This window comes from Salvelinus alpinus, chromosome 35 (assembly GCF_045679555.1).
Source record: "Salvelinus alpinus chromosome 35, SLU_Salpinus.1, whole genome shotgun sequence".
Classification (NCBI taxonomy): domain Eukaryota; kingdom Metazoa; phylum Chordata; class Actinopteri; order Salmoniformes; family Salmonidae; genus Salvelinus; species Salvelinus alpinus.
In genome coordinates this window covers 15,336,335-15,407,943 of record NC_092120.1, presented here as the reverse complement: position 1 = coordinate 15,407,943, position 71,609 = coordinate 15,336,335, and the positions used below count along the sequence as shown (strand labels likewise).

Sequence of the window (71,609 nt, the reverse complement as noted above, 5' to 3'; positions counted from 1 at the left end):
AAGAGAGTGTAGCATATTTCAACCCTGCAGGCGCAACACAAAACGCAGAAATAAAATATAAATCATGCCTTACCTTTGACGAGCTTCTTTTGTTGGCACTCCAATATGTCCCATAAACATCACACATGGTCCTTTTGTTCGATTAATTCCGTCCATATATGTCCAAAATGTCCATTTATTTGGCGCGTTTGATCCAGAAAAAAACAGCTTCCAATTTGCGCAACGTCACTACAAAATATCTCAAAAATTACCTCTAAACTTTGCCAAAACATTTCAAACTACTTTTGTAATACAACTTAAGGTATTTTTAAACGTTAATAATCGATCAAATTGAAGACGGGTCTATCTGTTTTCAATACAGGAGGACAACAAACTAACGATACTTTTCTAGTCTTGCGCAACTCTCAAACTGTACACATAACGTTACACTGATTCCAGATGGCCGTTCTTCTTCATTGCACAAAGGAATAACCCCAACCTATTTCCAAAGACTGGTGACATCCAGTGGAAGCGGTAGGAACTGCAAACAGGTTGATTAGAAATCTAGTATCCCAATGAAAACTCATTGAACAGACGTTGACCTCAAAAAAAGAAAATCTGAATGGTTAGTCCTCCGGGGTTTTGCCTGCTACATAAGTTCTGTGATACTCACAGACATGATTCAAAAAGTTATAGACACTTCAGAGTTTTCTATCCAAATCTACTAATAATATGCATATCTTATATTCTGGGGATGAGTAGAAGGAAGTTGAAATTGGGCACGCTATTTATCCAAAAATGAAAATGCTGCCCCCTATCCTAGAGAAGTTAATATCCCCAGCTACAATAAATGTGGCCTCAGGATATGTGGTTTCCAGTTTGCACAAAGTCCAGTGTAGTTCCTTGAGGGCAGTCGTGGTATCGGCTTGAGGGGGAATATACACGACTGTGACTTTAACCGAAGAGAATTCTCTTGGGAGGTAATACGGTCTACATTTGATTGTGAGGTATTCTAGGTCGGGTTAAAAAAAGGACTTGAGTCACTGTATGTTATCACAATCACACCATGAGTAGTTAATCATGAAACATACACCACTGCCGTTCTTCTTTCCGGAGAATTCTTTATTCCTGTCTGCGCAATGTACTGAGAACCCAGCTGGCTGTATGGACCGGGACAGTATATCTGGAGAGAGCTATGATTCCTGAAACAGAGTATGTTACAAGTACTTTATGTCTCTCTGGAAGGAGATCCTCACCCTGAGCTCATCTACTTTCTTGTCCAGGGACTGAACATTAGCAAGTAATATATTCTGAAGCGGTGGATGGTGTCCATGTCTCCTGAGTCGGACTAGAAGCCCACTCCAAATACCTCTTCTCCTCTTTTTGTGCCTGTGTAGAGTTTGACATTTGACTGTGCTGACTTAAATAGTGTACTGTGCTATCTGGGAATGCTTCAGTTAGAGATGGTTGGTTGGTTTTGAATGGATTAGAATATCAGGCTACATTTTCTACAGAATTTCCACCTTACCATGTGCGAAACTGTCTGTAGAATTCCTCTGTTCTAGTTTCAACACTGTTTGCTTTAGTTTGTAGTCAACAGACACACCCTTCTCACCCACTTCCATGTCATATTTTCTTTGGAATTCCCTCTTTGTCTTTGTGACTTTGAGAGAATTGACTCTGTAGGGTGTACTTACCACTACTTACCCTAACAAATGTTATGCAACAATAGTATGCACATGCGCCTCGCACACTTTCTGTGTATGACAGACCGACCACAATCTCTGTCATATCCAGAGAAAGGGGTGTGACTACTTTAGAGGTGGGACAGGCAAGAGATAAAGACGCACAGCTGTGTTATTTTATGTTTACACCTGACACAGCAGGACAGCAGCCATACCTGAAGTAAACTGACAGAGGTAAGGATAATTTAATAGGATTTTTTAAAACGTTGGACCTGGACCTTAAAGTCCAGGTAGCAGATAATGGACCTTATCTGACATTTATGTAGTTTATGTAATGTAACTAATATAAACGGGTTTTAACTTGACAAATTCTTTGCTAGTTTACAATTTTACAATTTATGCAACTAAATAAAAACCAGTAAGACTGCTGGAATGCCCTGAGCACAAGATTGTAATTTTTATGACTCACATAGTAGAGGAACATATTGCCTGTAGCCTACTTTACATGGTAAGCTGTTGCGCACCAAGTGGCACTTAACTTCACATCACTTCACTTAGTTATGGAAAACGGCTGTGAGGATTTTTGTACACTATTCACAACATATTGAAACAATTACAATCTTCATACAATCAAAATCTTATTTCAGCAATAACATGTGGAAAAACCAGTGGTGGAAAAAATACTCGATTATCATACCTGAGTAAAAGTAAAGATACCTTAATAGAAAAGGACTCAAGTAAAAGTGAAAGTCACCCAGTAAAATACTACTTGAATAAAAGTATAAACGTATTTGGTTTTAAATATACTTAAGTATCAAAAGTAAAAGTATACATCTTTTCACATTCCTTATATTAAGCAAACCAGACGGCACAGTTTTCTTGTTTTAAAATACAAAATGTATTCCACTTTTTATAAGTGTTTTATTCACCGTGTGACGATGACCACAGGGCGTTGTAGGATTGTTTCCCGAAGTTAGAGCTGATTTGGAGAAAACCTCAAACACAACTTTTAGAACAGTATTACAATATTAGAAGAATTGATTTAAGAGTTTGCAATTTGGGAATGTTTTTTTGGGGGTGCTCTAAATTACTCTTTATATATGCGTTTCTGGCATTTAGAAATAGGTGCTACACTACCTTTAAGATTATATTAACTGCATTTGATTAACTTCCCATGTATAACAATCATGAAGTCTGCTTTTGTAAAATAGAACAAAGGAGATTTCGTGTGTTATATCAGTATCCAATGAAATCACAAGAGGTTGGTGGCACCTTAATTGGGGAGGACGGGCTTGTGGTGATGGCTGGAGCGGAATGGGTGAATGGTATCAAGTACGTCAAACACATGATTTGATGCCATTCCAATCACTTTGTTCAAGCCATTATTATGAGCCGTCTTCCCCTCAGCAGCCTCCACTGAATGAAATGTATGTAATGGAAAGAGGATTGCAAATGTTATTGCTCCATTCTAGAGGTGTCAACGTAATTTGCCAAATGTGGCCATTTCTGTAAAGCCAATGTCAAGAAAGCTGCATATTGATGGAAAGAAATGTCATTTTCACATTTTGCATACTTACATGCTCAAAGTTGAACAATTCCATCTTTGTTTGAATAGCATAAGCTCTGAATTCATTACTGTAATGTGTTGTCATTCCCAACATCAAATATTTTAAAATCATTGTAGTGTTGGGAACAGAAGTAAGGGCCACATTATATATGATGGAAGGCCACAAATGGTCACTGAAAGGTACACAACATGATCTAAAGCATTTCTAAAAACATTTTGTCATTATGGGGTATTGTGTGTAGGCCCTGAAGGCACTGTGTATATATACACTACATGACCAAAAGTATGTTTGTCGAACATCTCATTCCAAAATGATGGGCATTATCATGGAGTTGGTCACCCCTTTGCTGCTTTAACAGCCTACTCTCTTCTGGAAAGGCTTTCCACTAGATGTTGAAACATTTCTGAGGGGACTTCCATTCAGCCACAAGAGCATTAGTGAGGTCAGGCCCTGATGATGGGCAATTAGGCCTGGCTAGCGGTCGGCGTTCCAATTCATCCAAAGGTGTTTGATGGGGTTGAGGTCAAGGCTCTGTGCAGGCCAGTTCACACCCTTCTTGACAAATAATTTATGTATGGACCTCGCTTTGTGCACTGGGACATTGTCATGCTGAAACAAGAAAGGGCCTTGCCCAAACTGTTGAAACAAAGATGGAAGCATAGAATTGTCTAGAATGTCATTGTATGTGGAAGTGTTAAAATTTCCCTTCACTGGAACTAAGGGGCCTAGTACGAACCATGAAAAACAGCCCCAGAGCTTATTATCCAATGGTGGTGAGGCTTCTGTGTGGCTGCTTGGCCATGGAAACCCATTTCATGAAGCTCCCGACAAACAGTTCTTGTGCTGACGTTGCTTCCAAAGGAAGTTTGGAACTCGGTAGTGAGTGTTGCAACCAAGGACAGACAATTTTTACGTGCTACGCACTTCAGCACTCGGCAGTCCCGTTCTGTGAGCTTGTGTGGCCTACCACTTCGTGGTTGAGCCGTTGTTGCTCCTAGACGTTTCACTTCACAATATCAGCATTTACAGTTGATCGAGGCAGCTCTAGCAAGGCAGGAAAGATTGTGCAAAGTTGTCATCAAGGCAACATATTTTTAACACTTTTTTGGTTTCTACATGATTCCATATGTGTTATTTCATAGTTTTGATGTCTTCACTATTATTCTACAATGAAGAAAATAGTAAAAATAAAGAAAAACCCTTTAATAAGTAGGTGTGTTCAAACTTTTGACTGCTACTGTATAAGACAAACGGATGACATATAACACAGCATGTGACTTTTATGTTTCTGTGTAGAGTTTGATGACCTTTGATTATGCTGGCATAAATAGGCTACATTGCTATCAGGTATTTGGGAATGCCTCAGTTAGAGATGGTTGGTTTGGATTAGAATACCAGTTTAGATTTTCAACAGAATTTCCGCCTTACTATGTGAGAAACTGTCAGTAGAATTCCTCTGTTCTACAGTTGCAGCACTGTTTTCTTTAGTTTGTAGTCAACAGACACACCCTTCTCACCCACTTCATTATCGTCTTCTGTTTGGAATTCTCTCTTTGTCTTTGTAACTTTGAGAGAAGTAACTGTAGGGTGTACATACTGGTACTTACCATAACAATAGTACTATAACAAATGTTACGCAGAGGTGAATGCTTTAGTACACTGGTTCTCAATCCTGGTCCTGGGGACCCAAAGGGGTGCACAGTTTTGTTTTTGCCCTAGCACTACACACCTGAATCAAATTATTAACTCATCAAAAGGCTTTGATGATTTGAGTCAGGTGTGTAGTGCTAGGGCAAAAACAAAAATGTGCACTCCTTTGGGTCCCCAGGACCAGGGTTGAGAACCACTGCTTTAGTCATTTCTATTGGACCTTGACCCCACTGCCCACTCCCCACCAAACCCCCTAGATGGCGTATTCCACCAGCACTCTTGCTGCTGGCTGCTTTGGGAAGATATACAGGGAGAAGTACAATGACACCTGGGCTGCAATCAAGAAGGTGCCACAACACTTAATCAGTAGGAGAGACCTGGAGAGAGAGTGTCAAGTATACAAGTGAGTATGACCGACAATGTGCTATCATGGTATGTTGCGAAATGGTGATGATATCAGAGATGGTGTTGATGAGGGTGCTGATGAAGGTAACTACAGAAGTGATTAGTTGTGCTGTCTGTAGACTCCAATGCCCTCATAACCCTTTCTCACCATTTTCTTTCACACTTTCTCTGTGAACTGGGACTCCAGTAAGGCAATTCATCCTAACATAGTGAAGCTTCTGGGTAATCCAACACTCAAGGACTCTAAGTGGATCATCCCCATGGAGTTCATCTTTGGAGAGGAACTGGAGACAACCATCTTCAAATCACAAAAATCTCAAATACAGGTAGGCCTATGGATCCCACCGCTCCCACCAAACATCCATATGATGGTGTTGATGAAAGTTCACATAGCAAAACTTTTATATCTGAAATATCTGATTAACAAGTATCTAGGCCTACAGGATTTTCAGGGGGGCCTTCCCAACATTATTAAAAATTTCTATGACAGCCCAAGTTTGATTGACTTTGGTCTCCACTACTCAACTATATTTCAAATTGGACAGAGTGAATGGGGTGATTAGGGAAATGAGCAGATACATGTTGTGTAAGGTGCTGTAAAAACTAAAAACTAATTATTTGCTTGTCATCTCAGCTAAGGCTGGAAATAGCTCATAAGAACCTTGATAGTGCTGCTGCACATTTTATATATATTTTTATTTTTAATTTTTTAATAATTATTCTTTATTTATTTGTTTGTTTATATATATATTATAATTTTTTTGGTTTTTTTTCATTCTTATTTTTATTGTTATTATTTTTATGTATTTATTATTAGTTTATGTATTTATTATTATTATATATTTTTATAGTCTGCCACATCTGTGAGTGTGGAATGTGTTTTCTTGGTTGATTGAAAAACAAGAAAACTTAATAAAACTTTAAATTGGAAAAAAATGTTTTTTTAAATTCTATGTGCAAGTTAGCTCATCAGTTGATAATCAAAGCCTTTCTTCCCCCACAGTTGACTCCATCTATAAAGGCCACCATCATCACAGGCATGTGTGAAGGACTACTTTATCTACACAGCAAAGATATTGTCCATCAGGACCTCAAGCCTGACAACATCATGGTGAGAAAGGCAATAAAGTTGTTTTTGTTATTCTGATGTTCTTCATTAATGATGCAAGACTTTAGAAGCAGTTGTTCATCTGTTGTTTATCACTATCACATTATCACTGTAAATGAATAGACTAGAAATAAAACAATATTTCTCAACCCCTCTCAAATGATCTCTTCCAGGTAGAGCATGACACTCACCGAGCTGTGATCATTGATATGGGACTGGCCAAATTCTTCTGCAATGGCCTAAATTCTGCTATGGATTTGGGCAACGAGGCCTACTCTTCCCCTGAGGTCCTGCAGAGGCGGGGCCAACGAGACCAGCGTTCGGACGTGTGGGCTATGGGTAAAATCATTGCTGAACTCTGTGCCAGAGTCAGGCTGCACACCCCCAGCGTCTGTCCAAATAAGATCCAGGAGACCCTCAGTCTCCAAGGCCAGCAGTACTGTAACGCTGTCTGTAGGATGGTGCAGAGAGACCCCACAATGCGAGCCACCATGGCCGGAATCATGCCGGAGATACAAAGGGCAGGGGTAGATGGCGGTGGCGGCAACACCGGGGGGCAAAAAAGAGGACATCTTCTGACACCCTTTCCTCACACTCAGGTAAAAACCACATTGCTACGTCCTCAAGCTCCTGTACAGCGTTCACCATCTCCATCGAGATTTGAGCGCAATGCTTTACCAATGCCTGAGGTCAAGACGCTAGTGCGAGCTCCTGTGCAAGCGGCTTCTCCATCGAGATGGGAGCGTGCAGCCTTGCCAAAGACTGAGTTGAAGTTTGAGGTCAAGACAACACTGAGACCACAACCCGCACAGCGGTCACTTTCCCCATCAAGATGGGAGCGGGCAGCCTTACCAACACCTGAGGTCAAGAACTCACCATCTCCCCTTTCAAAGGTAGACCAGGTTACTGCTCTGGTTCCATCAGGCATAACTCAACCCAGTCAAGATGCCATGAAACAGCTTCTCTACAAAGAGGCATCGAGGGGTCTCCCATGCCCACTCCCCATGACGGGAAATGTGCGAATCCGCCGCTATGAGCAAAGGAATGGGGAAGTGGAGACTTGGGAACAAAAGGAGGTGGTGACTGAAGGAGGGAGGATAGTCAAGTTTGAGGATGTGATGTTTAACAACAAGTCATAAGAAGGTTATTGAGAGATGTGAAATAGTTGGGAGTTGATTTGACTCTGCTTTTCCAGAGCGTGGGCCACACCCCATCCTTCAATGTAAAAGTCTGACATGTTTCTGAAAAAGGCGAAAGACTGTATTTGGGACGGGGGATAATCTAATGGAATAATTCTAATGTCCAGTGAAACTATACTATGTAACAATACATTTACGCATTTTCTTACTACGGTAGACTAAATGTATATACTGTATGAATATATATATCAACAACAATAAAAAGTTGTATTGCACTGTTATGAAGGAAACCTAAGGTTGAGTAAGGATTCATGAATGATGTTGAAGGACTATATCACCTTACAGTATTGCTACAATAACTATCTGTGAATGTTGGTGAAATCTCATCCCTCTTGCAAATCAGTTGTATCTTTAGCTTGATATTCATTTGACTGTGAACATAGTAAAAAAACATTTGTTTTGTATCATCTAAGACAAGAAGATCTTACATTTAGCTTACACTTAAGAATTAAAGTCATTTTCCACAAATAGATGCTGTGTTATATCCTCTTTACAACAACAAAGTGTACAAAAGGGCATCTCTTCAAGACTTTGTCAACCAGAGCTGTGTTCAGCTCCAGACAGGGTATCCCACTCACAGTTCATCCACTTCATCCCGTCAGAGGGAACTTCAACACAGGTGTTTGAGTAATCCTTTTTTTTTGTATTAATCATCGTATTAAGGCCAATCTGGACTGTGCAGACTTCATTGAGAGAGGAGAAACTAAATCAGAAATACAGTATCACATTGTCCTTGACCTTGTTCCATTTTCACTGCACTGCGGGGAGCTCTATCTTCTGGAGCAGTCAACCTGGTAAATATATCCACATCACAATGAAGTGAAAGTCAAGTTATACATCAACTGAAGCAAACTAAAGAGCACACATACAGACATGATAAATCAATATCATGATTTGATAATAAGCCACTGGATGAACTGTTCAAAGGTACATGGTGCATATCAGTGGCGGTCAGTGCCGTTTTAGATCAGGGAAGACATTCTTTTTATTTCTATTACAGCATATTGAATGACTGTCGTCCATTCCATTCACCCAGCTCAATGTAACATCGATAGGTTTAGGCTACTACATGATACTCAAATATTCCCTATAGCCATCATGAGGTTGCTATAACCTAGCCTACGAATAAAAGTTTACAATGTAGGTGCACACAGTTTAGCCATAGCCAGCTAGCTAACATAGCACCCCTCTCTGTTTGACACTGGTGTTTGAGTAGGCTAAACTAGCTAGCTGTATTCACTAGCTAAGTAAGTGAAAGTGAAAGTGAGGGGAAAAAATACTACGAAATATAGCTCTCTCTATCTCTTGCTTTTCCTTCATTTTTGACAAAATAATTTTGTTAAAAACTGTTCACCTATTGTCTCTGAGTGAACTACTCACCACAATTTATGCACTGCAGTGCTAGCTAGCTGTAGGTTATGTTTTCAGTACCATATTCATTCTCTGATCCCTTGATTGGGTGGACATGTCAGTTTATGCTGCAAGAGCTCTGATAGGTTGGAGAACGTCTTCCGGAAGTTCTCATAATTACTGTGCAAATCTTTTGAAGGGGGTAAAAACCATGAGCCTCCTAAGTTTTGTATTGAAGTCAATATACAGAGGAGGACGGAAACTAGCTGTCCTCCGGCTACACCATGGTGCTACCCCAGAGAGTGCTGTTGAGGCTACTGTAGACCTTAATTCTTCAGTGTTTTAATAAATTATTTGGTGACGTGAATATATTTAGTAAAGTTTTATCTAAAAATGATAACTTTTTTAATGTTCCACTATTAAACATTTTCTGAAATTCACTGAGGAGGATGGTCCTCCCCTTCTTCTGAGGAGCCGCCACTGGTGTGTATAGCATATGTCTAATTAATCACAACACAAACACTGTAGCATGCTTCAGCATTCTCAAATGTGAATTCAGAGTGGTCTATGTGTGGTTTTCTATACATTCCACTCAGCTAATACAAATCTAACCAAATACCATTTTAATTGTCATATGCTTCGTAAACAACAGGTGTAGACTAACAGTGAAATTCTTACTAACGGGCCCTTCCCAACAATTCAGAATACAATAAAACGATGGGATATCAGTTCCGAGTCGATGTGCAGGGGTACGAGGAAATTTAGGTAAATATGTACTAAAAGGTAGGGGTAAAGTGACTAGGCAACATGATAGTGTGTCTGCAAATGTGTGTCTGTGTGTAAGTGTTATGTGTGAGTGAGTGTGTGCATGTGTTGAAGTGTCAGTGTAAGTACAGTACCAGTCAAAAATTTGGACACACCTACTAATTCCAGGACTATGTAAAGGTCTGCGTGTAGCTGGTGCAGAGGAGTCAGGCGCAGGACAGCAGAGATGAGTAATAAAAGTAACTTTACTCAAAATTACCAAATACATGTAGTAATACCAAGCCCACACAAAAGGACCGAAATACATAAAACAAACACACAACAAAAACCATGGGGAAAACAGAGGGTTAAATCATGAACATGTAATTGGGGAATTGAAATCAGGTGTGTAAAACAAAGACAAAACAAATGGAAAATGAAAAGTGGATCGGCGATGGCCAGAAGGCCGGTGACGTCGACCGCCGAACGCCGCCCGAAGAAGGAGAGGGACCGACTTCGGCGGAAGTTGTGACAGACTATGAAATAACACATATGGAATCATGTAGTAACCAAAAAAGGGTTAAACTAATCAAAACATATTTTTACATATTTTTACAGCATTGAGGACAAAGAGTTCAATCTTGGTTTCGTAAGACCAGAGAATCTTGTTTCTCATGGTCTGAGTGTCTTTAGGTGCCTTTTGGCAAACTCCAAGCGGGCTGTCATGTGCCTTTTACTGAGGAGTGGCTTCCGTCTGGCCACTCTAACCTAAAGGCCTGACTGGTGGAGAGGCTGCAGAGATGGTTGTCCTTCTGGAAGGTTGTCTCATCTCCACAGAGGAACTCTAAAGCTCTGTCAGAGTGAACATCGGGTTCTTGGTCACTTCCCTGACCAAGGCCCTTCTCCCCCGATTTCTCAGGTTGGCTGGGCGGCCAGCTCTAGGAAGAGTCTTTCTTGGTGGTTCCAAACTTCTTCCATTTAAGAATGATGGAGGCCACTGTGTTCTTGGGGACCGTCAATGCTGCAGACATTTTTTGGTACCCTTCCCCAGATCTGTGCCTCGACACAATCCTATGTTGGAGTTCTACGGACAAATCCTTCGACCTCATGGCTTGTTTTTCGCTCTGACATGCACTGTCAACTGTGGGACCCTATATAGACAGGTGTGTGCCTTTCCAAATCATGTCCAATCAATTTAATTTACCACAGGTGGACTCCAATCAAGTTGTGGAAACATCTCAAGGATGATCACTGGAAACAGGATGCACCTGAGCTCAATATCGAGTCTCATAGCAAAGGGTCTGAACACATACGTAAATAAGGTGTCTGTTTTAATTTCTAATACCTTCTTAAATTTTTTAACGTTTTTTATTTGTCATTATGGGGTATTGTGTGTACATTGCTGAGGGAAAACATGTATTTTATACATTTTAGAACAAGACTGTAACGTAACAAAATGTGGAAAAAGTCAACGGGTCTGAATACTTTCCGAAGGCACTGTAGAAGTGGAGGCTTTATGCTTCAGAAAACCTACAGTAGAAATAAACTCGGCAAATAAAGAAATGTCCTCTCACTGTCAACTGCGTTTATTTTCAGCAACCTCCACAGACATTTGACTAACAGAAATGGAATAATGTGTCCCTGAACAAAGGGGGATCAAAATCAAAAGTAACAGTATCTGGTGTGGCCACCTGCTGCATTAAGTACTGCAGTGCGTCTCCTCATGGACTGCCCCCGATTTGCCAGTTCTTGCTGTGAGATGTTACCCCACTCTTCCACGAAGGCACCTGCAAGTTCCCATACATTTCTGGGGAGAATGGCCCTAGCCCTCACCCTCCGATCCAACAGGTCCCAGACGTGCTCAATGGGATTGAGATCCGGGCTCTTCGCTGGCCATGGCTGAACACTGACATTCCTGTCTGACATTCCTGCCTGCATTGACAACAAGCTCAGTCTGATGATGCTGTGACACGCCGCCCCAGACCATGACAGACCCTCCACCTCCAAATCGATCCCGCTCCAGAGTACAGGCCTCGGTGTAATGCTCATTCCTTCGATGATAAACGCGAATCCGAGCATCACCCCTGATGAGACAAAACCACGACTCATCAGTGAGAGCACTTTTTGCCAGTCCTGTCTGGTCCAGCGACGGTGGGTTTGTGCCCATAGGCAACGTTGTTGCCGGTGATGTCTGGTGAGGACCTGCCTTACAACAGGCCTACAAGCCCTCAGTCCAGCCTCTCTCAGCCTATTGCGGACAGTCTGAGCACTGATGGAGGGATTGTGCGTTCCTGGTGTAACTCAGGCAGTTGTTGTTGCCATCCTGTACCTGTCCCGCAGGTGTGATGTTCGGATGTACCCATCCTGTGCAGGTGTTGTTACACGTGGTCTGCCACTGCGAGGACGATCAGCTGTCCATCCTGTCTCCCTGTAGCGCTCTCTTAGGCGTCTCACAGTACAGACATTGCAATTTATTGCCCTGGCCACATCTGCAGTCCTCATGCCTACTTGCAGCATGCCTAAGGCACGTTCATGCAGATGAGCAGGGACCCTGGGCATCTTTCTTTTTGTGTTTTTCAGAGTCAGTAGAAAGGCCTCTTTAGTGTCCTAAGTTTTCATAACTATGACCTTAATTGCCTACCGTCTGTAAGCTGTTAGTGTCTTAATGACCGTTCATTAAGACATGTTCATTAATTGTTTATGTTTCATTGAACAAGCATGGAAAACAGTGTTTAAACCCTTTACAATGAAGATCTGTGAAGTTATTTGTATTTTTACGAATTATCTTTGAAAGACAGGGTCCTGGAAAAGGGATGTCCCTTTTTTGCTGAGTTTAGTAAAGAGCACTTTTTCTATAATCTAAATAGGTAGGACTGGGGTTTGAATAGATTGTTTTACATGTCTGCTCTTTTCTATAAACGGTAGGGAACACAATATATGATCTATACTTGACATGTTGGTTTCTCTCTTATGGGTGGAGCAAATTGAGATATGGGGCAGGGGAATGGGCAGTATATATACAAATGAAATACTGTAGATAAAAAAGTTAAAGTGTAGCGTTTTTGCAGACGGTAGTGTTTTTGCAGACATTGCTGTATAATTGACTACAGTGCTTTTGTAGTAAGTACTCTAGTATTTACTATAGTATTCTACAGTATACTACATCATTCTATATTAAGTACTACACATGATTGAGGGATACTACAGTGTGTAGTATAGTATTCTACAGTATACTACAGTTTTATAGAATTCTATAGGAAGTATTGTAGTCTTCTATAGCAAACTGTAGTATTTTTTTATGTGGGTCTCTTGGTAAAAAGTATGGTCTGCAGCTTATCATGAGGTATTCTAACTCAGGCGAGCAAAAACTTGAGACTTCCATAACATTAGAGGTTGTGAACCAGCTGTTGTTAACAGAGACACTACCCATCCTCCCATCATCTTAACCGGGTCTGCTGTCCGGTCTTGACGATGAAAAACCAGCGAGATGTATATTGTCCATGTCCTCGTTCAGCCACGACTCTGAGAAATATAGAATATTACAGTTTTTCAGGTCCCGTTGACAGGAGACTCGAAATGAGCTCATCCAGTTTGTTATCCAGTGACTGTACATTTGCCAACAGAAAAGGGGAGGGGTGTTACTGTTAGTTTCATTTTGTGTTACATGACTTATGGCCTATTGCGCCTTTGTTTGGTCCTGCTCATTTTACTAGATGCTCATTGATCTTGATCGATCTTGAATAATCATTGATCATTTTACTCTAGCGTCTCATTGATGTCAAATCCTGAGGTCAAGGCAATTGGTGAAAGATCATTCATCATCTTGGAGAAGGATGAAGGAACATTACATATTTATGCCATATGATCATCAATTAATGTTTTTGAATGTTTAGCTGTTTTTTGTTGATCGAACCACATTGTGTGTGTGTGTGTGTGCGTGCATCCAATCCGCTGTGCACCCATTCAGTCATTACAGACCCCTGACCAGAAGCAAACCTTTTCCCTATGAATGGATAGCTAACAAGATGGGAAACACCACCCTCCTGGAGCTAATGCCATATCGTGTACACATCCATATAATCCTTTCAGATCTAAAATAATTGTCTAGGGGTGGGAACAGACAGGGTGCGAGTCTCAAACCAACCCCTTGCTCCATTGGCACCACCCCTAGATGAGAACATATCCACCACTGCTCACTGATAGGCTAAGTATTGACAAGTGGCAGAAGCTAGGGATTGGCTTGAACAGAGATTGAGCCACCCTTTGTTTCAGTACCCATGACCACGTCAATGCCCATCTAGGTATTTGGTTATATTTTAGGAGAAAAAGTGTGGCTACTGTTTTGGTAAGTGGCAGGACAGGTATATAATCTGGATACACGCAACGCTGTTCAGTTAGAGCAGAACGAGGTGATGACTAAAGGAGGGAGGGTAGTGAAGTTTGAGGATGTGATGTTTAACAAGTTATAAGGTTATGGAGTGTTTGTGAAATAGATGATTTGACTGCTTCTCCAGAGGGTGGGCCACTCCCCTTACATCCTTCATTGGAAAAGTCTGACATGTTTATGGAGAGGGAATATTATATTTGGGAGACGGGATTAACGAATTGAATAATTCTAAATGTCCAGTAAAACTATAATAGATGTATCTAACAGTGACAATTCCCCACTACAGTAGACCCAATTTTTTAAAATTAAATCAACAATAAATGTTCTTGCACTCGTAAGAAGGAAACCTTGGAGTGAGTTAAGGTTGAGTAAGGATTTATGGATGATCTTGAAAGTACTATCACTTCTCCTAATGCTACATGTTACAGTATGGCTACAATTTTGCACACCTGATTAGGTGCAAGTTCACAGAGGCAATTAGTCAAAAAAGTAATCGGTTCTGGGAATCTTATTCCTCTTGTAAATCAGTTGCATCTTTAGCACTGTATCATACATTTTACTTTGTACACCAGGGCTCTCCAACCCTGTTCCAGGAGAGCTACCTTCCTGTAGATCTTCGCTCCAACCCTTTTCTAGCACACCCGATTCTACTAATTAGCTAGTTGATAAGCTGAAATCTGGTTAGTTACAACTGGGGTTGGAGTGAAAACCTACAGAAGGGTAGCTCTCCAGGAACAGGGTTGGAGAGCCCTGGTGTAAATAGTAAAAAGCATTTGTTTTGTATCATTTATGACAAGAAGCTGTTCATTATTTCTTACTCTTAAGAATCTTAAGTCACTTTTCACAAATAGATATCCTCTTTACAACTAGCCTGGCTGACGCAACTCACGTGACTACACAGCGAAGAGCTGTGACCAAGAGCTGTCAGCCAGACTACTTTACAATAGTGTAAAAAAATTGCCTCTTGCAAGACTGTCAACCAGAGCCATGTTCAACTACAGAAAGGGTAACCCACACAGTTCAAGGAACTTCACAGGTGTTTGACTAATCTTTGTTTATTAATCATTGTATAAGGCCACTCTGGACTGTGCAGACTTCATTGAGAGGAATTAAAATCAGAAATACAGTATCACATTGTCCTGGTTACATTTTCAATGCCCTGCGGTGAGCTCCATCTTCAGGCGCAGTCACCTTGGACAGCATATCCACATCATAATGGAGTGAAAGTCAAGCTATACATCAACTGAAGCAAACTGCAGAGCACAAATAGACATGATAATACAATTGCATGATATATAATAAACCACTACATGAAGTGTTAAAAAGGTACATATAAAATACGTCTTACGAATCACTACACAAGCATACACTTTAGCATGCTTCTAGAAACTCAAATGTGAATTCATGTCATAGTGGTCTGTGGTTTTCTGTACATTTCACTCATCTAATACAGGGTCTGTGTATCATGCATAATCAGGCTTCATATGGAGTAGAAAAGGTAAAGACATAGCCTACATAGTGAAGCAGGTCATCCAAGAGATTCCTAGATCAGATAGTAGCACACACAAAAACCTCAGCATACCTGGAGTAAGTGGAATCACATCTATTCCCATGTCAGCATGAAACCACCAGCACAACTATCAGGCGTACAATGCCTTCTCTCGAAGCCATCTTTGGTTTCAGCCAAGAGGCCTGAGTCCTCTATGTGACGCACACACAGAGGTTCAATTCCCAGTAGGGATCTAGTGTAAACAATCATATTCGTCAGGGGGTCCAGACAGCATGCAAAGAGGAAAGTCAGGGGACAAGCCATGCAGTGAGGAGGACATTGCACTGGGGCATTCTAGGGGTGACAGATTTTAGATAGCACAAAATAAAAAAATTAAAATGTTGAAAGAATGGCTAGTGGGGAAATGCTGTAAATGCTAACCCAGTATACCTTTATAAATCTTTAAATCAGTGATTCAGCAGAATCGGTACAACCAATGAGTGTACTACACAGTAAACTGGCACTAGTTTCCACGTCACTTACCAGTGTCTGATTCCAATTATAGACCTAATTAATTATAGTGGTTTCTGGTCATCCATGGACAAAGTTCCTGGTTTTCAGCTCTCTTGGTTTTCAAACATTTCAGCCAATTTAGAGTATGGAGATAGTCAGAGACTTGGGATCTATGGAGAGCCCACTAGGACTTCAATCCCTCAGTTTTAAGCTACATTGACAAATCATAGGAAACCAACATAAAAGCTCCATAAGGTAACAAACAATAAGATAAAACAATGACAAACCACCATTCTGATGTGAATATAGCCAGCCCACCTGAAGGCAGTGCATTGATCATGTCACCCGCACCTATTCTATTTGACAAGGCAAAATGCAACCCCACATTAATGCAATCTAGAGATTGAAGGAGATAACTGGAGAAAAGACACATTCTGATTGTAGTGATAAAACCCAACCATACCAAAAAGCTGTGCCAGAACTGTGAACCTACTGTGAGAAAATCGTTAAATAATCAGCCTAGATATTCAGTGCCTGTTTTGTGCATGTCCCTCAGACTAGGTGTTCTGATATAAGATCATTGTTGCCTTTGTCATAATGAATTTGATATGAACACGGAGGACCTGATCCTAGATCAGTACTCCTACTCAGATGCTTTATGAAGACGGGCCCAGGGGATGACTACCACGCTAATTGCAAACAGCACTTACCCATGTCAATATTTAGGGTAGCAGCTTCACTCCGTATAATATTAAACTGTAAAATCAGTTACATATGGGTCGTTCTGAAATTAGTGCCTTTTGCGTCCCTTTGATATATTACGTAGAAATTAAATATTAAAAGCCTGTTCTTTAAATGAAGTGCCCTTTAATACTGACCACATGGAAAATTTTATAAATCTAATTTAATAAAGACTTTTTAAACTGCCAAAATTCAGAATTTGGCATATCCCTCTAAGCATACTGTGACTTCGAGGAAGATTTTAACCCACTTAACCTCACCATTATTTGAAAGCCCTAGTTATTTTGTTGCTTTGACAAAGTAATTTCTGAAGACTTAATTATTTAATGTGATTAGTGATTCATTTTAAAGAAAAAAAAAGTGAACTGAACTCTCATTTTAATATGGTGAAATTCCTCTTTAAATATTTCTTTCAAAAGAAAGATTGAACATATAATAGTCAAATCATAGTGTACAAGCAGGTGAGCTGGTTCTACTCTTTTTGGCTATTGTCTGGTGTTTTTTGATGGAAAAAAGAGCAGGTCGAACATAACATGTCTACCCTGTTACCCATAAATAGACAGGCTAGAAATGTTTGAACAATTTAATTTGCACACAACAAGCTTCCATTCCCTGTGTCACAAGGGGATTTATGGCCGACTTAACCCGGTTACGGTCAACCCTGTTACTTTATTTGGCACCTACTATGGTCATTTCTTTAATTGACCTCGAGATGGGAAACCGTGTTTTGAACATGTGCTCTTTATGGCAGAATGTTAAAATTGGGTGAAATCAAGTTCTCACCAAGTTACACTACTCAAAAGCCACCTAATCAGCAGAAAGACCCATATGCTATTGCAATATCAGTAGCATAAAATGGTTTTTCATTTATTTATTCTATCCCCTAATCTTGCTATCACTAGAAACCGGTTCCATTCATAACTCTCGACCTGAAATTCTACTAAAAGGACAAATAGAACAAGACAGGTTTTTCTAAGGCAACGGGGGTTTTCGGCAGCGATATAAACTCATAGAGTCAGTCTTTTTTTCTCTCCTCTACCATAAGTCCCTTTCATAGAGTCAGTCAGTGGAGTGGTGATACATAGCTGGAGAAGCTCGAGATTCACAACTAGGGTGGAGAATGCGACAGTAAATCATTTAGACAGACAAAGCCTCGGCCCACAGATTCTATCTAGGCAGTGGAGAGCATTGGTCTTCGGTTCAGTCTCTGCTATGCTATTGTTAAAGTCTCAGTTGATAATGATGATCAGACCAGAGGAAGGAACAGAAGGAAAAGGCATGTGCGTATAATGGCCTCTAGTCCAATAGGGGGAGCCACCCACCTCTCCCCACTGTAGGCGTTGATATGAGGTGTGAAGGCAAAGAAAGGAGCGATTTTAGTGTCCAGGGCCCCCTCTCACATCCCTGCTCCCAGGCATAAGTTAGGAGGGGAGAGTCGGTGGTGGATGGGAGTGGAGTGGGTAATGGTGGTCCAAGTCAGTGGTTCGTGGGTTGGTTCTGTTTTTGTTCCTGTTGGAGCTTGGCTGGAGGTTTGGTGGGGGCTTCGACTGGCGGCTTTGCTGGGGCTTTGGCAGGGATCTTGGGGGACGGCGCCGTGGCATGCAGGCCGGCCTCGGTGCCGATGTGCACAGTGATGTTGGTGTAGAGGGGGAAGTGGTCACGTGACAGCACCTCGTAGTCCACAGTGTTCATGCCGTCCAGCTTCCACGTCTGACGCGTCTTGGCCAGCATGTTGAACCTAGGGGGAGGCAGGGAGAGGGGATTTTAGTGATGGACTGTGGGTTTATTCAACAGACCTAGGTCTTATTCGATAGAGGGCAACATTCAGAGGTAGTAGATGGAAATAAAAAAATGTACAGATACAATGTGCTGCCTATTTGAAAGAATCTGAACGTGTCACCCTACTGAATGGACCCCAGCCATACACAAACATGTGTCAGTCCTGTACCATACCTCCTGGGGTTCACATCGTTTCCCTTGTCCAGCTTGTGTTTGATCATCTTGTATCGGCCCACCTTCACCGATGGACGAGAGATGAACATCCCTCCTAGGGATACTCTGAGAATGGGAGAGAGGGAAGGAAAGATAAATAATTTTAATTGGGTTATTATCTATTATAAATAATAGGATTTAAATTGTATCCTTTTGTTAGACAGAACAAACCACAATGGGTCCATAGCTCAATGAATTGGCTCAATGTTCCACCCCCAAAACCCCCAAAACTCCCAAGGACCCCTCTCACCTGACTCCAATGTCATCGTCCTCTCCTCCCCAGCCCCAGTAGTTGTTGGGGAAGCCGTTCATCTTCAGGTAGTGCAGTGGAGACAACGCTGACACCCCTCCGAAATACATCTTGTATGGCAGCCTAGGAGAATGACAGGATTAAAATAAAAAATTAAGGATCAGATAGGGAACAAGTGAAATCAGAAATGAGTGAAGCCACGCATAATGAAAGAACTAAATGACAACTAGAATATAATACATTTTGTGTTGAATAAACTAGTGAAAATCAATGCGACTTACGGTGAAAAGAGGAACTAATAACATAAGGGGAAAAAGAAGCAAAAATAATTCTAAAAAGAGAATAGACTGACTTATATCCAAACTTGTCCATGGCGATGGCGGCATGCTTGGGGTTGGCATCGCACATGTAGGTGTTGCGGTCGTCCTCAGGGATGAGGTCCACATCATGGAAGAACAGGCAGTCCCAGTCCTCCTCCCGCATGGCCTCCCGGAACCCAACGTTCATTAGCTTGGCCCGGTTAAACGTGTAGTTACCAGCCTAAAGAGTACAGAGGTGGAGACATGGTTAAACGTGTAGTTACCAGCCTAAAGAGGAACAAGTAAGACATTTTTTATTTGGCCTTTAGAGACCCTTATGTCAGCAACAACCTGCAAATATTAAATATTGACATGGACTCTATACAAATTATAACAATAATAATAGGTTATTCAATATGAACGTTCACTATTTCCCTAAGGATTTTTTTTATTTTCTTCAGTGGTGGCAAGGGTAACGGGGTGCATTGCTGCAAGCGGTATTGCAATGACATGCTAGCTGTTCCCATAGACTTCCAGTCATTGAGCTAATGACTATCCATTTAAAAGTGCATCTCAGCAGAACGATAGATTGGAGATAAAAATACACTACATGGCAAAAAGTATGTGGACACCTGTTTGTCAAACATTCGAAAATCATGGGCATTAATATGGGGTTGGTCATCCATTTGCTGCTATAACAGCCTCCACTCTTCTGGGAAGGCTTTCCACTAGATGTTGGAACATTGCTGCGGGGGCTTCCATTCAGCCACAAGAGCATTAGTGAGGTCGGGCACTTATGTTGGGCGATTAGGCCTGGCTCGCAGTCTACATTCCAATTCATCCCAAAGGTGTTTGATAGGTTTGCGGTCAGGGCTCTGTGCAGGCAAGTCAAGTTCTTCCACACTGATCAACAAACCATCTCTGTATGGACCTCGCTTTGTGCACTGTTGTTATGCTGAAACAGGAAAGGGCCTTCCCCAAACTGTTGCCACCAAGTTAAGATTTCCCTTCACTGGAACTAAGGGGCCTAGCCTGGAACATGACAAATAGCCCCCAACCATTATTCCTCCTCCACCAACTTACAGTTGGCACTATATGCATTAGGGCAGGTAGCATTCTCCTGGCATCCGCCAAACCCAGATTCGTCTGTCGGACTGCCAGATGGTGAAGAGTGATTCATCACTCCAGAGAACACGTTTCCACTGCTCTAGAGTCAAATGGTGGCGAGCCTTACACCACTCCAGCCGACGCTTGGCATAGCGCATTGTGATCTTAGGCTTGTATGCAGCTGCTCGGCCATGGAAACCAATTTCATGAAGCTCCCGACGAACAGTTCGTGTGCTGACGCTGCTTCCAGAGGCAGTTTGGAACTCGGTAGTGAGTGTTGCAACCCGAGGACAGAGGATTTTTACGCACCACGTGCTTCAGCACTTGGCGGTCCCGTTCTGTAAACTTGTGGGGCCTACCACTTTGCGGCTGAGACGTTGTTGCTCTTAGACGTTTCCAATTCACAAAAACAGCACTTAGTTGACCGGGGCAGTTCAAGCAGGGAAGAAATTTGACGAACTGACTTGTTGGAAAGGTGGCATCCTATGACGGTGCCGTGTTGAAAGTCACTGTGCTCTTCAGTACGGGCCAGTCTACTGCCAATGATTGTCTATGGAGATTGCATGGCGGTGTGCTCGATTTTACACACCTGTCAGCAACGGGTGTGGTTGAAATAGCCAAAACCACTAATTTGAAGGGGTGTCCACATACTTTTGACAATGTAGTGCATATATCATATTTGGCCCCCCGCTGCTAAATGAATATAGGGTAAACACTGACTTTGGTTCCATACAACAATAACGGGTAATGGGGTTAACCCATTAAATATATGGAGTGTGCGACTTCATTTTTATACAGTTTATTCTCCGTTAGTAGTCTCATAAAGCCGACCGTAGGCAACACAGGTCTGGTTTCAATGATGGACTCTGTTGGCATAGAGGAACTACGTCACTGCCTAGGTCACTACTTTATCTGCTTGAATAAAATACTACATACTAGCTAGCAAGATGGAGATCATTGAGGTTCTTTTTAATGAGTGCATTTCGCAAGTGGCTAGTTTGCATCAACTACCATTATTAAAACCACTGCAGAAGGTTTTGCCTGTAAACTTTGGCTTTGAATAGCAACGTGGATCACATTAGTGGAAACCAAGACTGTTCTCAGGGCTGGTTGTAGCTACATATTTGAGTCTGGACAATTTTTGCGTTTTAGCTAACCCTAGCCCTTTTCCTAACCTTAACCTAATTCTCCTAACCTGCTATGAAAAGTCACTTACTCTAGTCAAAGCTGGCAGACCTGCCCTGAGAGCAGTGAAAGTATCCACTAATGACATACAGCGTTCTGGCATGTCTGCCTCGTGATTTGTTGGGCGAGTGTTCGGAAATATATTTTTCCCTTGTCGACATAGGTATTGAATTACTAGTTCCTCTATACCAGAAGAGTCCATCATTGAAACCAGACCCTAGTCACCTGCAACTATTCAACATGGAAATTAATTGTGTAGTCTACATATAATGAAATCAATAGTCTGATTATTTACAGTACAACTGATCATCTGTAAATTGGCCAGGATGCTCTTGAAAAATAGATATCAAATCTCAATTAGCCCTTCCTGGTTAAATAAAGGTTAAATACATTAAAAAAATATTACAGCATACACTCAAATGGTCTAATAATATTCACTAAACTAAAAAACATCTCAGAAGGATTACACCTGGCAAGATATGACATTTGAGAGCGTTACTGAGGTCAATAGCATGAGTATTATTTGTTCCTGTGGTTCAGTGTGTGTGTGTGTAACTATGACAACCAACCACAGCTGAAGACATGCAAATGCTTGAACTGCTGCTAGCCTGCATTATCTTGTTTGAGTTGAGTGCAATCTGGCACTGGTTACGCAAAAATACTGCACACATGCAGAGTTATGAATAAATGCTTTAGACATGATGCTGTAACATCTTTCTAATGATAAATGCCTTAGAGCCAGTTTCATTTTGAGATGCTAACTTGGTAGAGGTTGGCTTGGCGTTCTTATGTTGCAGGTAAACAACAAGCAGGCAGTGACAACTTTGCTAACAGTGTGAGGGTAAGACAAAGTGCTTGTTTAAAGTGTAAACAAAGGGATTGCTACAAGTTGTTAAGAAGATTAAACTCGGTTAAGCCTTCCGGTAAGCATCTTTCAACCATAAGGCTGTGTGTGATTCCATGGTTAGGACACCAGAGGGTGGTTTTGATCTAGGCTGAATGTATACTTGGCCTCACCACTACAGCTAGAACGTAGTCCAAATGAATATATATTTTGGTCAATTGTAGGAAGAGTAGAGGGATGGAGAAATGTGTAACCACTCCAATTCATAGAGCTATGGATGCAAGGACTGACCATTCATGACAGTTTCAACCATGTTTTGAGGCTAGACAGTGTTTATTTACATTTACTTTGTTTACAAACATTGGAGAAAAACAAACTTATATGTTGGGTTCTCATGGAGTGTAACAGTTGAACTAAACTCATGAGGCATTTCTAAGTTATATTCTTCAAGAATCAAATGGGTACATATCATTAATTTATACATCCAAAAAGGTATGTAGCAACTGACGATTGCCACTTCAAAATTAACCTTTTGAAACAATGTATGTGTGTATATACGTATGCATTTCACCTGGTGGATGACGTAGATGCCGTAGTTGAGCTGCTGTCGCTGTAAGAATGGGTGAAGGTAGTAGAGGAGGAACTTCAGGTGGTGCTCCCGGTTTCTGTGGGGAATGATTATGGCGGTGCGGTGCCGTGCCTCACAGTCAGGCGGTCTGTAGCGCCCCCCGAGGACCACCAATGGATTCTTCCACGCAACTTGGGCCAGTGTCAACCCAGAAGGAAAGCTGACGTGGATCGGTCCACCTGATAAGAGAAACGGGGTGAGAAGAAGCTAGATGTCATAACAGCATTTTATTGCTAGACCTATATCGTAACACACACCAATAAATTAAAAATCAGTAGGTTGTCCATGCTAGCATGCTTGTTCTAACAGTGTTTTTGGGATCAAATGTTTTACATGAGACGACAGTACAGAATGCAGTGTGCCCCCTTTAATCAATTCTGTTCGGTCGTCTCATATAAAACCTCTCCCCAATCCAAAATGCTGCAGTATAGAGACAAATTTTTAAGTTTTAGCTTCACGGTCCAAATAAATACATGGGGGAGTGTAGGCCCAGGCTATGTAGCCTATGTGCTTTGAAGTTTGTCACTTCAAAGTCAGTAACAACTGCTGGAACATGCTGTCTCATGTAAAAAAAGAAAAAGGATCTCAAATCCCCAAAACCCTGTTAGAACGAGCATGCTAGCATGGACAACCTACTGATTGGGGAAGTAGGTAGTCTAGTGGTTAGAGCGTTGGACTTGTAACCGAAAGGTTGCAAGATCGAATCCCCGTGCTAACAAGGTAATATGTCGTTCTGCCCCTGAACAAGGCAGTTAACCCACTGTTCCTGGGCCGTCATTGAAAATAAGAATTTGTTCTTAACTGACTTGCCTAGTTAAATAAAGGTTAAAAAAATCCCAATAAATAAAAGGGCACAGCAAAACATTGTAGGAGCCTTTGCTGTAGGCAAATCTCTTAGTTTCAGTGTGTATATCCAAATTTGAATGCAAAAAAGTAGGAAGTTGGACACAAGGTAAACTGACCATTTGAACACAAGTATATTCAGACCCTCTAGTTGAAGCGTACAACAAACACTCCTGTTGGGTCAGCCGCCACCAAGTCTTGGCTCAGTTTGAATGATCTCAAAGTCAAAACACATCCTGCCTTCCCTTACTAGGGGCCATCATTGAACAATTCCTGACTGTATAGTTAAAGCCAAGGTTCCACCATATCATGTCTACTCAATTCTGGTAACTTTCCCAGAAATCCTGCGTGAAGGACTCCCGGAATCAGAATAGAATAAGCAGGAAATACAGAATTCTCCAAACAGGATTTCTCCTACCGAAATTTGGCACGCCCACTACCCATCCAACCTGGTCAGATCAGTAGCCAACTAACAAGCAAGGTCAGTTGCATATGTGGAATTATTTGGAAATTCCCTTCCACATCAAACCAACTGAGGCTTTCTGACTGGCCACATTTCACATTACGTTTTCTGCCACACTAATCAAGTATCTGAGCCACTTTCTTTTTACGAGAAAGTATTGTTCTGGCGTACATTATAAAAAAACATTCCCTCTTCAGTTTCAGTCTGGAGAGGGAATGAAGTAAGAGGTACGGGGAGCGCTGGGTAACTGAAGACGGCGGCTGGTGAACTCAGAAATATAATGGGGCTGCCAGTTCTAGGACTTCTATTTCTGTGTGTGAACTCACCTATCAGGGGAGACGTCTTGGGGCAGTAGGGCATGTACTCGCCCCGGCCGTGGGCCTTGGCCAGGAGGGACAAGTTGGCGTAGACGTCACTGCCCGTGTGATTGCGCACGTGGGGCGAGCTGGCACCGGACGTCCCCGACGCAGTGGTCTCCGGCTTGCGGAAAATCCTGATGAAGTACGACACTCGCTTGTGGTAGCCCTCGCGGGACAGCAGCGCCATGACAACCAGCTGGACACCCAGGAACATGAACAGGTAGCGCCATTTTGACTGTAGCCACGTCGCCATGTCGCCGGCTCTGCGTCACAAGGAACTTGGAGAGCGGTTTGGTGATAGGTTTGGCTTCGTTAGTCCTAGCAACCTACACTAGAGGAACGCTGTGAGAGAATGCTTACTTTGTGGCTGGGTGAAATACGGGGTGGGATTGTCAACAGTCGGAATGGGGGTGTATGTTTTTACTGTAAACAAGCGGGCACTGTCAGTATTGTGCGACAAGTATGATATGACAAGTGCAACAGGCAATGGTATGGAGGTGCATCAATGAAAAGTGCAAAATCCTTGAGATGTTGAAATGTTTCTTTTAAATCTATTTTCAGATATTGGAGTGTAATATGAAGTTAGATCAGGTTTATAGTAAAAGCACAGTGAGAAACCAAGAAAGGCACTTTGGTTTAGCTGATCACTGGAGAAGCAAAAAAGGAGGTTAAAAAAAATATCCTGAAAAAAAGATTGATGTCTTTATTTCAATCTCTTGTCCCACCACAAGTTGAGATGTGTCGATCTCCAAAGTCTGCTGGTGGCCCTCTGGTTCATTGATGGCGTGTGGTGGCGATGCCAGCCCAACATCATGCTACTAGAATTCCATCAGTGTCCAAACCACCACCACAGCTCGTTTGTTTCCAGTAAAACGGCTGACTGGGTGCTGTTGTGCTGCCTTGTGTTCTCTATCTGCTACTCTCATGGGGGCCCTCTAAACAAACAGTTACCAACAACAAAAAGGGAGCACAGGCAGCTGTATAGGCCCCTATCTTTTACAGAGGATTATGGTTTCGTTTGGCTTGACAAGGCTGGCTAGAGAGGTAGGAAGAGGGAGTGGACCGAAACCAGTACAGTGGAAAGAGTAGTCAGGGGCTGGCTGTGTGTGTGTGTGTGTGTGTGTGTGTGTGTGTGTGTGTGTGTGTGTGTGTGTGTGTGTGTGTGTGTGTGTGTGTGTGTGTGTGTGTGTGTGTGTGTGTTAGGGGAAGGGTATGGGGACGGGGCAGACAGAGAGCAAAGAGAGAAAGGGGAAGGTCCAATGTCGACTGCGTTCTATTGTCTCATTCTGACTGACACTCTGGGCTGAGAGATGCTTCCAAGGGGGAGGGGTCCACCAGGCGTGGCGGACAGGGGCTCGGACCAATCACGATAATGGTGCTCTGAAAGACAATGAGAACGAGGTAGGTGGTTAAGTAGTTGTTACGATTGACATCCTATAATAATCTATTGTTGCTAGCATCTTTCCCAATTAGACTAACTGTTTACCACATACATGATGCACAGCCGGAACAAACAGCTTGTTTGTTTTCAGCTAAACAGACCAGCTGGAGAGAGCCAGGAGGAATCAGGCATAACAGGAACTCCAATACGGACGCCTTCAAAGAGAACAGACTGCTGGCAGCAACCGAGGATCAGAAAGAAACACAAGCTCAGAAGCGATCCAGAGAATCAAGATAGAAAGCAGTGGACGTTCTAGCTCTAGGAAAAGGTCCTACTACTACCACTACCCCTCAGGCAGACCATAGAACGATTGTGGGTCGTTAAACGGTCCTGCTACTTGTGCTCGCGTAATCCTCCTTCCTTGCGATGGCTATCTGTTGGAGAATACCCGACACGTCGGCACTCACGAATCAATTAGTGCACATTAAAGACGCCAGCCTCAGACTAACTCTAATCCTAATCCCACATGGAGAGCCCAGGGATTGGCAGAATGGTAGAGAGATAGAGTTGCAGAAAACAGGATGAGAGTCAATGGGCGAGGGTGTGTGCATGTATAATAATGATATGTATCAGGGTTTCTGTTAGCCAGTAACAGCAGGCTTTTGGCCATAAAAACATTTAAATGCCGATAAATGAAATTGGCACCACGTCTCTGAATGTCATTGAGTGGCCCAGCCAGAGCCCGATCGAACGTGTCTGGAGAAACCTGAAAATAATGTAGCTGTACAGCGACGCTCCCCATCCAACCGGATAGAGCTTGAAAGGATCTGCAGAGAAGAATGGGAGAAACTCACCAAATACAGGTGTGCCAAGCGTGTCATACCCAAGAAGACCTGGGACTAATCGCTGCCAAAATGTGCTTGAACAAAGGACTGGGTAAAGGGTCTGATGTAGATGTCATCAAGTTAAAAAATAAAGAACTACAAATTTGCACAACCTGTTTTTGCTTTGTCATTATGGGGCATTGTGTGTAGATTGAGGGGGGGAAACTATTTCATACATTTTAGAATAAGGCTGTAATTTGGAAAAAGGGGTCTGAATTCTTTCCGAATGCACTGTAATTGCTTGAAACCTGAAAGTTTTACTACATATTAAGAGGCATGTTTAACCTTGCTTCAAAGTAGCCTAGACAAAATCTGACCATATCAGTGGAGGCAATTATTTTATACAGACATCCATATGCCATTGATACTAGTAGCCTATTTCTCTCATGTGCCATCAACTTTGTTTCATTGTCCGGTAGCCAAATGCACATTCACACGTTGCCTTGTGTGCATTGTTGCACTAATAATGGTAAGAAAAAATAGGTTAATCAACATTTTAAACTAAACGTTCTTATCCGTCGCATCAGATTCATTGCTTTTTAACGTTGTTCTATGTAGCCTAGGTCTACTGGTTGTATGAATTTAGGATCCATCATCCCACAACTGTCCCAGTCTGTTTGGGCCATTTCCTTCTCGACGAGCTGACCAATAAAAATAGGTAAACTTTACTATAGTGGATGGTAGATTGATATAGGCTCACAGGCAGTGCATCAATAAGGCTAGGGGAAGCTAAGCTTTCCTTAAGAAAATTAAAATCGCCAAAATTATGTAGCCTTATTAGCAAACTCCTCTCCAGAAATAAAATAATTCAAAAAAAGTAATATACAACAAATTACAGGGTAGCCTACTCTGCTGACACTGACAAACAATCAATAACAACTACGTTGTCCATATAATAGGCCTATGAGAAGGGGAGACGCAAATACAATATGACATCCATCTAAACTGGAGGAGGACATTTTACAAAAACAATATTTTAAGTGGCAGTGAGCCAACAATGATAAAGAGTGAATATGCACAGTCACCAGCGATAGGGCCAATGCTCTCCGCTGGTCCCAATAAGATGGGTCTACTATTGTTGTTCGCTCAACTAAAAGACAGATTAGTCTTTTCATTGTCTTTACAGCAATAGCCATTTGCTTTCCACACTGTCTTCCCATGATTTGTATTTTGAAATATTGCAATATCCCTGACTGGGCCTCTTCACTGACGGTCGCAACTCCACAATCATATTTTTCCTTTCGTTTATTTAGCACATTTTTTTGGTACTTTTTTGAAACACCGCATTGTTGGTTAAGGGCACTTAAGTAATCATTTCACGGTGAAGTCTATACCTGTTGTATTTGGCGCATATGACAAAACATTTGACTTTAAATTATCTATTTGTTATTTGCAGCACGCGCTGACCAAATTGCGCGGACTGCCTTTCCTTCCGACTGTAGGCTTGTTTTTTTTAAGGCAAGGGTCAGCTAAAGATCCTCTGTGGCCAAATCATGCTTTTAGTAGCCTATTTTATAAAAGTATTTTATACACACACACAGCTAATGTCAAATGCAGTAGAATTGCATGAAATGGGTTTTTCCCATGCAAAGAAATAAACTTATCCGACCGACTATTGCCGAGGCCTCTACACTACACGCGCTCAGCCATGCATTGAGCAGTCTGGATAGTCATTTAGGCTAATAATAATACTCAATCTACTCATCACATTACAAATAGTAGGCTCTCTTACATCGCATTTGCAGATTTATGATGCATGGAATGCTATATTATAATGGTGCATTTTGATGGTGAAAATGTGCTTCCCCAAACTTGAAACTCGTGCTCGGCCTATGCTAGTGATTGGGTTTGTTTCTCATCTTGTTGGCTGAGGGAAAGTAAATGTGGACAGTTATTTTAACATCTTCAAAGTACACGGTAAGGATACATGTCCTCAACTTACATTTTCTGTTAAGATGAATTACCATATTCTAAATGTGATTGTCATTCTGAGCACCGTGGGTGGACGCCCTATTCAGGTTACGCACCCAATGCACATGGGTTCGGTACATTTCTCAAATGTCTGGTAAATTAAAGTGCTGCTGGTCAAATGTCCGGCGCCACATTTTCATAACAGAAACCCTGAAATGCGTGTGTGTGATCTGCAAATGTGAGCACATCAGTTTCAACAGAAATCTCCCTTACCCCACCTTTTCAGCTTCAATACTCCTTAATCCCCAGACAATGAGGAAACAAGTTCATTAGACAGACAGAGAAATGGAAAGACAAGAGGGTGATAGCATGACATGAGTCGGCAAAATGTGGAGATAATGGAACAGGAAGGAGAGAGCTAGAAAGAGGGAGAGAGTGAGGAGAGAAAGAAGGGAAAAAAACATTTGCTTTTGATGAGTACTTTTTTGTTTGCAACTTTAAATATGAGCAGATGGAAGGTGGAACTTCAGGCAGTCCTCTCAAATGAGTGTGGCCAGCAGCATCACGTAGAGCGCAACCATATAGGCATAGTGGCTAAATCCTTAGAGCAAACATGATACCCTTCATTTACTACGGTTTAAATGCACACTATACTACCGTATGTCCAATGTCCACTGCAGTTTCACAGGTGTTTACATGAATAGTCAGGGTGTGTATAGTATCATCCCAGCCCGGTTAAGCGCTCAGGGGCCGTATTGACTTGAAATGGGATATAGGGTTGCTGCCTGGGATATAGTGTAGCAGGACAACTTGGCAGCTGGCAACTCCCTTGACAAAGCCAGGGCCTTGCCTTCTCAGCACACATATAAAAAGAGCCAGTGACTTGATTTAGATGCTCCTGTTCCTCAGGCTATGTGATGCTATGTGAGGGAATCTGAGAATGACAAAAAGGAGAGGGAAAGAGGAAGCAGAGTAGGCCCAATGCAAGTGGCTAGTTTAGTTGTCTCACCAGCATTCAATCTAGGCTACATTCCCTCGCTCTCGAGTCTCGACATTTGAAAGTCAAAGAGGTAGAACTGGCATCACTAGCTCATGCAGGCCCGAGTCAGCCAAAACAAACATCTTCCCTCCAGTGTTCTTCCACCTCCTCACGTCACCCCCTCCCTCCTCAGACTGTAAAGCAGCACACACTTTAGACTGAGTGATGGCAGCTATGGAAGATTACAGGCAAGATATGGGACAATCCTTTTCTGCCTGGAGCCATCAATATTACATGTATACTGTATGTACACATGCATACTCTCACACACTGGAATGGATGAGAGAATAGTAGTCAGCGAGGGGGACGAGGAAAGAGAGAGAAATGAGGTGGGGAGGGATGGAAGGGGAGCAGAGAGAGCGAGAAGTATGCAAAATGTACACTGCTCAAAAAAATAAAGGGAACACTTAAACAACACAATGTAACTCCAAGTCAATCACACTTCTGTGAAATCAAACTGTCCACTTAGGAAGCAACACTGATTGACAATAAATTTCACATGCTGTTGTGCAAATGGAATAGACAAAAGGTGGAAATTATAGGCAATTAGCAAGACACCCCCAATAAAGGAGTGGTTCTGCAGGTGATGACCACAGACCACTTCTCAGTTCCTATGCTTCCTGGCTGATGTTTTGGTCACTTTTGAATGCTGGCGGTGCTTTCACTCTAGTGGTAGCATGAGACGGAGTCTACAACCCACACAAGTGGCTCAGGTAGTGCAGCTCATCCAGGATGGCACATCAATGCGAGCTGTGGCAAGAAGGTTTGCTGTGTCTGTCAGCGTAGTGTCCAGAGCATGGAGGCGCTACCAGGAGACAGGCCAGTACATCAGGAGACGTGGATGAGGCCGTAGGAGGGCAACAACCCAGCAGCAGGACCGCTACCTCCGCCTTTGTGCAAGGAGGAGCACTGCCAGAGCCCTGCAAAACTACCTCCAGCAGGCCACAAATGTGCATGTGTCTGCTCAAACGGTCAGAAACAGACTCCATGAGGGTGGTATGAGGGCCCGACGTCCACAGGTGGGGGTTGTGCTAACAGCCCAACACTGTGCAGGACGTTTGGCATTTGCCAGAGAACACCAAGATTGGCAAATTCGCCACTGGCGCCCTGTGCGCTTCACAGATGAAAGCAGGTTCACACTGAGCACATGTGACAGACGTGACAGAGTCTGGAGACGCCGTGGAGAACGTTCTGCTGCCTGCAACATCCTCCAGCATGACCGGTTTGGCGGTGGGTCAGTCATGGTGTGGGGTGGCATTTCTTTGTGGGGCCGCACAGCCCTCCATGTGCTCGCCAGAGGTAGCCTGACTGCCATTAGGTACCGAGATGAGATCCTCAGACCCCTTGTGAGACCATATGCTGACACATGCACATTTGTGGCCTTCTGGAGGTCATTTTGCAGGGCTCTGGCAGTGCCCCTCCTTGCACAAAGGCGGAGGTAGCGGTCCTGCTGCTGGGTTGTTGCCCTCCTACGGCCTCCTCCACGTCTCCTGATGTACTGGCCTGTCTGGTAACGCCTCCATGCTCTGGACACTACGCTGACAGACACAGCAAACCTTTTTTGCTGTGAGGATGATTTATTGTCAGGATGATTTATTGTCAATCAGTGTTGCTTCCTAAGTGGACAGTTTGATTTCACAGAAGTGTGATTGACTTGGAGTTACATTGTGTTGTTTAAGTGTTCCCTTTATTTTTTTGAGCAGTGTATATATAAATCATTATCTAAGGATCTCTGTTAGCGTGGCTGGTTATTCAGGATCCCACGCATGCGCTGTCCATAGCCAGGCAGCTGACCAGCCTGTCGGCCAGGCACAGGGGATCCACTAAGAGACCCGCAGTCCCGGGGAGCAGTCAGCTCAACAGACTGCTGGGAAATATAGGACGACCCCCCCCCCCCCCAGCAAAAAGCAAAGCAGCGCAATAGAAGAGAAGAAAAGAGTGACGGAAAGTGGAAATATGTAGCCAAGTACTTGAAAACATCTGGTGTGTGTCTGTCTCAAAGGAGAGCTGCAGAGCAGCAGCGGGGGTGTAGGAGTGGGAGGAAGAGGATGGGGTAGAAACAGTTGATAGGCCTTGCGTTAGTCTGCCGCCTGTGAATCAAAGCCTTAACCTGCCGGAGCAGAGCGGGATGCCAGACACAAAGAGAAGGATGAGGGACTGGAGCGATGCCATGTTCGGCTGATTAGAGGAACGCGTACTATATCCATCCATCCGTCAGCATCTGTCAGCTGTGGAAGACTGTGCTCTCCAGCTTTAACCTTGTGATCTCTGTAGTCTGCAAATCTGCTCCAAAACAGCTTTGGAGCTTGGGCGGAAAAGGCCCTCAAATCCTTGCACTCTATTCAGAACCATTCAGTTCAACACACTGAAGATAGGCTCCACTGAGAGTCATGCAGACTTCTGCTACGTTTCACCTCAGATTATCAAAAGAACTGTACCAACATATCACCTGCCGCCAGTGTTCGATTACGAAGCAAACTGCGACAAATACTATGCCTGTCTGATGAAGTTACTGGTCATATCCACTGCACTATCTAGTTTCACTAGCTCATTCTTTATCTATTGCCATGAGTCACAAGACATCTCCATGTGTCACCTCTTGCTCAACAAACCTGTTATCACCCCGTGGGAGCATATAGGAGGAAAGAAGATACGGTATGAACAAAGCTAACAGAAATCATGTGAGGGGAAAGAGTAGACAAAACAGCTCTCCCCCCTCAGCTCACTACCACTCTCAGGTGTAAGGTGACAATACACAATAGGGAGACACTCCAGACCGAAACTGCTACAGACCTATATCTATCCTACCCTGCCTTTCTAAGGTCTTCGAAAACCAAGTTAAACAGATTACCGACCATTTCGCATCCCACCGTACCTTCTCCGCTATGCAATCTGGTTTCAGAGCTGGTCATGGGTGCACCTCAAAGTCCTAAACGATAGTGTCTTTGGAGTCATATTGCACTTCCTAAGGCTTCCACTAGATGTCAACAGTCTTTAGAACCTTGTTTAATGCTTCTACTGTGACGAATGAGGGAAGGAGAGCTCTTTGAGTCAGGTGTCTGGCATGAGCTGACCACGCACGCTCCCGTGAGAGCGACCTGCGTTCCATCGCATTTCTGAAGACAAAGGAATTCGCCGGTTGAAACATTATTGAAGATTTATGTTAAAAACATCCTAAAGATTGATTCTATACATCGTTTGACATGTTTCTACGAACTGTAATGGAATTTTTTGACTTTGTCTGGACCTAGTGCCTGCGCATTTGGATTGCTGTACTAAACGCGCTAACAAAAAGGAGGTATTTGGACAAATTATGGACATTATCGAACAAAACAAAAATGTATTGTGGAACTGGGATTCCCGGGAGTGCATTCTGATGAAGATCAAAGGTAAGTGAATATTTATAATACTATTTCTGGCTTCTGTTGACTCCACAACATGGCGGATATCTGTATGGCTTGTTTGGGCTCTGAGCGCTGTACCCAGATTATAGCATGGTGTGCTTTTTCTATTAAAAAAATTAAAAATCTGGCACAGCGGTTGCATTAAGGAGAAGTTTATCTAAAGTTCCATGTATAATACTTTTATCAATGTTTATTATGAGTGTTTCTGTAAATTGATGTGGCTCTCTGCAAAATCACTGGATGTTTTGGAGGCAAAACATTACTGAACATAACACGCCAATGTAAACTAAGATTTTTGGATATAAATATGAACTTTATCGAACAAAACATACATGTATTGTGTAACATGAAGTCCTATGAGTGTCATCTGATGAAGATCATCAAAGGTTAGTGATGAATTTTATCTCCATTTCTGCTTTTTGTGACTCCTCTCTTTGGCTGGAAAAATTGCTGTGTTATTCTGTGAATAGGCACTCACCTAACATAATCGTTTGGTGTGCTTTCATCGTAAAGCCTTTTTGAAACCGGACACTGTGGCTGGATTTACAACAAGTTTGTATGCTTGTATGTTTGAGGAATTTTAATTGAGATTTGTTTGGATTTGGCGCCCTGCACTTTCACTGAAACTGCAGGGCGCCAAATTCAAAACCAAACGATTATGTTAGGTGAGTACCTATTCACAGAATAACAAAGCCATTTTTCCAGCCAAAGAGAGGAGTCACAAAAAGCAGAAATGGAGATAAAATTCATCACTAACCTTTGATGATCTTCATCGGATGACATTCATAGGACTTCATGTTACACAATACATGTATGTTTTGTTCGATAAAGTTCATATTTATATCCAAAAATCTCAGTTTACATTGGCGCCTTACGTTCAGAAGTTCCAAAACATCCTTTGATTTTGCAGAGAGCCACATCAATTTACAGGAATACTCATAATAAACATTGATAAAAGATACAACTGTTATGCATGGAATTTTAGATGCACTTCTCCTTAATGCAACCGCTGTGTCAGATTTCAAAAAAGCTTTACGAAAAAAGCAAACCATGCAATAATCTGAGTTGGTGCTCAGAGCCCAATCAAGACACAAATATATCCGCCATATTATGCAGTCAACAGAAGTCAGAAGTAACATTATAAACATTCACTTACCTTTGATGATATTCATCAGAATGCACTCCCAGGAATCCCAGTTCCACAATAAATGTTTGTTTTGTTCGATAATGTCCGTCATTTGTCCAAATTCCTCCTTGTTGTTCTAGCGTTCAACTCACGACGCGCGGGCAGGTCCAGCGGAAAGTACGGACGAAAAGTTTAAAGTTTTATTACAGTCCGTAAAAACATGACAAACGAAGTATTGAATCAATCTTTAGGATGTTTTTAACATAATTCTTCAATAATGTTCCAACCGGAGTATTCCATTGTCTTCAGAAGTGCGATGGAACAGAGCTCGCTCTCACGTGAACGCGCATGGTCAGGGCATGTTCAGGTCATGATAGACCTGACTCCTTCCTCTCTCCTTCGGCCCCACTTCACAGTAGAAGCATCAGACAAGGTTCTAACGACTGTTGACATCTAGTGGAAGCCTTAGGAAGTGCACCATTACCAATATCCCACTGTATCTTCAATAGGAGCGGAGTTGAAAATCGATCAACCTCAGATTTCCCACTTCCTGGTTGGATTTTTTCTCAGGTTATTGTCTGCCATATGAGTGCTGTTATACTCACAGACATCATTCAAACAGTTTTAGAAACTTCAGAGTGTTTTCTATCCAAATCTACTAATAATATGCATATTCTAGCTTTTATGGCTTTGTAGCAGGCCGTTTACTCTGGGCATGCTTTTCATCTGGACGTGAAAATACTGCCCCCTACCCCAAAGAAGTTAAGCATCTCCAATCCAAAATTAAATCTAGAATTGGCTTCCTATTTCGCAACAAAGCATCCTCATGCTGCCAAACATACCCTCGTAAAACTGACCATCCTACCGATCCTCGACTTTGGCGATGTAATTTACAAAATAGCCTCTAACACTCTACTCAACAAATTGGATGCAGTCTATCACAGTGCCATCCGTTTTGTCACCAAAGCCCCATAGACTACCCACCACTGCGACCTGTACGCTCTCGCTGGCTGGCCCTCGCTTCATACTCGTCGCCAAACCCACTGGCTCCAGGTCATCTAGAAGTCGTTGCTAGGTAAAGCCCTGCCTTATCTCAGCTCACTGGTCACCATAGCAGCACCCACTCGTAGCACACGCTCCAGCAGGTATTTTTCACTGGTCAACCCCAAAGCCAATTCCTCCTTTGGCCGCCTTTCCTTCCAGTTCTCTGCTGCCTATGACTGAAACGAAATGCAAAAATCACTGAAGCTGGAGACTCATATCTCCCTCACTAACTTTAAGCACCAGCTGTCAGAGCAGCTCACAGATCACATAGCCCATCTGTAAATAGCCCATCTGTAAATAGCCCATCCAACTACCTCATCCCCATACTGTTATTTATTTATCTTGCTCCTTTGCACCCCAGTATCTCTACTTGCACATTCATCTTCTGCACATCTATCACTCCAGTGTTTAATGGCTATATTGTAATTACTACGCCACCATGGCCTATTTATTGCCTTACCTCCCTTATCTTACCTCATTTGCACACACGATACATAGACTTTTTCTACTGTATGTTTGTTTATTCCATGTGTAACTCTGTGTTGTTGTATGTGTCGAACTGCTTTGCTTTATCTTGGCCAGGTCGCAGTTGTAAATGAGAACTTGTTCTCAACTAGCCTACCTGGTTAAATAAAGGTGAAATTAAAAAAACAAGCTATTCATATTCAATTACTAAACAGCTCAACTGAAATCCTTGAGGACGGTTCCTGACTCCTGAGGATGTGATATGACCATTGTGATATAGGCTAGCCTAGGACGTGAGAGAACTTAGGCTCCTTCCCAGTCTGTGGTATCAACGCAGGAAGAGGCTTGAGCCAGAGACCAGCTCAGTTTGCACTGCCCTGAGCATCAATATGCACCAGAAAATGTGCTTTGTGACAAGAGCATTACCTTTACTTGACTGCCAAGACAAGGGAAAACTGTTCATATTTGGATAACCACTGGCTATAAGGCCAACCCTACATTCTAAAAAAGAAAAATAACCTACAAAGATACAGTAGATAGCTCTTCCACTAAACAAGTCCAGGCAATTAAAACATTAGCATACAGTGTGAAAAAAAGTGTCAGCATATTAATGAGGGCTAGCGCCCTTGTCATAGCAACCCATGGCAACACACTGGCCATTCATTGTCAGTGCAGCTGGTACATGTCTCTTTAGCTGCTCCCTCAGGTCTGAGTCCACTGGGACAGGCTCACTACTGAAGAGAAAAAAAGAAAATTATCTCTACAGCTTCTCCTTTACTGTCTGCTGCTGCTTGGGTTGTAACTAGTTTGAGTAGTTTCCATAGCGCAAAGTTCATTTGTGGCTCGGGCACACACACACACCTCTGGGACAGCCCTCATTGCAACCATGATGACAAGCTGCACGACTCAGTAGCTAAGCAATGACAACCATAGGGACCAACCAGAAAAACTGAGGATAACCACGTAAACATTACAAAAAGGGCACTAAGAGTCACACAGTCATGAACGGCGAATGTGTTGCCTAGCCACCGCTACTATCATTCCAGAGTACTGGACAGAAAACATAAAGATGGCAGCCTGGGAAGGGTTCAACATCATTGTTAGATTGTGTTGGGGGAAAATGTAATGTCTTGCCCTGATTGGACCGAAAAGGAGCAGGGTCATGGATCTGACAAATAGGAAGGCTAACACTAATGAAACAGCCACAAGTATCAACAGTGATTGGCATAACAAGTTGCCTTGTCACCTAGGGCAAGTGAACTGAGCAGTCGTGCAAGTTGAGCCTGCTCTGTGGTTGTTCCATTGGGCAGGGGACAGTTTACACTAAAAACAACAAAAATGTGTAGTTCATTCACTACGTTCATATAAAATCACGTTCATATAAAATACAGAATATTGCATTTCTGCATGTAAGTGATCATATCTGACAGGCAACCAAAAGCCAACTCCTTACTTGGCTAATGGGCAAGTGCACTTCAGACCGTAAAAGGGATACTTCAGGATTTTGGCAACCGAGCCCTTTATCTACTTCCACAATGAACTTGTGGATACCATTTCTATGTCTCTGTGTGCAGTTGGAAAGAAATTGATAACTAGCGTTAGCACCATTGCTAACTAGCATTGGTGCAATGACTGGAAGTCTATGGTAACTGCTAGCATACCAGTAGATACCATAGACTTTGTCATTGCGCTAACGCTAGTTAGCATTAGCGCACAACACTACCTCCAACTTCTTTCATACTGGATGCAGAGACATAAAAATTATATCCATGAGTTCACCTGACTCTGTCCCTTTAAAATGTCCAATACCTGTTGAAGGGTAGCAAATGAATGGTCACACAGCACTGGTTGGCTGATTGTGTAAACAGTAGTTCGCTAACTGTTGTAAGAAGGCCAAATAGGTGAAGCATGTCATTGCAGTCTCTTCCACAAATGGAGAAACTCCAAGTAACACATTGCATGTACACTACGGTTCAAACGTTTGGAGTCACTTAGAAATGTCCTTGTTTTTGAAAGAAAAGCACTTCTTTTGTCCATTAAAATAACATCAAATTGATAAGAAATACAGTGTAGACATTGTTGTAAATGACTATTGTAGCTGGAAACAGCTGATTTTAAAGGAATATCTACACAGGTGTACAGAGGCCCATTATCAGCAACCATCCCTCCTGGGTTCCAATGGCACGTTGTGCTAGCTGATCCAAGTTTATCATTTTAAAAGGCTAATTGCTCATTAGAAAACCCTTTTGCAATTATGTTAGCACCGCTGAAAACTGTTGTGCTAATTAAAGCAGCAAATAAACTGGCCTTCTTTAGACTAGTTGAGTATCTGGAGCATCAGTATTTGTGGGTTCGATTACAGTCTATTCTTGTTCTGAGAAATGAAGGCTATTCCATGCGAGAAATTGCCAAGACACTGAAGATCTCGTACAACGATGTGTACTACTCCCTTCACAGAACAGCGCAAACTGGCTCTAACCAGAATAGAAAGAGGAGTGGGAGGCCCCTGTGCACAACTGAGAAAGAGGACAAGTACATTAGAGTATCTAGTTTGAGAAACAGACGCCTTACAAGTCCTCAACCTCTTGACGCTAGAGAGTTTGTTTTTTTCCCCAGAGTTTTTATTTATTTTTTAAATAACGTTCAAGGTAAACGGACTATTACTCAGGTCCAGATCGTAGAATATGCATATAATTTACAGATTAGGATAGAAAACACTCCAAAGTTTCCAAAACTGTCAAAATATTGTCTGAGTATAACAAAACTGATTCTGCAGGCGAAAACCTGAGACAATCTAACCCGGAAGTGATTTAAAAAAAAAAGTTTGGCCCGTCATTCTTCAATTTAAAGGGGTATAAACCAGATTCCTTTTCCAATGGCTTCCTCAGGCTGTGACCAGGCTTTAGACATAGTTTCAGGCTTTTATTTTGAAAAATGAGTGAGATTTTTCAAAACTAGTCAGGTGTCCTCTGATTAGTTCCTGCGCGCAAGAGGGGTAGCTCTCCATTTTCTTTCTCTCTTTTATTGAATAGGTTACGGTCCGGTTTAAATATTATCGATTATGTTTGTTAAAAACAACCTGAGGATTGATTATAAAAAAACATTTGACATGTTTCTACGAACATTACGGATACTTTTTGGAATTTGTCGAACGGAACGAGGCTTTGGTTTTCTGAACATAACGCGCAACCCAAATTGCGTTTTTTTGTTATAAAAGTAATATTTATCTAACAAAAATAACATTTGTTGTGTAACTGGGAGTCTCGTGAGTGCAAACATCCGAAGATTATCAAAGGTAAGCGATTAATTTTATTGCTTTTCTGACCATGCTAATTTGGGGATAGGTGTTGTAGCATTGATTGATACACTCACAAAAGCTTGGATTGCTTTCGCTGCAAAGCATATTTTCAAAATCTGACACGATAGGTGGATTAACAACAAGCTAAGCTGTGTTTTGATATATTTCACTTGTGATTGCATGATTATAAATATTGTTAGTAATATTTTGCACCCTGCAATTCAGCGGTTGTTTAGGAAAATGATCCCCCTAAAGGGATCCGTAGCGCAGAGAAGTTAAATAGTACCCGCAAAACACCAGTCTCAACATCAACAGTGAAGAGGCGACTCCGTGATGCTGGCCTTCTAGGCAGAGTTCCTCTGTCCAGTGTCTGTGATCTTTTGCCCATCTTAATCTTTTATTTTTATTGGCCAGTGAGATATGGCTTTTTCTTTGCAACTCTGGATTAGCTAACACAACGTGCCATTGGAACACAGGAGGGATGGTTGCTGATAATGGGCCTCTGTACACCTATGTAGATATTCCATAAAATAAAAAAAATCTGCCGTTTCCAGCTACAATAGTCATTTACAACATTAACAATGTATTTCTTATCAATTTGATGTTATTTTAATTGGACAAAAAAAATTGCTTTTCTTTCAAAAACAAGGACATTTCTAAGTGATCCCAAACTTTTGAACGGTAATGTATGTCTGTACAGACCAGAGCTCAGTACGTTTTTACATTCTGGAATGTTCAATTGATCGCAAACGGTGCTATACTGAACGACCAGTTGAAAAACAGGGAGGGGTTGGGTTGTGGGTTCGGGAACGCTTTCAGCATGGCCACTGCCCTTTAAATACATCACTCATTGCTTCAAGCCACACCCACCAAATGGGGGCAAACGTACATCAATGTCTGTTCAAGAACGTTTTGGGGAAACGTGTCATTCAGTACAAACAGTTACGCAATGTTGCAAACGTTCAAGCGAACTGATCGCATCAGAACAGGATTCCACAAATTCAGTCTTGGGGTCACCCCTGGGTGCACGTTTTGGGTTTTTCCCTAGCACTACACAGCAGATTCAAATAAATCAATGAGTGGTTATTTGAATCTGCTGTGTAGTGCTTGGGCAAAAACGAACACCCGCCCAGGACCAAGTTTGGAAACCCTGTGATAGGATCTTGCTGTTCAGCAGACATCTCCATTGATAAAGTCAGGCTCTTATCCCATGAACAGCGTGGAGTCCTATAGTACAGTCCCCTCCGCTAGTCTAACGTTATAGCCAGTATCCACTCAGTCAACCTGACAACTCTTGTGACAGGGTCTTTGTGGCCATTTCTCACTCTGGAAACTATTTACTACAAAGAGGAGTAGGAAGGAAGGTTTGCCCAGCTCAAATGACGCTGCCCAAAGCAAACGGATTACAGAGCAGGTGTTATTTTTTATTTAACTAGGCAAGTCAGTTAAGAACAAATTCTTATTTACAAGACAGCCTACCGGGGAACAGTGGGTTAACTGCCTTGTTCAGGGGCAGAATGAAAGATTTTTACCTTGTCAGCTCAGGATTTGATCCAGCAACCTTTCAGTTACTGGCCCAACGCTCTAACCACTAGGCTACCTGCTGCCCCTTTTGTACACCTTCAAAAGATGGCAAACAGCCATGGCTGGGCAAATATAGAAAACAAAAGGCAGACCACTTTCTGAACTTGGTTGCACAAACCACTGTTTTTAAATTACATTCACTCCCTCCTAATCCTGTTTACAGAGGCTGCTAGGTGGATTTAAAATTATCCTGGTTCAGTAAGTGTACACAGGATGCGCCTAAACCTTGAGTATACAAGTCTTTCATCATAGCTGGTTGATTTTGTAAATACAGGCACTTTTGGATGTTAAATGTTTTTGAAAATTAACCTCTTGAAACTGCTTCTTTTCTCTCTGAATATGTTCTTCACTCTGTCTGGAAACAAGATCTAATAGAGTCTGAGACCATACCATTTAAATAAATAAAAATGTTTTTATTGGTTTCCCCATATACCCGAGGGGAAATGTCATTGCCACCACTTCATAAAATTTGCTATTTTAGTTGAAAAGGAAATTACATAAATTGTGATTAAGGTATTTTATAGAACTTTTTTTTCATGTTTCAAGTTTTGATTACATGTATTTATCATTGTCATGTCTAAATGTCCATATAGTCCTTGAAGATACTCAGAAACATGTATTTACCACATTAAAATCGTAATATTTTACATTATTTTAGAATTATCTTAAGAACAAGCATATAAGGTTCACATACAGGAAAAATAATCAATATCAACTGTAATTAATACCCATTTAACTCAAATATGTACCGTGATAGTAATGACTTAGCATTGTGGTAATGACACTGTGGTGGAAATGGCATTTCATATAAAACAGATGAGAAATACCATTAAACAATTTACTGTCACAGTAGTACATGTTTAATTTGTTGAAGATACAGAACAGACCATTTGTTCCGATTCATCCCAAAGGGGTTTGATGGGGTTGAGGTCAGGGCTTTGTGCATGCCAGTCAAGTTCTTCCACACCGATCTCAACAAACCATTTATGTATGGACCCCCCGGGTTTGTGCGCAGGGGCATTGCCCCTTTACTGTTTCAGCATGATTTCTCCAGACTGTTGTTACAAAGTTGGAAGCACAAAATCGTCTAGAATGTCATTGTATGCTGGAGGGTTAAGATTTCCCATAATCGGAAACTAATGAGCCTAGCCCGAACCATGAAAATTAGCCCAAGACCATTATTTGTCCTCCACCAAACTTAAGGTTGGCACTATGCATGGGGCAGGTATCGTTTTCCTGGCACCTGCCAAATCCAGAGTCGTCCGTTGGACTGTCAGATAGTGAAGCATGATTCATCACTCTAGAGAACGCGTTTCCACTGCTCCAGAGTCCAATGGCAGATAGCTTTACACAACTCCAGCCGAAGCTTGGCATTGTGCATGGTGATCTTATGCTTGGGCGGGGCTGCTCGGGGAAATGGAAAACCATTTCATGAAGTTCCCGACGAAGAGTTATTTTGCTGACGTTGCTTCCAGAGGCAGTGCGGAATTCGGTAGCGAATGTTGCAACTGAGGACAGACAATTTTTACGAGCGTCAGCACCCGGCAGTCCCGTTCTGTGAGCTTGTGTGGCCTACCACTTGTGGTTGAGCCGTTGTTGCTCCTAGACGTTTCCACTTCACAATAACAGCACTTACAGTTGACCAGCGCTGCTATAGCAAGGCTTACATTTTATGAACTGACTGTTGGAAATGGTGGCATCCTATGACTGTGCCACATTGAAAGTCGCTGCGCTCTTCAGTAAGGGCCATTCTACTGTCAATGTTTGTCTGTGGAGAATGCATGGCTGTGTGCTCGATTTTATTCACCTTTCAGCAACGGGTGTGGCTGAAATAGCAGAATCCACTATTTTGAAGGAGTGTCCACATACTTTTGTGTATATATAGTGTATGTCCTCTCCTTGGTTGATTTAGGGGGCATCTCATATAAAATAATTAAAGTCAGTAATAACCATAGTAAGTCACATAAATAGACATCACAATCCCTCCGTCATCCTAACATAATACAAAATGTAATAGCAAATAAGTGTTCAATTTCAACTTAATCATGATCATATGTAATTTGTCTTTTCAGATCTTAAGGTTAGTAAAAATGTATGAACTAATACATTTCGTCATTATCACATTCTTTCCTTACCATCAGTTCATTATGTGGTGGTAATCACGTGTGGTGGGAATGACATGCTAACTCCAGTTGAACAGCTAGCATACAATGTATCCTAAATAAATAATAAAAACTATTTAAAAAATGTAACAAGTTGTTTTAATTATAGCCTACTTGGTAATGACATTCAATAAAAATATTATATTTTCCTTAATTTTCTATCATTTCCCGGCATCAAAATGTGAATTTCCCTCCATGTGCTCAGCTGTCACTAATCATATACATGGTAACAAAGTACACACACTTGAAAAAAACGTTATTATAATATACATTTGCTTGTCGTGGTGGTAATGACAAAATACTTCAAGAAGACCGTATTGTCTGTATTTTTTTTTTTAAAGTAACAAATGGCTTATGCACATCTAATATGCAGGTAGCCTAGTAGTTAAGAGCGTTGGGTCCAGTAACCTAAAGGTACCGAAAGGTTGCTAGAACGAATCCCCGAGCTGACAACGTAAAACAAAAACAAAAAACGTTCTGTCCCTGAACATGGCTGTTAACCCAAAAGTTTACGGTTATTGTAGTCTTAAAGGTTGTGAGAAAACATCTAAATTCACATTCTCTTAAAATCTAACGTATTTGCTAAATCCGTCATTGTAAATAAGAATTTGTTCTTAACTGACTTGTCTGGTTAAATAAAGATTAAATAAAAACAAAATCACCCAGCTATTCCTACGGAATAAGATTTTTTTGCTTGGTCACAGACATGAACAGATGCAACAATATCATATAGCCTTCCTAGAGACAGACAGACACACACACACACACACTGTATGGTGTTCAGTAAACTAATTCGTTTTGTGTTTTTACATTATTAGACCATTCAAGTCTTACTTTAGATTTTGTACGAGAGTCATGATGATGTAACCAAAGATTCCACCATTTCTGGCGTAGCTAATTTACCTGGGCTCGAGCCTTGCTTCAACAACTCTTGTTAAAGCGTTAAAGCGGCCACAATAAATAAACAAATATTTAACATTTTAGATAGCCAACGTTAGCTACGGACTAACTAGCAAATGTGACGGAGAAACAAGCTATACAAGCCGGAAAACTAGCGTCACTGACTCCATTTCCTTCTGCTTTGCTAGCTTGCTAACGACTAGCTAACTTATTTCATACACGGTCATGATTTGTTGCTGGCTATCCAGTTAGCATTATTAGCTAGTTAGCTAGATAAAAATAAATAAACTGTGGCCAGCTTACCAACTAAACACACGAGACGGTGTTTACCATTCCACTCCTCTTGTTCGTGGATAGCTCAATGGTTCCTTTTCTAATTTATTCCAGGCAACAGAATTGCTAAACATCACTTTCACAATTCGAGTTGCTCCGGGGCTACGTTTCGAAGTTGAAATGCAGCTTCTTCAGCCACACTTCACATGTAGAACCAGTACAGGAAGTGATGTACACAGCTGTTTGGTGTTGCTTGTAGTAATGAATGGTAACGTCGGCAGAGACTTTAAGAGTTAGTTTAGCGCACCTCCTCGAACCTTTTCGTGCTGTATGCATGTCCTGATTTTCACCACTACTTGCTGTTTTGGTTTCACAATAATTAAATGAATGCACCGACAATACAATTGAATGGGGTGACGTTGGGTAGTACACAGTGACATAACGACCCTTTTGTGTTATGGCTTACTGAATATAGAACGAGGAAAACACGATATGCTTGACTCGATGAGACATGGTAAAGATAAATTACAGAAATTGTGTAATACAAATTACATTTGTTTATTTATACCTACTACTGTATCTTTCGCACACGTGCTTTTATTTAGAAATTGTACTTTCTAATAAAATATAGATTTTATACCAAATGGCAGATGGGAGAAAATAAAGTATTCTATTGTAATAGATGTGTTCTAGATTCTAGAATGGTGCATCACTCATCTCTTAGTTGAAAATCAAGTGTAAACCAATTGTGGTCAAAGCCAAAGTACTGACTTTTTGCCATATTTCAACACAAAACATCTTATTTAAAAGGTAAGGAATCCACTCAATACTTCAGTATTCAACTTTATGGGACTGGGTAGTTGTTAAATGTAGGTTAAATTACTGGTCCACTGGCAGGAGTTAAACAAAGGCAATGAAGTGGTTACCAAAATGGCCGTTAGTGATCACACACACATTTGAATTTGGTTGTCCAAACCTTTCTTCAGAATGTCCAAGCTTCCACCTCACCTTCCTCAGTTCCACCCCTGGAAGCCCCAGTCCACCTTGGATGTGTAGTGTCAGCAATATGGTGCAGTCTCTGCCCTGGTCAAAGGATGCTCCCCAGTGGCGGATTTAGGTATGGGCGACATCTTGCCAGGGGCGCCCGCACAACATTTTTTGGAATGGTGACATTTGCACGTCACGTCAATGATTTCATGTCACTGTGGGTCAATTAACCTTGTCGGAGTGGGCGCCCTGATTCTAGTTTGTGAGCTAGGCAGGCTACTGCCTGGGAAGGTCTCCCACACAGAAGTACGAGATGGGGAGGGGGGCGGGGGTAGGTTGACCTCAGGTCTACCAACTGGAAGCCCGAGGTAGGGGGAGCGGGGGAATCTATCAAATAGCACACCTCTTAACTTTGTACAGTACTAATGCAATTAGTAAAATCAGTCACACTACGAAATGCTACCAAATAAACCACAATTCATTCATAATACTGTGAATATATTGTTTCACAGACATATTGTTGCATTTTTTTTCTGGTTTGTGCAAAATCGTTAAGAATAATATAAATCCAGTCTGCACACCACCAAGGTGAATTGGTTTAGTCTTGACTCTTGGTTGACAGTGTTGGGGGATGGGTAATGTATTGATGCTCGAGTGCCAAATCAACACAAATGGATAAGAAAAGGTCTAAGCCATCAAGTGCCCAGTTTAGGAAAAAGAGGAAAGAAGAGGAGAAATGCGCAGAAGATAAAGGTAAGCAGCTATGTCATCTCTTTATGATTATAATATTATGCATGTAATGAAATAGGCTAACAAACATGAGTGTTAAACTAGCCTATGTTGCAATGTTGCGTGCTATGCTATTACACATAGGGCGACAATATTCCGTTTTCTGTCCAACTAGCTTACATAACATTGGATATAATTTCACACAGTTTCATCATGATAATATGTGTAGCCTGCAGCAAAACGATTACAACCTAACTAGCACAATATTGATTTGGTTAACGTTCATTGAGGTGACATCATAAAGGTTTTCTGTGATTGTATTGACTAGGTCCTGAGCTCAGTAAGGGGAATTTTCAATGCTGTAAGCTAACTTAAAAGATGTCTATATTATGCTGATATGTTGTATCTTTTGTGATATATTGAGTCTTTTGGGGTGTCTTATTTAATTTGGTTCCTATTCTGAAAGTTTGATATATTGTGCATAATGACATATATTTAATTGTGCAACAAATGTTGGATGTCACTCATATACTGTATTTCAATACAAATTCAGGGGCACTTCTGAAATATTTTGGAGCACCCTCTGGCACTAGCCAGGATGAGGAGCCATCTACCTCCTCTGCCACACAGGCCTATTCAGAAATTATCTCAGAGCCTCAGGATGAGGATCCATCTACCTCCTCTGCCACACAGGCTTCTTCAGAAATGATCTCAGAGCCTCAGGATGAGGATCCATCTACCTCCTCTGCCACACAGGCTTCTTCAGAAATGATCTCAGAGCCTCAGGATGAGGAGCCATCCACCTCCTCAGCCACACAGGCCTCTTCACAAATGTTGTCTGAGCCTGAGGATGAAGACCCATTTGCTTCCACTTCTCCCCACCAGGATTCTTCAGGTATGTTTGTGAACACGCACATGTGTGTGGGTACACGCACATGTGTTTATGTGTGCATCCCTGCATAACATAAACAAAACACATAATTTCCCTTTTGCAAAGTTTTAAGTTTCCATATTGTAGGTAACAATGATTTTATTATTGCTGGGTATGTATGTGGGATGTTCCACCACTATAAATGCTGTGAATAACATGTGTAAACTAATGCCCATGTGCTCTCCATTAGAAATGCCTGTAACAGCATCCCCACCAAACCCTGCGGCTGAGGATGAACCACTGTCTACAGACCCTGCTGACTGGCCTTCAGTTCTGACTGACAGAATTCAGACACAACTAGTTTGCAGAGGACCAAGTGAGGTACCACCTAACTTTGTTTCCCCAAGGAATGAGAGTGATAGAAGAAGTTGCCACCACCAGTATTTCAGGAAGACCTTGGTGAGTGGTGAAAACATCCCTAGAAGTTGGTTGGTGTATTCTGAAAGAAACAACAAACAGACCCCTGCAAACTCTTTTCTAAGTAGAAAATTACTTTAGCAAACTCAGGACTGACAGACTGGAAACATACAAGTTATTTTCTGACTTCACACGACAGCAGTCCAGAACACCAAAACTGCATGAAAACACGGAAAGAACTGGCAAGGCTAAAAAAAAGGGTAAACAAATTCTAAGCATGAGATGGCACTTATGGAGGCTGAGGATAAGATGGAGAGAGGTGTTGACACGTCTGACTGCTATTGTGCAGTCTCTGGCAATTAGAAATCTGTCACTAAGGGGACACACAGAAACGCTGTCCTCTCCATCAAATGGAAATTTCCTCAAAGAGGTTGAACTGATGGCACAATTTGATCCAGTCATGAAAGAGCACCTTTTTTAAATGACCCCTTTTTCTCCCCAATTTCATGGTATCCAATTGGTAGTTACAGTCCTGTCCCATCGCTGCAACTCCCGTACGGACTCAGGAGAGGCGAAGGTCGAGAGCTGTGCGTCCTCCGAAACACAACCCAGCCAAGCCGCACTGCTTCTTGACAACGCCTGCTTAACCCGGAAGCACCAATGTGTCGGAGGAAACACCGTACACCAGGCGACCGTGTCAGCGTGCATTGCGACCGGTCCGCCACAGGAGTCGCTAGTGCGCGATGGGACAGGAACATCCCTGCCGGCCAAACCCTCCCCTAACCCGGACGACACTGGGCCAATTGTGCGCCGCCCCATGGGTCTCCCAGGCGCGGCCGGCTGTGACAGAGCCTGGACTCGAACCAGGTTCTCTAGTGGCACAGCTAGCACTGCCTTAGACCACTGAGCCACTTGGGAGGCCGTGGGAGTGTAAAGTTAAGAGTGTCGAGCCACTGAGGTATCAGGCAGCAGCGGTGAGAGTCACTGATTGAGTTGAGGGATCAAACCAAAGACCCTGTGATAAGGGTGCCCGTAAACATGGGCACCCTAATAGACATTATCCTGACCAACCTGCCCTCCAAATACACCTCTGCTGTCTTCAATCAAGATCTCAGCGATCACTGCCTCATTGCCTGTATCCGCCACAGGTCCGCGGTCAAACGACCACCCGTCATCACTGTCAAACGCTCCCTAAAACACTTCTGCGAGCAGGCCTTTCTAATCGACCTGGCCCGGGTACCCTGGAAGGATATTGACCTCATCCCGTCAGTTGAGGATGCCTGGTCATTCTTTAAATGTTACTTCCTCACCATATTAGACAAGCATGCTCCGTTCAAAAAATGCAGAACCAAGAACAGATATAGCCCTTGGTTCACTCCAGACCTGACTGCCCTCGACCAGCACAAAAACATCCTGTGGCGAACTGCAATAGCATCGAAGAGCCCCCGCGATATGCAACTGTTCAGGGAAGTCAGGAACCAATACACGCAGTCAGTCAGGAAAGCAAAGGCCAGCTTTTTCAAGCAGAAATTTGCATCCTGTAGCTCTAACTCCAAAAAGTTCTGGGATACTGTAAAGTCCATGGAGAACAAGAGCACTTCCTCCCAGCTGCCCACTGCACTGAGGCTAGGTAACACGGTCACCACCGATAAATCCGTGATAATCGAAGACTTCAACAAGCATTTCTCAATGGCTGGCCATGCCTTCCTCCTGGCGACTCCAACCTTGGCCAACAGCCCCGCCCCCCCCGCTGCTACTCGCCCAAGCCTCCCCAGCTTCTCCTTTACCCAAATCCAGATAGCAGATGTTCTGAAAGAGCTGGAAAACCTGGACCCATACAAATCAGCTGGGCTTGACAATCTGGACCCCCTATTTCTGAAACTGTCCGCCGCCATTGTCGCACCCCCTATTACCAGCCTGTTCAACCTCTCCTTCGTATCATCTGAGATCCCCAAGGATTGGAAAGCTGCCGCGGTCATCCCCCTCTTCAAAGGGGGAGACACCCTGGACCCAAACTGTTACAGACCTATATCCATCCTGCCCTGCCTATCTAAGGTCTTCGAAAGCCAAGTCAACAAACAGATCACTGACCATCTCGAATCCCACCGTACCTTCTCCGCTGTGCAATCCGGTTTCCGAGCCGGTCACGGGTGCACCTCAGCCACGCTCAAGGTACTAAACGATATCATAACCGCCATCGATAAAAGACATTACTGTGCAGCCGTCTTCATCGACCTGGCCAAGGCTTTCGACTCTGTCAATCACCATATTCTTATCGGCAGACTCAGTAGCCTCGGTTTTTCTAATGACTGCCTTGCCTGGTTCACCAACTACTTTGCAGACAGAGTTCAGTGTGTCAAATCGGAGGGCATGTTGTCCGGTCCTCTGGCAGTCTCTATGGGGGTACCACAGGGTTCAATTCTCGGGCCGACTCTTTTCTCTGTATACATCAATGATGTTGCTCTTGCTGCGGGCGATTCCCTGATCCACCTCTACGCAGACGACACCATTCTATATACTTCCGGCCCTTCCTTGGACTCTGTGCTATCTAACCTTCAAACGAGCTTCAATGCCATACAACACTCCTTCCGTGGCCTCCAACTGCTCTTAAACGCTAGTAAAACCAAATGCATGCTTTTCAACCGTTCGCTGCCTGCACCCGCACGCCCGACTAGCATCACCACCCTGGACGGTTCCGACCTAGAATATGTGGACATCTATAAGTACCTAGGTGTCTGGCTAGACTGCAAACTCTCCTTCCAGACTCATATCAAACATCTCCAATCCAAAATCAAATCAAGAATCGGCTTTCTATTCCGCAACAAAGCCTCCTTCACTCACGCCGCCAAACTTACCCTAGTAAAACTGACTATCCTACCGATCCTCGACTTCGGCGATGTCATCTACAAAATAGCTTCCAATACTCTACTCAGCAAACTGGATGCAGTTTATCACAGTGCCATTCGTTTTGTTACTAAAGCACCTTATACGACCCACCACTGCGACCTGTATGCCCTAGTCGGCTGGCCCTCACTACATGTTCGTCGTCAGACCCACTGGCTCCAGGTCATCTACAAGGCTATGCTAGGTAAAGTGCCGCCTTATCTCAGTTCACTGGTCACGATGGCTACACCCACCCGCAGCACGCGCTCCAGCAGGTGTATCTCACTGATCATCCCTAAAGCCAAAACCTCATTTGGACGCCTTTCCTTCCAGTTCTCTGCTGCCTGCGACTGGAACGAATTGCAAAAATCTCTGAAGTTGGAGACTTTTATCTCCCTCAACAACTTTAAAAATCTGCTATCCGAGCAGCTAACCGATCGCTGCAGCTGTACATAGTCCATCTGTAAACTACCCACCCAATTTACCTACCTCACCCCCCATACTGCTTTTATTTATTTACTTTTCTGCTCTTTTGCACACCAGTATCTCTTCTTGCACATGATCATCTGATGATTTATCACTCCAGTGTTAATCTGCTAAATTGTAATTATTCGATTTATTACCTACCTCATGCCTTTTGCACACATTGTATATAGATTCTCTTTTTTTTCTACCATGTTATTGACTTGTTTATTGTTTACTCCATGTGTAACTCTGTGTTGTCTGTTCACACTGCTATGCTTTATCTTGGCCAGGTCGCAGTTGCAAATGAGAACTTGTTCTCAACTAGCCTACCTGGTTAAATAAAGGTGAAATAAAAAAAATAAAAAAGATTGAGGCCCAGTCCTTGCCAGAGGTGGGATCATACCGCTTCAGCATCTGTACAGTGGGGTGACATCTTGAGCCAGATCCAGCATGTGAGAAAGCTGATGTAGTCTCCCAGTAGGCATGGTGCAGTCAGTCTTCTCAGAAAGACAGAGGTCTCAGCAACGACAGGGCAACAGGCTTTATGACTGCACAAACATCAGCCAAGGATATTTGCGAGGCTATGAATGTAGAGGCCGTTCTACAACAAAAAAGTATGATCCACACAAAGTGGCACTTTTCATACAAATAATTTGATGAGCCTTTGAGTGATGATCTGAAGAAGCTGGAGGTGACATTTTTCAATGTCGTTGTTGATGCTGCAACCTCAGCCCTTCAGGAAAGATTTTCCACATTGGAAAATGTGGGAGAGAAGTTGAGTGCTGTCAACCTTCCAAAGTCTCTCAAATGAGGAGCTGACAGAACAATGTGAGGCCCTTAGTATGACACTGCACTATAAAGAACACTCAAACTTGGATGGCAGAGAGCTTGCACAGGAACTGAAGAAAGTGAACTTAGACAATGACCATGCTTGAGCTGCTGATATTTATATACGAAAGGGATCTCAGAAATGTACCCACATTTGTGGACTCAGAATTTGTCTTATTCTTTCAGTGACCGTAGCTGAAGCAGAGAGGAGCTTTTCAAAGCTGAAGCTCATCAAATCCTTTGGCGCTGAAGGGGGGGGGTTCGCCCAGGGAGCCATTCAAGCCAGAACCGCCACTGATGCTACCAAACCATGACCTGGGACCAATCTTCGCCAAGATGTCACAAGACCTGGAGTCTGCAACCATGCCCTTCTACACCAACTACCTTGACCCAGTCACTGACCACCTGCCCATGTTCCCAATTAGGACACAAGTGGGTACTATTCCAATTGATATACTGTTTGAGGGGCCTTTTACTTTCTAAACCACAATCTTGCCCTTAATAGTTAATGTCTATCTCCAGAGAGCTTGACTTACTAACAGAAAGTCTTTCTCCCCTTGTGGTCTGAGGCTGAACTGCTTTGACTCATGGGCAGACACAGAGAGAGGGAAAGAGGGAGAGAAGCCGCCATGTCCCCGCTAACGGAGGACCCCGCATCAGTGGTGCCTGCCTGTCTAGACTGACAAGGAACAGAGCGCCAAGAATAGAGGCTCTATGACCAACAGTCAGTTTATCTATCAAATGTATGGCTACCACTGCAGATGACCCTGGGCATGTTAGTGTTTGTCTTGTTACATCACTAGACTTTAAACCAGTATATTTCAGTCCACATGAACAATAAAAGACCAACTACGCATACTTTTCTTACATTTTTATGGAAAACTTCTTTAATATTTTTTAGAGTACTGTTTAATCAGTGAGTACATTACAGGTACAAACTCTAGGCCATTATACTAGCTACAGTCAAGTAAAACATACTTAAGAACCTGCAGAGCACATAAAGACAGTTCATTCACTGTGTGTGTGTGTTCAAGTTTGGAATCCCAGCCCAAGTTGACATTGGGCCTTTTAGTAAATTAAGCAAAATTCATTCCAAGGTCAATGTTAGTCAGTCTGTGAAACCACAAATGGACACAGTAGTAGACAAACACACATAAATCACACAAATTGTGTGAATGCCTTTTTATTTTTTTTAGAGAGGAGGGAAGAGGTTACTTTCTACTTGTAGAACTCATGCTCCTGCTCATCCTTCTTGATAACAGTCTTGTAGGCCTTCTCAAAGTCCTTGGCCAGGACGATGTACCTATTTTCACGGACTGCCAGCATGCCAGCCTGAGTGAGAGGAATGAAAGAATTAAAACACATTTAAAAGAGCGTTTCCAGTTCTCACACCGACAACAGGTGATGTAACAGAGGATATTTAGTTATCTTTGGAACAAGAGAGTTAGCAAACGCCATAACTTGCTACTCTTTGACATTGAGTCTTTTGGAGTAATTTGACCCCCCATGGAAGAATTCCTCCCAACAGCATGGGGTCCCACTCACCTCCTGGCAGATAGAGTTGATGTCTGCTCCGGAGATCTTGTCTGGTCTGGCCACATCTACACACTGGTTAAGGACAACCGCAAACACAAACTCATACGACACTGAACAATGTAGTGTTCTTTCGGTTACTTAGCAACCAAAGAAAGGTATGGGAAAGTGCATTAGACTTTACAAAGGCGGGATTCAGTTAGAGTACTAAAGTCATGGTTCATTTGACCTTTAATGAGACTAATGTTCCAGGTCAGAGCAGTATTCAAGGAGGTAAATATTTAATGAAAACTTACAAGCACACTCAATGAACTGGACACAGAATTTGTTCTGAGCAGGAAAAGATTGCATGATGCTGCTAGTACAATACACACCTGCAACCATTAACACACACACGTTATGAGAGACTGCTGTAAGTAGGGCATAATAAGGATACAGTCCTCCAGGTCCACCTCCTCAGAGAGGTTCATCTTGCTGGTGATGGTGGAGAAGACCAGGCGTTTCTGTCGGCGGTCAGGTAGGGGGAACTCAATCTTTCTGTCCAGACGGCCCGGACGCAGGAGGGCGGGGTCCAGTGTGTCGGCCCTGTTGGTGGCCATGATCACCTGACAAGGGAACAGATGTTTTTTTAATTTACATATTCTCAATGTGACAGACAAGGTTACAGGTTAGCTGCATTAATGGAACTACAACATACAATAAGCCCTGGAGACAGTATGTCACAGAGGCAAAGCCCATAGCGCTCTCACACTTAGCTCACCTTGACGTTGACTGTCTGGTCAAAGCCGTCCATTTGGTTGAGAAGCTCCAGCAGAATCCTCTGCACCTCCCTGTCAGCTGTTTGGGAAGGAGAGAATACAATGAGGGATTACCAATGTCAGGGTTCAACCACACCAATAACTGCTTGGTCTTATTTTCAGTCTTAATAATCAATCCCATTCACTATTGGTAGTAATTACTACCAAACTATTGGTAGTAATTACAGTCTTGTCTCATCGCTGAAACACCGGCACGGAATCAGGAGAGGCGAAGGTCGAGAGCCATGCGTCCTCCAAAACACAACCCAACCGCACTGCTTCTTGACACAACGCACATCCAACCCGGAAGCCAGCCGAGGAAACACTGTACACCTGGCAACCTGGTCAGCGTGCACTGCACCCGGCCCGCCACAGTCGCTAGTGCACGATGAGACAAGGATATCCCTCCCTAACCCGGATGACGCTGGGCCAATTGTGCGTCGCCCCATGGACCTCCCGGTCGCAGCCGACAGAGCCTGGGCTAGAGCCCAGAGTCTCTGGTGGCACAGCTATGCGCCACCCGGGAGGCCCTTAATGAATGTTTTTAATTGAGCCTTTGGGACTCTACTAGTTAATAGCTACGAAAAAGTGTCCTGCTTCTGACTGGCAGCTTTAGTGTCGCAGGTCGTGAGAAGGGTGGGTGGGCTGTGTCAGAAAAACAGCACGTAAATGGCCACTAGAACGGCAGGAGCGCGGATGCCACTTGATTAAGCGGAATATCGCGTGCCCCCTGTGAATGAGGTGATTGGCAAAAAAAGTTGTAGCAGAGAAAAAGTCACAACGTAGAACTGGCGCCAGCGCAAGATGCAGCGTTGTGACTTTCCCCCTTCACGTGGCTCTTCAGGGTCGATTTGCTCGCAATGTCAAAGTCTGACGCATTTTTTGCGCCTTACATGGTGTCGGTTGATTGGGTCCAGTGATATAGTGGTATAAAAAGGTGAACAAAAATATAAAACGCAATATAAACTGTTGGTCCCATGTTCCATGAGCTGAAATAAAAGATCCCAGAAATGTTCCATATGCACAAAACGCAGGATTTGAATCAACATTTACCCTGCATTTTAGCCATCGAAGTGATGGCTGTAGTTCAGTACCTGCCTGGATAATTGGCAGTGTGGATGGAATGAGCAAGCTCCCCTGGCAACCACTGCGTGAAACGCATGATGAAATAAAACTCTGTAGTCTGCCTGGAAATTCATTTGTCAAGACCAATACATAAAAATATTTTTCCATAAACACATTTGATCATTATCTGTTCTCCTCTCAATATATATATTTTTTAACCCCCTTTTTCTCCCCAATTTTGATCCCCAACGGGCTCGGGAGACGAAGGTCGAGTCATGCGTCCTCCGAAACATAACCCGCCAAACTGCGCTTCTTAACACCTGCCCGCTTAACCCAGCTGCACCAATGTGTCAGAGCATACACCGTTCAACTGACGCTTGTGGTCAGCCTGCAGGAGCCCAGCCGGCTACAAGGAGTCACTAGAGCGCGATGAGACAAGTAAAGCCCCCCCTGCCAAAAGACAAGTAAGCCCCCGCTAACCCAGACAACACTGGGACAATTGTGCGCAGCCCTATGGGACTCCCGATCACGGGCGGTTGTGCACTACTCAGGAGGCCCTCTCCTCTCATTTTCATTCAAGTACCAACTTGAGAAAACGTCAGATTTTCAAGGTATTCCAGTACTTGAATTTCAGAGTGCCAAATTCAAGTACTTTAAGCACCTTGTGAGAACCCTGAAGATCACAGGTAGACATTTGATATCAGAAATGCCAATCTGTAAATCTGCTCTATTTTGCTTGTCTTATTGGATTTGGTTGCTATGTGCAATGCCAGTCCATTCCATTGCCTATTCTGAAGTGCAGCTGATTCTAAAAAGGTACACACTGGCTCATACCTCCAGTCTGTGCGTCAAAACGCTTGGTAGCGATGGCATCGATCTCATCAATGAAGATGATGGCGGGGGCGTTTTCCTTGGCCAGCCGGAAGACGTCACGCACCATGCGGGGGCCCTCACCCAGGTACTTCTGCACAAACTCAGAGCCTACCACACGGATGAACGCCGCTGAGAGAGAGAAAGCGACCAAGATATCAAATCAAATGCATTGGTCAATAACCAAATACTGATATGGTAACATGACAATTAATTGCTACAAAAAAATGACAACATAGCCTAATCATGTTAGCACCAGTGCATCCTATAGATAATGGTGAACATGGTGAATGGCCTACCTGTAGTGTGGTGAGCCACAGCCTTGGCCAGCATGGTCTTCCCACAGCCAGGAGGCCCATACATCAGAACCCCCCTGGGCGGGTCAATGCCAATCTGTTTGTAGAGTTCAAAGTGTGTGAGTGGCAGCTCCACTGCTTCCCTCACTTCCTGCTTCTGGATATCCATCCCTCCTATGTCAGCATACATCACATCCGGCTTTTGGTCTGCAAGGAGAGATACAGGAAAATAATGCATATAACATAACAGAGGAGAGGAGCTGCACTACAAGTGATAAGGTATCAATGAGTGGAATATGCATGCAATGTATGTAAGCGCGCATGAATACATGTTTGTTCCACTCACAACTGTGCAATATATATGGGTCAAAGACAAGAAGTGTAAATTTGGTGTCCGAAAGCTATTAATTTAACATAAAAATATATGGATCAATATAATATTAAATCACTCTTACCCTTCTTTTGATCCAGAAATATTTGTGTTGCAAACTATTACATTAAGGGAGTTATTGAGCTCTAAAGTGTCCTAAAGTGTAACTGTCCGGGTTAAAATTTGAATGATAAGTGTTTTTAAAATGTAGAAATTCACCCTAAAAATATAAATGAACACCCATGGCATAACTGTGTTAGTGTTTGCAACAATATATAGAATAATGGGCGACAATACTGTCTCTAAAAAATATTTTAAAACGAGAATAACTTTTGTCCGGACTTTTGCACTTCATTAATGTCATTCAGTAGAACGAAGGCAAAAAGCCATTTTAAAGCATATAACATGATGGTAATCGTGTGACATCACAAACACGACCCTCTATCAATGAGGTGAGTAAATCTCTGAATTATTTTATGATTTCACCTTTTCACCCTCTAGTAACAAAAACGCATGCCCTTCAGTACAACACAGAAAACGTACTTTTAATGTTATTTTATAAAAAGCTATATTAAATATGAAAAGGATAATCTTTATAGGTCAAGGTCATTACTTTATATAGGTTGCCAAAGAACTGCCTGTTAAATATGTTTGTATGAAATCTGTCCTTCAGTATCACGCTTTTGTCCTTCAACACAACAAAAGTTTCATGTTATATCACCCGTTATGCTGAATGACAGTAGCTTTGTTATCTCATGTTTTCACTAGTTTACAACATTTAATTATGCAATTCATATTTACTTGTATGAATACTGAATATCATTTTAAACAATTGTATGGCATTTTAAGGTATTTCAAGGCACATTATCTTTATACTGTAGATGCCGTTATCTAATAAGGAGAGGGCTGCACGGCACAGACAAAAGATTAACGCAGATCCAGAAAGACTAGCCAAAAGAAAAGCAAGGTATTGTTTTCATGCCATCGTCAGCAACAGAATAGGATATAAAGCTGGGTGGATAACACTTAACATTAAGTTGCACTATTACACTGTAGTTAATGTTTAATTGCACTGTTAATAAGGTATAACTGATGGATTATATTAAATAATATAATAACACACAATTATGGATAAAAAATTTATTATGAATTATATTAGTTAATAGCTGCTTCACATTTGGGGGACTTTGAGAAATCGAAACTGTACAAGTTTGAATTGCAGTAGTTTGATGGCCATTTTATGTAGCTATGTGTGTAGGTATCTTGAAATTGCATTTATGTACCTGCATTGAAGAGAAATTTACCAGTTATAGTGTAACAATGCATAATGAAAACATTATCTATCATGTAATAGTCGTGTAATAATGCAAATTAACGCAATGTAAAGTGTTGCCGCAGGCTCAAATTATAGTAAAGTGATTATTATTAACATTAGCAATGAAATAGTAACAATACATGTTTGAGAGAGAAAGGGAGTGGGAGTTGATTTAACTTTTAAACTTTGATTAAATGTTATTGTATAGCCTACTATTAATAGACTACTAATAACATTTAATGGATGCGAATCTTATTCTGTGCCAGTGTCATAACTATTACATTTTCCAGCTATCAGAGAAGGATGTCAATCCTGATCATCCACCGATCCATACAATGGCACAATCTGATGCTCAAAAAAAGAGGGGGGAAAAAATGGAGATAAAATTTTAAGCAAAACTGTTTTTTGCACAATATTTATGGAATGTTTTCTAATTAATGCTTTGTTTGAAATATTCAATGCTGATTTAATCCTACGTGAATTAAACTGTACCCCGTGTCAATTAAACTATGTTGCATAGTAAAACCCATGTTCTTTATGTGTGTGGCGTATTGGTCATTTCTCTCTCTAGTATGGAAGCGATCTAAGTTCAGCTAGCCTGCACATTTTAAACATCTTATCCTGTCTTTTTATGCAGTTTTATAACTTTAATTATTGCTGAAGGAATCACATTTAATCAATATTTGTGGGCCGTAGCGACGTGTTCAGGGTAACAAAATATTGTCATACAGTCTAACACCAGTATTTTATATTAAAATACAATAACTTTGTTTTGTTGACTCAGAAAGAAAAACAAATCTCAAAGGATGAAGTGAAAGATATTTTCATAGATTTTTGAAAATTTTTTTCAGTGTAAGGCAGTAAGTTTTTGTTAAAAAAAAAATTCAATACATTTTCAGTTGTACCCGTGACAAATCAAATATGTGGTATTCAAAATAAAAATGTCATTTTTCCGGGTAGTTATATTTCTGCCAGTCTAAGCAGAAATGTGATTATGAAAAATGGGCATAATTATTATATATATTTTTTAAACACTTAGTGTTATTCTGAAATACATTTTTACTAGGGTACAGTCATATGAATCACAATAAAAAATGATTAGCTTTATTCTTGAATATAACTTCTATAAGGGCATAGGTGACACGCCAATGAACATACAAAAGCCTTTTAGGGAATTGTAATTGATGTTTTTGCTACTTTGAAAACCTTATACGTCTTTGACCCATATTACAAAAGGGATATGTATACCAGGGGGTAGAATAGTGTGTATGTGTACCTGATGTGAGCATCATGATGCTGCTGTCAGCCTCTGGGGGGAGCACGTCCACCAGGGCATTGCTGTGCTTGTGCAGGGCAACCGACGCATTGGGCTTCAGCAGCTCTCTGTCGATGGTGCTTAGGATACGCACATAGTAGTTTGAGCCTGAGTCAAGGAGAAAAGAGGGTGGACAGAGCCGGAGAAGGGGGTGGACAGAGCCGGAGAAGGGGGTGGACAGAGCCGGAGAAGGGGGTGGACAGAGCCGGAGAAGGGGGTGGACAGAGCCAGAGAAGGGGGTGGGCAGAGCCAGAGAAGGGGGTGGGCAGAGCCGGAGAAGGGGGTGGGCAGAGACGGAGAAGGGGGTGGGCAGAGACGGAGAAGGGGGTGGGCAGAGACGGAGAAGGGGGTGGGCAGAGACGGAGAAGGGGGTGGACAGAGACGGAGAAGGGGGTGGACAGCGAGAGAAGCAGAGAAAGAGGGTGGCACAGGGAAAGTCAGAGGGGGAAATGTCATTAGCGAATATTAGAGCCAAATGTTCAGCATCACAGTAAGAATGAGGCATTGGTGTTACTGTGCAAAATATGGGTGCTTATGGGTGTGTGGCTATTAGAGAATGACCGATATGGATTTTTTAGGGGTCAAAGTTGTCTGATATTTTAGGCAGATATACAATATACCATTTCCCAAAGACAGCCATGTATGCAATAATGCATCAATATTAAAACAAAACAATACATTTTTACTTAGTTTTATTTGAATGGTAAATATCTTGATAAACTGGGTAAATGAAGATGTCATAGGCATACTCACAATACAGATGAATCCATATTCAATAGGAGTGTGTGCATGCATTGAGTTATTGAGCTTGTTTTGGCTGATCAATGGAGTCTATGGCGCTACAGATGACAATATGTTAGCCCTTCATTTTGGACTACCAGTATATTAGCCAAATGATCAACAACATTTGCACAGAAGCATCACTTCAGCATGTCACGCCTGTATGGAATGACATCATATAGGCACTGCTGTTAGTTTGAGAATATAACATATCTATTTAACACAAATGAGTCCAACGTAACATTATGATTTGTGAAAAATACAATGAACAACAATATAAAACGCAACATGTAGTGTTGGTCCAATGTTTCATGAGATGAAATAAAAGATCCCAGAAATGTCCCATATGCACAAAAAGTTATTTCTCTCAAATGTATGCACAAATTTGTTTATATCCCTGTTAGTGAGCATTTATCTTTTGCCAAGATAAATCCATCTACCTGACAGGTGTGGCAAAACAAGAAGCTGATTAAACAGCATGATCATTACACAGGTTCACCTTGTGCTGGGGACAATAAAAGGCCACTAAAACGTGCAGTTTTGTCACAACACAATGTCACAGATGTCTCAAGTTGAGGGAGCGTGCAATTGGCATGCTGACTGCAGGAATGTCCACAAGAGCTGTTTCCAGATAATTGAATGTTAATTTCTCAACCATAAGCCACATTGAATGTCATTTTGGAGAATTTGGCATTATGTCCAACCGGCATCACAACCGCAGACCCCGTGTAACCACGCCAGCCTAGGACCTCCACATCCAGCTTCTTCACCTGCGGGATTGTCTGAGACCAGCCAACCGGATAGCTGATGAAACTGTGGGCTTACACAACCAAAGAATTTCTGCACAAACTGTCAACTAACTGTCTAAGGGAAGCACATCTGCAATTTTGGTCACTGTGTCAATTCATCAGTTTCTCAATACTGCACCTTTCTGTTGGAGAATGAGCTAGCTTGTCGCTGCTGCTAATTTTCCCAGCTAGACATTCATCGGCATTGTACAGTGCTCGTGGCTCAGGCAGTGAGTGGCAGCTGGCATAGCAGCAGTATTGCTAGGCAGAGGGACAATCAGCAAAGCCAATAGAGAAGGGCCGGTAGACTAGAAAAGGGCCAATAATCAGACCGATATCGACTCGGATTCAAGTCTCCAGTCTCTGGATCCAACAACCAGAGGCTTACCTACACAATCTATGTGAGGACAGACAAAAGTGTAAAAATACTGTACCTGTGGTGGAGCCCACGATGGCTGTGTTTTGGTCCACAGCCTCCAAGAACTGGCCGATGACCAGGGGGATACTCTGTATCCTCTTCACCTCCTCCTGGGCATGGAGGAACTCCTTCTTCAGGTTCTTCTGTTCATCTTTGATGTACTCCTCCTGCACCTCCAGAAACTCCAGCTCCTGCTGCAGCTTCTACAATAGTAAAGGGGAAATTGTGAATGGTGTCATGGAGAATGAATGTTTATTGATGAATCATGGTGATCATATTACTCTAGTGCTAGCCTCTCTACAATGGCTTACTTTTAAGGCTAGGGCTGATTTCAAGGTTTTACTGCTAACCTACAAAGCATTACATGGGCTTGCTCCTACCATCTTCCAGATTTGGCAAAAAAAAAAATATTCTTTAAACTCTGTCAAATCATTGCTAGACAACAGTTTAAGTCTTGCCATATATTTAAGTCAAAACTAACTCGGCCACTCCAGAACATTCACCGTCTTCCCGGTAAGCAACTCCAGTGTAGATTTGGCCTTGTGTTTAAGGTTATTGTCCTGCTGAAAGGTGAATTCATCTCCCAGTGTCTGGTGGAAAATATATTGAACCAGGTTTTCCTCTAGGATTTTGCCTGTGCTTAGCTTCATTACGTTTCTTTTTTTGTCCTGAAACATCCCCAGTCCTTCACGATTACATAAATACCCATAACATGATGCAGCCATCACTATACTTGAAAATACAGAGTGGTACTGTGTTGTATTTGCCCCAAACACAACACTTTGTATTCAGGAAAAAGTTGATTGATTTGACAATTTTTTTGCAGTATTACTTCAGTGCCTTGTTGTAAACAGGATGCTGCTTTGGAATATTTTTTATTCTGTACATGCTCTCGTTTTCGCACTGTCAATTAGGCTAGTATTGTGGAGTACTAACACCATTGTTGATCCATCCTCAGTTCTCCTATCACAGCCATTAAACTCTGAAACTGTTTTAATGTCACCATTGGCCTAATGGTGAAATCCCTGAGCTGTTTCCTTGATGCACCATCAAAAGTGTAATTAATAACTTCACCATGCTCAAAGGGGTATTCAATGTCCGTTTAATTATGCCCTTCTGTGCAAGGCATTGTAAATTCTCCCTGGTCTTTGTGGTTGAATCTGTGTTTGAAATTCACTGCTCAACTGAGGGACCTTACAGATCATTGCGTGTGGCGTACAGAGATGAGGTAGTCATTCAGAATTCATGTTAACCACTATTATTGCACAGAGAGTGAGTCCATGCAACTTATTAAGCACATTTTTACTTAAAAGCTTATTTAGGCTTCTCATACAAAGGAGTTGAATACTTGACTCAATACATTTCTGCTTTTCATTTTTAATTAATTTGTTGAAGAAAAAATATATATATATCATTCCACTTTGACCTTTTGAGGTATTGGGTGTAAGCCAGAAACAAAAAAAATCTCGATTTAATCCATTTTAAATTCAGGGTGTAACAACAAAATGTGGAAGTAGTCAAGGGGTGTGAATACTTTCTCTAGGCACCGTAATAGTTAACATTATGATTTAAATTGCTTTTCTTGTGGTGCTGACAGAAATAGATCTCAACAGTTAAGCACAGACCTTGTATCTGCTGTAAAGGTCTTCAAGATCTTCTGGTTCTGGGGCCAGGAAAGAAAGCCCCGTCTGGGGTCGTGAGTTCAGCATGGCAGGCACTTCGTCCTGTGTAGACACAAGACAACACAAACATTTACACAAATTCTACGTTGAGAGCATACCCCCAAATCTGTGAAAACTCTGTAGCTAATGTTAACTACTAACGTTAGCTAACTGTTTGTTGTGTTGCTAGCTAACTTGTTAATTTACTTGCCTAATGCTGGGTGAGTGATGACCAACAGAAAATGTGAGAGACGCGGATTGGAAGACATTTCAATTCACGAGATTGTTTCAGTGCTGTTCCGTAACGGATAAGTACGTTACTGCGGTAGGTAGCTGACTTCTTCTGTCTTGGCTAATAATTCATAAGACATTCAACATTAGGCTCAGTCAGATGCAATCTAATTTATCGCGCTAGCTAACGTTACATTCGGTTGTTTTCTGACTTGTTAACTAACTTCGCTATCTAACCTTACCTGCCGGCCGTTGACTTGTGTTATTTTGTTTACGTTGTAGCTTGAAGCTTACCAATACTACCCCCACAACATAAATAGCTACGTAGCCACACCAAAATACAAACGTTTAGCTAACTAGCTAAAATTGCCTAGCTTGCCAGTTGAGATAGCATGTTAGCTTACATGACAGAGCATTTACAGTGCCGTGAATGAATTGGCACGTTTAGTTGGATGACGTACGATTTAAATGTATTCAAAGAACACTTTAGATTAAAGATAGTACGTTTTAAATTGTCTATACTTTTTAAAGCGTGGTATAATCAAAAACAACGGCGAAATGGCGTGAAAATGTACACGGTCAAAATGAATCATACCTGAATTTTTTCAACAGTTACTCCAATGTCCTCCATGTTGAATTCCTTATCATGTGACGTTCTACGTAAGGACCCAAGCGACATTTGCGTGATTCATGGGTAATGAAGTTTCTGTGGACAAGTGTTATCAACAAATGCAAATGAATTGAGAGATTGCTCCACAAATAAAATGTTATGTTCTTCTGAGTAATTTTTCTAAACCTTGCATCCATCTGATATAGTAAGCAAGCACCCTCAGATCACTATGAATAAGATGAATACTGATGATAGATATGATGGATAGCAGGTGAAGGACTGCTCATGCTGTCTTTAGCAGAATACTAGTTTTATGTACAGAACAGTTTGCCAAAGGATGTTGACAGTGACGTGCAATAGGTTAGGTGAGGTTTGTGGATTTCCTGCCAGTTAGTTGGTGGCTATAATAGGCTGTATGACTCTACTGCTGCTGCAGTCTGTTGCATCTTTCCTCTATTGCATACCTTTATATTTTTGTCTTGTATTTCAAGTCTGTCCACAGATGAAAAAAACATGCTTCATACCAAATCTATCACAATAACATTCAGTTGTTTTCGAGGGATTTCTGTCCCCCATAGGCTAAGCTTCCCCTAAAGTAAATAGAATTATAATTGCCAAAAATTATATAGCCTAATTAGCCTACTCCTGTTGTTAGGGTTGCGTCAATTCAATCTGGTATAAGGACTGTCTATACAGAAACAAATTAAATAATTCAAATAGGCTACAACACCAGAAAGCATGATTTGGCCAGAGGATCATTAGCGTCTTTGAAATAAATAAGCTGTGGATTGTTTTAAATCGTATTGCCGACAGTTGGAAAGGCCCTCAATTAGTATTTGAGTTATCAAAATGTATTGAGCTAACAGTATACTCTAAACAGCGGTACTCAACTCTTACCCTACGAGGTGTGAATCCTGCTGGTTTTCTGTTATACCTGATAATTAATTGTACACATCTGGTGTCCCAGGTCTAAATCAGTCCCTGATTAGAGGGGAACAATGAAAACAATGCAGTGGAACTGGCTTCGAGGTCCAGAGTTGATTTTGAGGTCTCTAAAATGAAAAGGTTCCTGAAGGCACCTTTAGGGGTTCCTCAGGTTGCAACACCAGTGGAACCTTTTTAAAAGGTTCCTTAAAGAACCTTCTAGGAATCTAGGGCTTTAAGGTTTGTTGTGGAAATTCAACACAGGGACACTCTGAGTCAATTTTAAATAATTCTTTATTATCAGCAACCTGGAGAGGTTCCAACAAACGTAATGCGCCAAGTAGTACACGTCTGTCAGGAGCTCCGTCAGGGCAGTCCCGTGAGTTCTCTTATATACTTGCTTAAACAGACAGGTTATATTTGTATGATTTACATTATTCATGATTAATTCATCATTAACTTTTGGTTCATGCATGTGACTGACCAATACCTCACAAGGCTTCTTCTCTCTAAGCTGAGACCTTGAAACTGAGACACCCCTTTTGGTTCTCAAAACAATGTTCTGGGCATACTGCCAAATTGCATTATACTGATAGTGAGGATTCCTCCCAGGCAAGCTCAATCATTTACTTAAATGAACCCAGTCAAATTGGTCGAAAAGCACAAGCATAAAATGTCCCTTCACAGGTTGCTGTCCAAAATATTATATTATGAATAATAGTAATATTAACAATAATAATAATAATAATACAAATAAGATTGGGTGGCAAACTTGTAAAGTCACAAATGAATTGTATTGACATGTAAGGTCACAGAAATCCAAACATGCAATCAATAAATAAAGTACAATGTCAACCGTTGACAAATATTCATATTTGTTGTGTATCGACAACAAGATAGTAACCTATATTAAAAATTACAATAATAATTATTGTCATCAACTATATCAAAAGACCACATCTTACTGATAAAAATTATATGTTTAGATACAGTCAGGGTTGGGGAGTAAAGGATTACAAAAAAACAGTAACTGTAACCATTTCATTACCAGCAATATTGTAATCAGATTACAGATACTTTTGAAACACTAGATGATTACTTCGAGGATTACTTTTAAATTCAGAAAGGATGTTTGCGAAATAATTTGTTGACACTTCCCTGTTGTCATGACTGTCCTGGGAAGATCCAAATCGGTCAAATCAGCTTTGCAATAAATAACTTCAATCAGACCACCTCTCAACCGCAGAGGAGGGGAGAATGGAACTGGTGGGTGGTTGACAGCTCACGCCCTGTTATAAATCAAGGACAGAACATCGAGCTATCTCCCTCTCCAAATTCACCCAAGGAATGTGCCTTTGTCTACACAGACCTTTTCCCGCCGAAACTCTAACATGTTCTAAAGTGAATACTGGAACAATATATTTAACATAGAACGTGGGGAATGGTCAGAGGCGATCTGGAAAACACTGGTGACGTTTTGGATGTTATTTTGTGATGTCATTAAAAATGTTATAAAGGAAATACTATAACTTGGAAAGTATACCAACTATATGTGTGAAGTGTCCATTCAATGCATTGAGCATGAAATATGAAAAAATGATGAAAGTGTTTTTGTTAAGAGAGGGACATGATTTTAGGAGCCATAAGAGATAATAGTTTCACACAACTTTGTACAAGTGACAAGCTATGCCCCTGAGTGAGGCAAGGGAGCGTGTCAGCCTGACGGAACCGCCCATTTGAATTAACTGCATAAAATGATGGGTTACCAATGAACTTAAAAGATCAGAAAGATGTAGAGGCACGTGACCTGAAGACCTGAAGGCTCGCTACACATTGTTTTCCTCCGGTATTGAACACAGAATATCCCGTCTTAAATTTTATCGATTATTTACGTAAAGAAATACCTAAAGTTGTATTAGGAAGTAATTTGAAATGTTTGGACAAAGCTTACAGGTAACTTTTGTAGTCATGTTGCGCGAGTTTGAACCAGTGTTTTTCTGGATCAAACGCGCCAAATAAATGGACATTTTGGATATATATCGACAGAATTAATTGAACAAAAGGACCATTTGTGATGTTTATGGGACATATTGGAGTGCCAACAGAAGAAGCTCGTCAAAGGTCAGGCATGAATTATATCTTTATTTCTGCGTTTTGTGTCACGCCTGGAGGGTTGAAATATGATGGTCTGTGTTTGTTTGCTGGGGTGCTATCCTCAGATAATAGCATCTTTTGCTTTCGCCGTAAAGCCTTTTTGAAATCTGAAACGTTGGCTGGATTCACAACAAGTGTAGCTTTAATTTGGTGTATTGCATGTGTGATTTCATGAAAGTAAAATTTTTATAGTAATTTATTTGAATTTGGCGCTCTGCATTTTCACTGGATGTTGGCCAGTTGGGATGCTAGCATCCCACATATCCCAGAGAGGTTAAGTAGGAACATTCTACTACTCTTCTCAAATCACCATTGTAAACTACTCTCATCACCCCACCGGGAACCATAGACATGGCTGGCTAGCCTATCTTCAAAGAAGCATCTTCCAGAGCTAATGGAAGTAGAATAAACTCTTTAGTTCTTTTCAGGACTACACGACAAGTCACCGTATATCGGACGACGGCAGAGGAGAACAACAGTAGAAGACGGGTGGGAATCCCTTTTGGACAATCAGAGCCTTACAAGCGTGCCACAAAATGGCCCAACTCCCTTTCCTAGGCGGCCTGGTTCCAACAGAAATACACAAAGAAGCAAGGCATTTATGGTTCGTGTGCAAAGTATATGATTACTGTGAGAGTAGTTTAGAAAAGGTACCAAAGTCTTATGTCTCTGTCCCTCTCTCTCTCGCCCTCTCCATGTCTTTTGTAACAAGTAGCCATATTGTGTCAGTCCCTTAGGGACCTATTTCTAATGTATTAAGTGTGCATGTTTATCCTGTGTTACCATTTAGTTTGCTAGTAAATAAATCATTAAACCAATTTGTGTAGTACTGAATCATAAGTAAAGCTCGGGTTTTGCAGATGCAAGGAGGTTACGACTGTTCAGAATGATGATATTATACGAGTTAATGATTTATAAATTGATAGTTTATAAATGTGATAGGTTAAGACCTTTAGAGTTCAATTCGGGAAATGGTAACTCTTTAAAAAACTGCTCTTGTGGTTCCCCAAATCCTAATGAGTTAATTGTTACATTATTAATTTAATTGGGTAACAATTAAACATAGTTAGTTGATTAGATAAATAACAGTCATCAGATTAATGAAAGTAAAGTCACAGCACTGTTTTCTCAATGACATTCAAATCAGCATTGAAAAAAGGTGCAAGTTTAAGTTTGTTCCACCTGAGCGAGTCTGACCACAAGCCAGAGACCACTATGATGACACACCAAATTAATTTGATGGATCGCGGGAAAAGAGCAGGAATAGGCTTTTGTAGCTAGGTCTTCCAATGGTGCAACTGCTGTCGTCATCCAAAGATTATCCAACTTGAATAAACGCTTGGAGGTAAGCATGACCAGTGGTGTAATCTACGACGATACGAATATCACTTATTATTGATATCTACAGTCATGGCCAAAAGTTTTGAGAATGATACAAATATGAATTTCCACAAAGTTTGCTGCTTCATTGTCATTAGATATTTTTGTCAGATGTTACTATGGAATACTGAAGTATTATTACAAGCATTTCATAAGTGTCAAAGGCTTTTATTGACAATTACATGAAGTTGATGCAAAGAGTCAATATTTGCAGTGTTGACCCTTCTTTTTCAAGACCTCTGCAATCAGCCCTGGCATGCTGTCAATTAACTTCTGGGCCACATCCTGACTGATGGCAGCCCATTCTTGCATAATCAATGCTTGGAGATTGTCTAGAATTTGTGGTTTTTTGTTTGACCACCTGCCTCTTGAGGATTGACCACAAGTTCTCAATGGGATTAAGGTTTGGGGAGATTCCTGGGCATGGACCCAAAATATCAATGTTTTGTTCCCCAGGCCACTTAGTTATCACTTTTGCGTTATGACAAGGTGTCTTGGAAAAGGCATTGTTCGTCACCAAACTGTTCCTGGATGGTTGGGAGAAGTTGCTCTCGAGGATATGTTGGTACCATTCTTTATTCATGGCTGTGTTCTAGGCAAAATTGTGAGTGAACCCACTCCCTTGGCTGAGAAGCAACCCCACACATGAATGGTCTCAGGATGCTTCACTGTTGGAATGACACAGGACTGATGGTAGCGCTCACCTTGTCTTCTCCGGACAAGCTTTTTTTCCGGATGCCCCAAACAATCGGAAAGGGGATTCATCAGAGAAAATGACTTTACCCCAGTCCTCAGCAGTCCAATCCCTGTACCTTTTGCAGAATATCAGTCTGTACCTGATGTTTTTCCTGGAGAGAAGGGGCTTCTTTGCTGCCCTTCTTGACACCAGGCCATCCTCCAAAAGTCTTCACCTCACTGTGCGTGCAGATGCACTCACACCTGCCTGCTGCCATTCCTGAGCAAGCTCTGTACTGGTGGTGCCCCGATCCCGCAGCTGAATCAACTTTAGGAGACGGTCCTGGCGCTTGCTGGTCTTTCTTGGGCGCCCTGAAGCCTTCTTCACAACAATTGAACCGCTCTCCTTGAAGTTCTTGATGATCCGATAAATGGTTGATTTAGGTGCAATCTTACTGGCAGCAATATCCTTGCCTGTGAAGCCCTTTTTGTGCAAAGCAATGATGACGGCACGTTTCCTTGCAGGTAACCATGATTGACAGAGGAAGAACAATGATTCCAAGCACCACCCTCCTTTTGAAGCGTCCAATCTGTTATTCGAACTCAATCTGCATAACAGAGTGATCTCCAGCCTTGTCCTCGTCAACACTCACACCTATGTTAACGAGACAATCACTGACATGATGTCAGCTGGTCCTTTTGTGGCAGGGCTGAAATTCAGTGGAAATGTTTTTTGGGGATTCAGTTCATTTGCATGGCAAAGAGGGACTTGCAATTAATTGCAATTCATCTGATCACTCTTCATAATATTCTGGAGTATATGCAAATTGCCATCATATAAACTGAGGCAGCAGACTTTGTGAAAATTTATATTTGTGTCATTCTCAAAACTTTTGGCCACAACTTGTAACGGGTGTCGTAGTTTGAAGAGGAAGAATAGGACCAAAGCGCAGCGTGGTAAGTGTTCATGACTTTTATTTAAACTGAACACTAGAACAAAATAACAAAGTGCAAAACGAAACCGAAACAGTCCTGTCAGGTGCAGAAAACACTAAACAGAAAATAACTACCCACAAAACACAGGTGGGAAAATGCTACCTAAGTACGGTTCCCAATCAGAGACAACAATAGACAGCTGTCCCTGATTGACAACCATACCCAGCCAAAACAAAGAAATACCAAAACATAGAAAAATGAACATAGAATGCCCACCCAAATCACACCCTGACCAAACCAAAATAGAGACATAAAAAGCTCTCTAAGGTCAGGGCTTGACACAACTGTATATAGCGCATTGATGTGAATCACACTGCTGCTTTCTCATTTAGCTATTTGAATTTAATGGATTGTGGTTGTTGTGGATGGCTGTTCACAAATATAAATGTATATTTGAAACCAATAATGGTTGAATTCAAGAAGTTTAAGCTGCCTATCAATTATTGTTTATGAAACCAGTGGACAGCCAGTGAAAAATGCACCCATGCAACAGCTGCATGGTGAAAATCCATAGGCCTAATGGGCACATGCTCAAACTCGCAAACTTTTGATAGACTTAAAGGGACAATCTGTAGTTGCTACATCAATTTGTGGACTTAAAAATTATATACACTGCTCAAAAAAATAAAGGGAACACTTAAACAACACAATGTAACTCCAAGTCAATCACACTTCTGTGAAATCAAACTGTCCACTTAGGAAGCAACACTGATTGACAATAAATTTCACATGCTGTTGTGCAAATGGAATAGACAAAAGGTGGAAATTATAGGCAATTAGCAAGACACCCCCAATAAAGGAGTGGTTCTGCAGGTGGTGACCACAGACCACTTCTCAGTTCCTATGCTTCCTGGCTGATGTTTTGGTCACTTTTGAATGCTGGCGGTGCTTTCACTCTAGTGGTAGCATGAGACGGAGTCTACAACCAACACAAGTGGCTCAGGTAGTGCAGCTCATCCAGGATGGCACATCAATGCGAGCTGTGGCAAGAAGGTTTGCTGTGTCTGTCAGCGTAGTGTCCAGAGCATGGAGGCGCTACCAGGAGACAGGCCAGTACATCAGGAGACGTGGAGGAGGCCGTAGGAGGGCAACAACCCAGCAGCAGGACCGCTACCTCTGCCTTTGTGCAAGGAGGAGCAGGTGTAGCACTGCCAGAGCCTTGCAAAATGACCTCCAGCAGGCCACAAATGTGCATGTGTCTGCTCAAACGGTCAGAAACAGACTCCATGAGGGTGGTATGAGGGCCCGACGTCCACAGGTGGGGGTTGTGCTAACAGCCCAACACCGTGCAGGACGTTTGGCATTTGCCAGAGAACACCAAGATTGGCAAATTCGCCACTGGCGCCCTGTGCTCTTCACAGATGAAAGCAGGTTCACACTGAGCACATGTGACAGACGTGACAGAGTCTGGAGACGCCGTGGAGAATGTTCTGCTGCCTGCAATATCCTCCAGCATGACCGGTTTGGCGGTGGGTCAGTCATGGTGTGGGGTGGCATTTCTTTGGGGGGCCGCACAGCCCTCCATGTGCTCGCCAGAGGTAGCCTGACTGCCATTAGGTACCGTGATGAGATCCTCAGATCCCTTGTGAGACCATATGCTGGTGCGGTTGGCCCTGGGTTCCTCCTAATGCAAGACAATGCTAGACCTCATGTGGCTGGAGTGTGTCAGCAGTTCCTGCAAGAGGAAGGCATTGATGCTATGGACTGGCCCGCCCGTTCCCCAGACCTGAATCCAATTGAGCACATCTGGGACATCATGTCTCGCTTCATCCACCAACGCCACGTTGCACCACAGACTGTCCAGGAGTTGGCGGATGCTTTAGTCCAGGTCTGGGAGGAGATCCCTCAGGAGACCATCCGCCACCTCATCAGGAGCATGCCCAGGCATTGTAGGGATGTCATACATGCACATGGAGTCCACACACACTACTGAGCCTCATTTTGACTTGTTTTAAGGACATTACATCAAAGTTGGATCAGCCTGTAGTGTGG

The 71,609-nt window shown here is 42.2% G+C and overlaps 4 protein-coding genes across 5 annotated transcripts; 2 read left to right on the top strand and 2 right to left on the bottom strand.

The window, feature by feature from the left end:
• The first annotated feature begins 1,822 nt into the window (after positions 1 to 1,822).
• Positions 1,823 to 8,064, top strand: LOC139564470 (serine/threonine-protein kinase Nek8-like). Its single transcript, XM_071384012.1, has 5 exons — positions 1,823 to 1,898; positions 5,140 to 5,285; positions 5,475 to 5,613; positions 6,291 to 6,398; positions 6,569 to 8,064. Exons 2-5 carry the CDS (start codon positions 5,140 to 5,142, stop codon positions 7,532 to 7,534), a joined length of 1,359 nt encoding a protein of 452 aa, XP_071240113.1. The 5' UTR covers positions 1,823 to 1,898; the 3' UTR covers positions 7,535 to 8,064.
• A 7,050-nt stretch (positions 8,065 to 15,114) lies between these two features.
• Positions 15,115 to 44,522, bottom strand: LOC139564718 (beta-1,4-galactosyltransferase 3-like). Its single transcript, XM_071384500.1, has 7 exons — positions 44,290 to 44,522; positions 24,756 to 26,168; positions 23,067 to 23,302; positions 19,413 to 19,600; positions 19,061 to 19,183; positions 18,772 to 18,876; positions 15,115 to 18,556 (listed from the first exon to the last, which is right to left on the bottom strand). The coding sequence occupies exons 2-7, from the start codon at positions 25,039 to 25,041 to the stop codon at positions 18,295 to 18,297; spliced, it is 1,200 nt and encodes a 399-aa protein (XP_071240601.1). The 5' UTR covers positions 25,042 to 26,168; positions 44,290 to 44,522; the 3' UTR covers positions 15,115 to 18,294.
• A 1,223-nt stretch (positions 44,523 to 45,745) lies between these two features.
• Positions 45,746 to 52,283, top strand: LOC139564036 (uncharacterized). Of its 2 annotated transcripts, none has more exons than XR_011672690.1 (4): positions 45,746 to 45,999; positions 46,529 to 46,870; positions 47,097 to 48,289; positions 50,979 to 52,283. XR_011672690.1 is itself a non-coding variant. In XM_071383230.1 (4 exons), exons 1-4 carry the CDS (start codon positions 45,918 to 45,920, stop codon positions 51,626 to 51,628), a joined length of 636 nt encoding a protein of 211 aa, XP_071239331.1. In that variant the 5' UTR covers positions 45,746 to 45,917; the 3' UTR covers positions 51,629 to 52,277. The 2 variants fall into 2 exon arrangements, 1 of the variants encoding a protein (XP_071239331.1); XM_071383230.1 differs by having other exon boundaries at positions 47,097 to 47,305; positions 51,626 to 52,277.
• Positions 52,284 to 52,298: 15 nt separating this feature from the next.
• Positions 52,299 to 63,602, bottom strand: LOC139564034 (26S proteasome regulatory subunit 6B-like). The gene is made up of 10 exons (XM_071383229.1): positions 63,474 to 63,602; positions 62,612 to 62,710; positions 61,003 to 61,189; positions 58,962 to 59,108; positions 56,004 to 56,207; positions 55,669 to 55,836; positions 53,733 to 53,809; positions 53,409 to 53,577; positions 52,985 to 53,040; positions 52,299 to 52,771 (listed from the first exon to the last, which is right to left on the bottom strand). Exons 1-10 carry the CDS (start codon positions 63,555 to 63,557, stop codon positions 52,658 to 52,660), a joined length of 1,305 nt encoding a protein of 434 aa, XP_071239330.1. The 5' UTR covers positions 63,558 to 63,602; the 3' UTR covers positions 52,299 to 52,657.
• Positions 63,603 to 71,609: the final 8,007 nt, after the last annotated feature.

Bases quoted from the DNA above. Each gene is read 5' to 3' on its own strand.
- LOC139564470 (XM_071384012.1), top strand. From the start codon at position 5,140: ATGGCGTATTCCACCAGCACTCTTGCTGCTGGCTGCTTTGGGAAGATA. The intron at 5,286-5,474 runs GTGAGTATGACC...CTGGGACTCCAG, and splicing joins AGAGAGTGTCAAGTATACAA to TAAGGCAATTCATCCTAACA. The intron at 5,614-6,290 runs GTAGGCCTATGG...CTTCCCCCACAG, and splicing joins CACAAAAATCTCAAATACAG to TTGACTCCATCTATAAAGGC.
- LOC139564718 (XM_071384500.1), bottom strand. From the start codon at position 25,041: ATGGCGACGTGGCTACAGTCAAAATGGCGCTACCTGTTCATGTTCCTG. The intron at 23,303-24,755 runs GTGAGTTCACAC...TTCTCTTATCAG, and splicing joins CAAGACGTCTCCCCTGATAG to GTGGACCGATCCACGTCAGC. The intron at 18,877-19,060 runs GTGAGAGGGGTC...TCCCATTCTCAG, and splicing joins GACGATGACATTGGAGTCAG to AGTATCCCTAGGAGGGATGT.
- LOC139564036 (XM_071383230.1), top strand. From the start codon at position 45,918: ATGGATAAGAAAAGGTCTAAGCCATCAAGTGCCCAGTTTAGGAAAAAG. The intron at 46,000-46,528 runs GTAAGCAGCTAT...ATACAAATTCAG, and splicing joins GAAATGCGCAGAAGATAAAG to GGGCACTTCTGAAATATTTT. The intron at 46,871-47,096 runs GTATGTTTGTGA...GCTCTCCATTAG, and splicing joins TCCCCACCAGGATTCTTCAG to AAATGCCTGTAACAGCATCC.
- LOC139564034 (XM_071383229.1), bottom strand. From the start codon at position 63,557: ATGTCGCTTGGGTCCTTACGTAGAACGTCACATGATAAGGAATTCAAC. The intron at 53,578-53,732 runs GTGAGCTAAGTG...TTCCCTTGTCAG, and splicing joins ACCAGACAGTCAACGTCAAG to GTGATCATGGCCACCAACAG. The intron at 52,772-52,984 runs GTGAGTGGGACC...CCTCTCACTCAG, and splicing joins TCAACTCTATCTGCCAGGAG to GCTGGCATGCTGGCAGTCCG.